The sequence below is a fragment of the Mastigoproctus giganteus genome, chromosome 1 (assembly GCF_048544385.1).
Source record: "Mastigoproctus giganteus isolate SK-2022 chromosome 1, ASM4854438v1, whole genome shotgun sequence".
NCBI lineage: Eukaryota > Metazoa > Arthropoda > Arachnida > Uropygi > Thelyphonidae > Mastigoproctus > Mastigoproctus giganteus.
Genome location: NC_143575.1, coordinates 270,332,087 through 270,393,034, shown reverse-complemented (window position 1 = coordinate 270,393,034; position 60,948 = coordinate 270,332,087). Strand labels below are relative to the sequence as shown.

Below are 60,948 nucleotides of genomic sequence, written 5' to 3'. Positions count from 1 at the left end.
AAAAAAACCCATTCCCACAGATGGAAATCATTTAAAAACTTAAGCTGAATCATTTATTATGCATTGGATGTATACTGAAGATAAACCTTCTTCCAATGAATGGTTTTAAAAATTTAAGACTTATCATAGGCTGTCTTTCAAAAAAAGTGTGGTGATAGCGCAGCTGTCAACACTGAAGCTAAGGGAATGGAAGGAGAATCGTTTAAGAAATATTTTTTGTTGATATACAACCAGAATGTGATCTTTGATGCCGACAAAACTGGACTTTTTTAAGTTGCTAATAGATAAAATGATTAAAGGTGAACGCAGTGGTGGAAAAAGGCAAAACAACAGATTACCATTCTCATAGTGGCAAACATGTAAAGCACAGAGAAACTTCCTCTCTCAATCGCTGAGAAAGCCTAGAAACCCTTATGTTTTAAAGGTTTGAATACATTGCCGACTGTATGGAGCAAACCTTCAATGTCATTAAAAATTTAAGGAGATTGCATCAGAAACTTAGATCGCAAGATGAGCAGCAGAAAAACTCTGCCATTTTTGGATAATTGCACTTTCTCATTGCTAAGTGAATGGCCTACGTGCAATCATGGTTGAGTACCTTATACCATCAGTTTTTCGGGCCAACTGTTCAATGTGTAACCCAGTGCACTAAGAATAGTTATCAAAGAATGCTGATGAACATAATTGTGTTCTGTCTCAAAAGCAAAACAATATGAAAAATCACATACTGCAGGCAATATTACGTTTCAGCATGGGATGAGGTTGATGAAAAAGTCTCCAACTACTTCAAAGATGCTGGATTTTTTGTCTTGAATGATAAAACGAATAAAGCTTTGCAAGCTTTTTTGTCTATTAATTGCAAAGAGCAATCTGATAATTGTTAAGAAATTTTTGGGGATAAGTGTCATCACCTAAATTTAGAGGGAAATATGTGTTTTGAGAACAATGCCACAATGGATGTGAACATTGAACGTTTCAGATTGGATTTGTCTTCTTTATCATTACTTGTTGCAGATATAACAGAATCCAAAATTTGTAGTGACAAAGAAGACAAATCCACCGTAGTTGAGCAAGAAGTTGCATTGGAAGATGCTCATCAAGAATCAGAACTTGTGTGTTTTCTTCCAAGTACAGCCTAACTGCAAAAGTGAATTAACTGCTATCTTGTGCCTTCATAATTTAAAAATATTTCTGCCACTGAAACAGTACATTTGACATATTATTTTAGATGAAATAAATTCTCATCTGCGGTTATGCCTTGATATAATGTAAGTATGTACACAACCTAAAGATACTGTACTGTATGTAGTATTACTGTACATGTGTAATTTATAAATTAATCTTTCTATACTGTACAATCAATATAAAATGTACAATACTTATATATTTTTTAATATTATAGTACATATTCTGAATTACATTAATTACATTGTGTCACCACACAAAAACATCCGTATTTAGAAAACTTGAATTATCCCTGGTAACAATGAAAGAAATTTATTTGAGAAGCATTATTAAGCAACATCGAACATTTAAACCATGCATTACTTTCTAACTATAGTACACTCACTAATCTGGTGGTGGATTAACTGGGCCTACTACTGTAATAGTAGAATTACCTTAAATGTTCAAACTTTTCTTTGTTCTTCTGCTGATTTTATAAAAACCAATGTAATATCCAAACAATATAATGACCATCTTTCTCATTCTCCTGGGGGACACTATAAAGAGCTTCGACTGTAATATATATACAGTGGATTCTGGTTATTTGGGCCACTGGTTAATCTGGACAGCTGTTTATTTGGGGCAAATCTTAAAAAACAGAACCCAATCGAGAAAATAGCCAGGGTTAACTTTACTTAATTGGGACAACATGCTGTTTAATCGGGGCAGGAGACCTCAGCACTGGAGATTACCCTACGATTTTCTCCGACTCATGGTTCGGTTGGATTTCTAGAGGTCATAACCATAAAACAATTAGCAGTCGCCTGTTTATTGGGCTTTTCTGTTAGTGCAATCTATCATAAACGGATAATAAACTCGATCTTATTGAATTTGCGATAATACCGACAGCTGGAAAACTGGTTATTATGGTGAAATGTGTTTACACATCCATAGAATCTTCAATCATATAAAAAAATTAATTTTCAGAATCTTCTCTTCATTCCTATTTTTAAAGCTTTGTAACTTGTTACTCCGTTCTCGCTTGCACGTATCGTGTTACTTGCAATTTGTGTGTGCCGTGTTCTTTGTTATTGATTGCTTATCTTTTTACTGTTTTAAATTTTAACCCTCACCCACAAATCAGTGAACAGAAATGTCAACTAGTTAGTATGTACATATTACAGTATGTATTAATTATTCTGATTATCACGTATATTCTTCCGATTTTCATGTATCATTAAATTTTTTATTTGGTAAGGTAAAAAGGGTAAATTTGTGCTTAATATATCTTTACTTTTATAGCCTGTGGATAATATTCCTCCTATTTTTGCTAATTAGAATCGCTGTTTAATAGAATTAAAATTCAATTCACAAACGTGATCACAATTACCAGCACTTACTACACATAGTATAGTGAATACTATGGTGACTCCATCGTAACACAATTTGATTGTACAGTGAACCAATTGTAAAGCAGGAGTCCATTGTATTTTTAACCTTTTTTATGTGAAACTTTGGATAATTGGGGCAGCTGCTTAATCGGGCCAAAATGCACTAGTCCCGATGTGTCCCAAATAACCGGAATTGACTGTATATATATATAGTTTTTTTTTTTTCCCTTTGCGATTACCAAGCCAAAACAAATTTTATTTATTACTACTATTAACATATCAGCATGCTCAAGAAAAACAAATTTATGTTTAACAGTAAAAAAAAAAATTATTTTAAGAATCAATTATGAATAAATATTAGTATATTTCAATCTGTCAGCTGAAAATTTACCAAAGTAAACAATTATCCTTTACAGTGTATATAAAATTTATGTAAAAAACCTTAAAAAAAAAAATGAAGAAATTACAGAATCTATAATTTATTTTTTGATTTTATTTTTATAAAACTTTATTAATAAAATCTCTTTACTATAAGACTGAAAGAACATGATGTAGCACCACTAACAAGATCAAAAACTGTAAGATGGTTGAGTAGTCAGAAAAATGCTTGGAAATGGGTATTAACCAGTATCGGATTATTTACAACTTCCTGGCAAAGCAAGTTCGATTATCACAGTGTCACCGCACAAAAACATCCGTATTTCGAAAACTTGAATTATCCCTGTTAACAATGAAAGAAATTTATTTGAGAAGCATTATTACGCAACATCGAACATTTAAACCATGCATTACTTTCTAACTACAGTAGACTCACTCATCTGGTGGTGGATTAACTGGGTCGCAGATTAATCGAGATCTCTACAGCTAGTGGAAGTCAAACTAAGTCAGACAGCAAAAATAAATATGTGGACTCCTTTACAAGCACTGTTTATTTACATTTCTTAATGTAAATGTAAACAAGAGCCTCAAATTTTTCAGAAACTGCATCCCCATCTGTGCTTTCTGCCTGATTGCTTGTTCTAGTCATATTTCAGTAATCCTTCAGTTTTATTACTGTATGGTTAATTTTAACATTCTTACAAGTATATTTTCAAAATTTAATTTCATGTGCATCCATCATGTTAAAACAGAAAAGGGTTCTTTGCAGTGAACAAGAAGTTTAGCTCACCAACTTTAATGGGTCTCTACTCTACTAGATGGAAAAACATGGAGACACTGGTTTTTTAGAGAAGATAATGCTTTGAAATTTATGTAGTACCATTCACAGGAAGGTAAACCAAAGGAAAAAGCAAACTCTTCATTGTTCTTGTTTTTCTTTTTCAAAAAATTATACATTTCTATTATGTTTTATGTGAAATCTCATATTGTAATATACTTTTATAAATATGAATACAATATATACAATATATAAGCAAATAAAGTTAAATTTCAACAGCACTAAATTTTTCTTTAATTTTGTGAATTATCAGGGCAATTTATTTCCCAACCATCCCAGATAACCAGGAGTCTACTGTATATACAAAATTGCTATATTTTTATTTCACTTTATCCATTTTACAAATCTAAAAAAAAAAAAAAAAAAAAAAAATCACATCTAACTGTATACTTTTACAATTTTCAACTAAATAAATAGTAATTCTCCTTTTAAAAGGATACGTTAACAATATGCAACAAGTAATTATACTCATGGTCATAAATCCTCCCCCCTTTTTTTAACGATCAAAAAACCTACCTCAGTGAACTTTTGTTCCATACTTCCTGAAGTATGTATATTTGGTTAAATATTATTAAAAAAATAATAATAATAAATAAATAAATATAAAAATGCATTAAATTTTGGTTTCAGTGCCACAACAATTTTGCAATTAACAACATTAAAACTGAGTACTTTTGTATGAGCAAAAGCACAAAGTACTCAATTACTGCTATGACTTCACATACATGTTTTATAGTTTTCCAGCAAATTTATGCTTCTTCCAAATTTTGTTCAATTTTGCAAGTTTTTTTTTTCTTTTTTAACCAATTTTTGAACATTCAAATAGCCAAATGTGCTAAGTTTTATTTATTAATGTGGACTTCAAAGCTGCCACTAGGTGGCTTTACTCATGTCTGTTATGAAGAATATTGCTATCGCTTCGCTTTCTATCTATTAACAGCAATGCAGTCCAAGACAGTTTGAAGGAAGTTACTCCTCCACTTTCCCTATACAAAGGGGAGTCCAACAGGGTTCTCCTCTCGGGCTACTATTTTTTGCTATATATGTTAATGACATACAAGATTGTATGCAACATGTAGACATCAATGTGTTCTCATACGCAGATGACTTGAAAATATACAAAACCATCAAAACAACACGACTGTGAATCACTGGAAAATGGACTAGACACTATCACCCGATAGATTAAAAACAATGGCCTAACACTAAACTTAAACTAATGCTGCACCATGTCTGTTGCAGACTATCACAAAAAACACAAGATTAATTATCCCTATAAAACTAATAACCATGAGCTATTGAGAATACAAGAGGTTTCAGATTTGGGAGTGTGGTTTTCTGACAAGGGAAACTTCAACACACATGTAAATAAAACTACAGCAAAGGCCTCCAAATCCCCTGGACTGCTTAAAAGAATCTGCTTCGACTTTACCAACATACAGCTCATAAAAACAGCTTGCACAGTGATAATCAACCCAATTCTAGAATATGCCTCACAAATCTGGAATCCTCACACGAAAATTCTTAAAAAACAACTGGAACGTATTCAGAAATCCATAGTCAGATTCCTAATGTACAAATCTAGGTTGGAAATGAACACAAAATCCTACGATAATTGGTGCATTCACTTCGGGATGGTACCACTTTACCAAAGAAAGGCTGAGGCAGACTGCAAATTCCTAATGCATCTCGTGGCTGAAAAGTTGGATGCCCCCGAGCTGCTCTACCTCATCAATTTCAGCTGTCCTCCAAGAGCCTTGAGAAGACACAATATGCTGGCACAAGAGCCATTCAGAACTGCAAAATTGCTAAATGGATCCAACACTGATATTCTAGCTGAAGACATCAATATCAAAAAAGAGTTGCAAAGGTTTTATAATCAAGTAACTAGAATATGAGAATAAATGATTAACTTAATAATAATAATAATCAAATAATAAGAAAATAGGCATATATTATCTATAAATTTTTCAATACACAAAGATAATAAATAACAAATATAATAATAAGAAACAATTAAAAAAAAATTGGATAACTATAAGAATAATACAAATCAATCAATGTAACTATTCATTGTGAACAAACAAGAAAAGATAACAACAAAAATGTTTAGAAATACAAAATTCTCTGTCATCCCAGCTTTGCTCAAACGCAAATCACTTGTAACATAAGATATTCATTGTATGTGTTGTATATTGACCTTGTATACTGACTGTATACAATGTCAAATGAATGAAAGCAAATGAATATAAAACACCATTATGCCTGGCATTTGTGGATTATGAAAAGGCATTTGACTCCATACAGCATAAGGCAATGTTTCGGGCACTGGAAAGACAAGCATAGATACCCCACATATTATGATTTTGAAGAAAATATATGAGAGTGCTACCTCCTTTATTAGACTAGACAAAGACAGTAGGCAATTTAAAATCGAGAAAGGAGTTCGACAAGGGAAGACAATATTTCCGAAGCTGTTTACTGCTGCCCTTGAGCAAGCTTTCAGAAGATTAGACTGGTCGCAGAAAGGAGTCAATGTGAACAGAGAGTACCTAAACTATTTACCATTTGCCGATGACATTGTAGTCATAAGCCACGATCCCAAAGAATTAGAGGAAAATCTTAATCAATTATGCACAGTTAGTAAGGATTTTGGACTAAAGATGAATATGACTAAAACAAAAGTAATGATGAACAAGTATGCCACAGAAAGGGAAATAATGATTGAAGGAGCAGTAATTGAAAAGGTGGAGTCATATACTTATCTGGGACAAGTTATTAGCTGTAATAATGATAAATGGCTGGAAGTCAAGAGAAGAATAAATTTTGGATGGATAGCATTCAGGAAATATAGTCACATACTGAAGAGCAATATCCCAGTTTGTCTGAAACGTAAAATAATGAACCAATGTATACTCCCCACCATGACTTATGGAAGTGAAACTTGGGCACTCACCAAAAGAATGGAAGAGAAGTTGAGAACTATACAGCGAAGAATGGAACGAATTATATTGGGAATCAGACTGTTAGATAAGAAGAGAAACACATGGATTAGGCAGCAAACTCAAGTAAAGGACATTCTTATCAAAACTAAAGAACTAAAATGGTCTTGGGCAGGACATATAGCTCGAAGACATGATGACAGATGGACTAAGAAAATAACAGAATGGTATCCAAGAGGAGCTGGAAGACAAAGGCGGAGATGGATAGATGAAATCCATGAGTTTGTGGGTAGTAAATGGATGGCCAGTGCTCAAAACAGAAGAAACTGGAAAGTTGCTGGAGAGGCCTTCATCCTGCAGTGGATTGAAAATGGCTGATGATGATGACTGACTGTAAATAGAATTATTACTGTATTGCTACTGTTATATTCCTCCTCTGTAAGGCTTCGGCTGTTTTGGAGTAACAATAAAATAAAAGAATATATAATAAAAAAAAAAAAGACAGTTTCTCCGTCTTAGAGAGCAGCAGTCAGTAGATTGTGTAATTTACTAAATGTTAATTCTTCTGATTATTTGCTTTCTTTTCTCTGAATATTGTATCCTCCAAATGTATTGTGTATCAGAAACTACTGTGGGAATAAAACTCCTATTTTATTGGCAAAGAAATTGTTATTTTTACACAACAATTTCTTCGCCACTTAATACTTTACAGACTGTTCACTAAGCTGTATGTTATTGGAGAGTACTCAGTTTTTTTTGCTTCTGAGCAGATGCATTAACAATAACAATATTTAATGCAGCAAACTTATACACAAAATGTGATAAACTTGACTTGTTCTTTCCTGAGGGCAAGAATATGTATAATTTCATTTAAAAACTCAAAATTATATTTCTTAAAAATCCATGTGTTTCAATTATCTTGTTTTTCAAATATGCCTTTAAAGGCTGCCAAATGTATGTGGCCTGTGCAAGGTTTTTTCAAGTAGTCAGCTCTGGAGAGGGTTTCATCATGGAATTTTTAAAATTTATAAAAGCAAAAAGTTTGTATACAAATTCTTTTAAATATTAATTTGTTCTTATCCTGAATTGGTTGCACAAATTTTGAGTGAAATTATTGTCAAAAATCAAATCAGAATTTAAAAATATAGATGGAACAGGACCAGGGGCAAAAGTTTATTACATTGTAGAGCAGATATCATCTTTTAAGGGCACAAAAGGTGATATTGTTGTACACGTGACTAATGATATAACTCTTCAGGAACTAATGACAGAGAGAGAGAGATCTGCAGATTTACTCAACAAGTACAGGTCAATGTTGAAAAAGTCACGAGTTAGGGTTGAATATGAAAGTGTCTGCAGTTTTGCCCAGACACAATAGGAGGGAGTATACGATGAGAGCCCTGTCGATCAATTTGGCCCTGGAAAAATTCTGCAAGGCTCAAGGAGTCAAGGAGCAGAATTTTTTTCAACCTTGTCTGTGCTTGTTGACAGGAAAGACTGCTTATACAGGGATGGGGTACACTTAAATAGAAAGAGTGCAAGAATATTTGCTGATTCTATCGAGGCAGTGTTATGTGGTTCGGAAAACTGCAAGCTTGGGGGATCACACAGACTAAAAGGTTAACAGTGCAGGAAGAGGCAAAAGTAATTCTTGCACTACTTCTATTAGAATGAACAGCAGCATGGAAAGCAAGGCAATGGAGATTTCCAGGACTGTTGGGAGTCATAGTGGAACAAATAAATACATGGGCTGTGTTAGGGTAACTAAGAGTACAAACAGGTGCATGTATACTTGCATGTACACTAATGCTAGGAGTATAGTTAATAAATCTGATATCCTAGCAATATCTGAAAAGGCAGATATTGTTGGGATATCAGAGATGTGGTGTCACACAGATATCAGCAGTACAGAATTGGAATTTGGGGAGTACAATGTGTACAGAAAGGATAAACAGGACAGGAAGGGACGAGGAGTTATGCTGTTAGTTAAGAAACACAAAATATAAGGAAATGCATCCAAATTGATGTTGGTGGATGATGCAATGTTGAGTCTGTTTGGTGTGACATAAGCACTGGAAAGGAAAAATGAGAGTAGGTGTGTGTTATAGTCCTAATGAATCTGATGAGTATAATGAGCAATTGTGCAGAGAAATAGAGTGGGCCAGTAAATCAGAATGCCTTATAATGAGGGATTTTACACTTTCCAGATACTGACTGAAATTGTGGTTGGCCACTCGCACACTAGCAAGACCTTTTTGGATGACTTTTCTACAGCAGCATGTTCGAGAGGCAACCAGAGAGAGTAATAAATACCCTTGATCTGATAATCAGCAGTGATTATTCATGCATTAAGAATTTGCAGATAAAGGAACCACTGGGTGACAGTGATCACAATGTACTGATATGGGAATTACTTAAAGATGTAACTGCCATCAAGTCTAAAGGGAAGGGCCTTTGCTTTTGTAAATGTGACTACAGGGGTCTTAGACAGTTTTAAATTGTGTACAGTGGGATCAACTGATGATGTTACCAACGTTAAATTCTAAATGGAAGCCTTCAGGGACTTGAGCTTCGAGGCTACTAGGCTTTTCATTCCAACTAAGAAATACTATTCAAGGTTCAGGCCTAAATAGATGTCAGATGAATTAATAAGGCTCGTGGCAGAGAAGAAAAATGTATGGGATGCATATAAATTATTAGGTGACACAGAAGCCTATGGCAGATATAAGCTTGTCTGTAATCAAGTCAAAAGGAGGTTAGGCACGTGAAGGCAGATTACAAAAAATCTTTGGCAAAGGACACAAATAAAAACAGCAAAGAGTACTTTACTTGTGTAAACTCTAGAAGGAAAGGGATGAATCATATTGGACCACTTAACATAGATGGGTTGACTATTGATGATTATGCTCAGGTAGTTGATAAACTGAATGAGTATTTTTCATTTACATTCACATGAGGAGTTATTCAATGAGGGGAATGCCAGAAGTTTATCAAACTCTAATAGGGAGCTAAGTGATTTTGTAATAACTGAGAGCAAAGTGGAGGAGAAGTTGTTGAAGTTAAACATAAGGAAGGCACCTGGGGTGGATGGGATCTATCCAATTATATTAAAGGAGGCAGCAAAGGAAGTAAGCAAACCCTTAGCCATAATTACGAGAGCTTCTTTGTCCTTAGAAGAGGACGCCATGAACTGGAGGTGTGCAAATGTATCACCAATTCACAAAGGGGGTTCAAAAGGTGACACAAGTAACCACAGACCTGTTAGTTTAACTTGTGTTCCGTGGAAAATAATGGAATCACTGGTTAAAAAAAGCATTGTAGGATCATCTAGACAATAGTTAAGACAAAGCATGGGTTTGTTACAGGAAGGTCTTATCTGACCAATTTGATTGGATACTATGATGGTCACAAAGGAACTCAATATCAAAAATAATTTTGATATTATATACTTGGATTTCAGGAAAGCTTTTGATACTGTTGCACATGGAAGACTGCTGTACAAATTGGAGAGGTATGGCATTAAGGGTAAGTTGCTACAAAGGATAAAGGGATCATTGGGTGGGAGACAACAGAGAGTGGTAATCAATTGATGTCAGATGAATTAATGAGGCTCGTGGCAGAGAAGAAAAATGTATGGGATGCATATAAAGTATTGGGTGACACAAAAGCCTATGGCATATATAAACTAGTCTGTAATCAAGTCACAAAGGAGGTTAGGCAGGAGAAGGCAGATTACAAGAAATCTTTGGCAAAGGATGTAAAGAAAAACAGCAAAGAGTTCTTTACTTATATAAACTCTAGAAGGAAAGGGATGAATCAGACTGGATCCACTTAACATAGATGGGTCGACTATTGATGATCATGCTCAGGTAGCTGATATAACTGAATGAGTATTTTGCATCTACATTCACACACGAGGAGTTATTCAATGAGAGGAGTGCCGGAAGTTTATCAAACTCTAATAGGAAGCTGAGTGATTTTGTAATAACAGAGCAAAGAGGAGGAGAAATTGTTGAAGTTAAACATAAGGAAGGCACCTGCTGTGGACAGGATCTGTCTATCTATCTAGTTATATTAAAGGAGGCAGCAAAGGAAGAAAGCAAATCCTTAGTCATAATTATGCGAGCTTCTTTGACCTCAGGGGAGGTCCTCTGGATTGGAGGTGTGGAAATGTATCACCAATTCACAAAGGGGGTTCAAAAGGTGATAAGTAACTATAGACCTGTTAATTTAACTTGTGTTCCAGGGAAAATAATGGAAACACTGGTTAAAAAAGCATTGCAGGATCATCTAGACAAGACAAGACAAGACACAGCATGGGTTTGTTAAAGGGAGGTCTTATTTGACCAATTTGAATGGATACTATAATGTGGTCACAAAGGAACTGAATGCTAAAAGTAATTTTGATATCATATACTTGGATTTCAGGAAAGCTTTTGATACTTTGCACATGGAAGATTGCTGTACAAATTGAAGAAGACAGACAGTGGTAATCAATGGACAAATGAAATTACAACTTAACATCAGTTGTAATTTCTTAATTCAATTTCCACATAAGATGTTCTTATATCCCCCATAGCATTTATGGTCTGAAGATGGGGTTCAGAAAGAATAGTGAAACATCCCCTGCTGGAAAATTAGTGTAATATTGTGTTTGTATTATTTATGAGTTTAATAAAACCTATTTGTTAACAATTTTCATGTGGTATAATAGTTGTTTATTATATATATATATATATATATTAATATATTTATATAGTATAAACTTTACCATATAGATAGAAACCACATAATCCTTTCCCCATTACATTATGAGGTGCTAGTTTCAGCAATGTGTTGTTTATGGATGAGCATTAAACAAGAAGGCAAAAAAACGTAACACAGTTGTGCAGTGCCTGACAAGACCTTTGCATGAATAATTCTAAATAAACAATACCTGTTCATTTACAAAACTGCTCAAGTGAAAAACTGACTAGATTTAGGAAGGTATTGAAAGTTTCATCCATTAGCACTGAATCAACAATATGCAAACATTACTCTGAAGAGGGGATTGTCACGTGCCTTGCAAGTACTAAGAAAACAAAAAAAAACTAAAGCACAGTGCTAAGTTGGTTTGTAATAAGAGCTATATTTATAAAAGAATAAGAGAAATTTACCTCAATATGATACTAAGAACACTTCCGTATGACACTCTCCAACAATTAAAATGAATATAAAATTAACGCAAAATGATTACAGCAATAAAAATGATTTTAAAAAATTTAATGTAAATTTTACAATACGACTTTCCTTCCTGAAGCTGATGGAGCTTTTCAGGCATGTCTCGTTCACAGGAATGAAAATAAAGTGGAGTATGTGTGAGCCATGAATTGGAGATTAGATATGGATGGTGATAATTAATAGAATTTTCATGTAATTTAATTTCAATGGCTTCTGCAATTAATGGTCTAGAATAATTATGTTGGACACTAAATACAGTCGGCCCTCTCTTTAACAAACTTCCATATAGCAAAATTTTTTATGTAGCGAACCTTTTTGATTTCCCCTTGGTCGTTACACTGAAAATAGTTTTCGTATAACAAAGAAAATTTCCATATAATGAACTGATTTCGAGAGATGGGTATGCATTCTTCACACCTCCGGCCTTTAGAGACAATAGAGTTGATGCTGTAGAAAGACAAATTAAGAACTAAAGGATTAAGAATTAATCCCTTTAGCTTTTAATAGCTAAAGGCATCAAATCCATGAATTAAGAGCTAAAACATTTTACAATTTATTGGTGCCTGTAAAACTCTGCTGGAGGAAACTGGCCAACCATGGCGAGGGATAGAAGATTGAAGGTTCTGGGAGAGACCCTTGTCCAGCAGAGGGTCAGCAATGGCTAAAAAGAAGTAAAACTTATACAACTTATACACTACTATACCGAGAAGTCCTACTGGTCAGCTGTCCACAGCCTTTGGCAAAGATTAAGGAAAAATCCCGACGTGGCATTAGCTCTGGTCAACCTATTTTTTACTGTAAGCATCCTATTAGAGAATTAGGAAAGAGTGATTTCCCTTTATCTCGGAAATTGATCTGTTGTTTCAAAAAAATGAATCATCCACACTTTCACTAAATTTCACCTGTCTCTGTTTGCACGGCAGCTACAAGTGATCCCTAATTTCAGCTTTACTTTAACCGCTGTGCAAGTAACCTTACAGTGTCTAAGAGGAAATCCTTGAGTGCAGTGTGAAAAAGTGGAAGTGCTTAATAGTGTAGATCGGAGCATTAAAGAAAAAGAAATCACTTTAAAATTTGGTATCCCTGCCAGTAGTGTATCAACCATTCTGAAAACGTTTGTTTCGATTTTCAAACTGTTTGAGGAAACGGGACCCAGTCAGAAGCGTGTGAAATTATGCTTGTATGAAGGTGTAGATGAAGCAGTTTTTAAGTGGATGAAGTTGATTCGAGACCAAAATATGCTGATATCAGGGCTATTAATAAAAGAAAAGGCTATGGAGTATGCATCTTTTCTGGGGCACAAAACATTTCAAGCCAGTTCTGGTTGGTTGAACAAATTTAAAGAGCGTCATGGCTTACTTGAAAAAGTTATTTCTGATGAAAGTGGAGTTCTAATCAAAGAAGACTATACCCATTGGAAAGAAACAGTTTTGAAAAAAAACTTATAGAGGACTACGAGTCCAAAGACAATGCTGATGAAACATGTCTATTTTTTAAATGTTTGCCGAACAAGACACTGACTTTTAAAGGTGATAAATGTTTATGTGGTAAAAATAGTTAGGAGAGAATTATACTCTTGGTTGCAAATATGGCTGGTAATGAAAAACTGAAGCTTTTGTTAATAGGCAAAAGTAAATAACCCCTGTTTCAAAGGAGTAAAGTCGTTAGAGTTGAACTACAATTACAACAAAAAATCTTGAATGACAAGCAAAATTTTTGAGCAGTGGATTTTAAATTTCAATGTAAAGATTGAAATTTAAAATCATTACTAACTAAGCCATACGTGAGACAATGATAGGAATAAAGAGAGGACTTTCTAATAATGTCTTGACCGAGTATCGAATTGCTGACTTAAGTAACTTACCTTATGCTATTATTATGAGTCTTGTATTCCATTATTGTATTTTGAGGAAGGTTTAGCACTCTTTTCAAAGTGTCCCGTATACGTACAGTTGTGGCTTGATCACCAGCCGTCCGATTCCAAACAGAAATTATATCCTCCTGAAATAAAGCAAATTTTAAACAGTATATAAAAATATTCAGATGAGAAAAATAATCCTTATTTCGCTGGACAAAACACATCACAGTGTGTGTAAATACAAAAACAAAACACAACACAAAATAATTAAAACAAAACAGGTTTTTGTTTTAATGATTTGTGAGTGCATTTGTATGGCATTTTGTGACCAATGTGTTTTTCTTTGTAGTTTTGTAATATTATAAGACTAAAAGTTGTGTCTTTTAATACTGTAGTAGATATACAGCTAGCTTCTTCCTTTATTTTTTCTTTTTTTTCTTTTGTACTGTTTATTTTGGTCCTTTAACTGTGATATTTTCTGGATTAAGTAAATTATGTTTTCTGTATGGAAGTACTGTCTCATGTTATAATTTTTTTGGACGGTATACATAACTTTTAGATAAAAACATACATGAGAAGGATACACTGCAGATACAATATGTAAACACAGCAGCTTTTATTTCCCTACACATTTTATGCATTTTAATTATTTATTTTTTGAACAATGATGAATCATCAAAAAAAAAAAAAAAAGCAAGTGAAAGCAGTATGAACCAGCCAAATTCAAGCAAACTTGTTTCCCTAAATAGAAGTATATGGCTTTTGATTTTATTTGTATTGGTAGTGAAGACAATCTTACTCCTCAATGTATCATTGTGCATGTATGGTGTCTGTGAATTAAGCTTTTTCCAAACTGAATAGTCATCTAGCTTATCAGATGACTAGTTAATAATCTGCATCTCTCTGCAACACTTTCTTTTATGGGAAAATGTTTCTCTCTCCGTAATGGCGAAATTAAAACTGTACTCTTAAGACTGTTCCAGTTAAGAGAATTTCCCGATTGGTAAATTCTCTTAACTGGAGCTCTCTTCAATTCTGACATTTGAACCAAATTATATTTCACCACCCTTTGGGCTTTTATTTCCCTACACATTTTATGCATTTTAATTATTTATTTTTTGAACAATGATGAATCATCAAAAAAAAAAAAAAAAAATGTATACTTTTTCAGGGATTCAAAGTTTATTCAGATTCTTGAAAATTGTGCAGGTTACTCTTCAACAGCACAATATCACCTGTGTACAATAATGTTCAATTTTTACATCTCTTTCATTATGATATTATAAGTACTACTTTCTGTCAATTTTTCTTTGCTATTTTATGAACACACACAAAATGTGAAAAATTAAATTCGCTAAAAAAAACCCACCTGAAAACGAATAGAAATAACTGCTCCACATATTTCTTCTCCAACCATAAACTGTTCACCCAAAATAGCTAAAATTAGATTCTCCCAGCATCGCGAAGCCAATCCTTTTCGTAACCTCACAATCCATTTGCCTCCTGCTCTGTTAGCTTCATCCTAAGCATTAAAAACAATAAAAAAAAAAAACTACATCCAAAATTGCAAACTTAAAATTTACCAAATAATTAATGACAATAATAATTTGCAAAATAACTTACATAAACAGATACAAGACCTCTAAACAGGAACCAGAGAAACCTTTGCAAATTATTCAAATTATGCAGCTAAGCTCATGTCAAAAATTTAATAGCTTTACAAATCTAATAATTAAACAAGCTGTAGGCAGGTATGGAGTTTGTAATTAAATCTGTATTTAAGGTCATTCCTCCACTGTAGCTATGTGTAGAGGAATTTCTGAAGTCTTCTTCAACCAAAACTGTAATTAGCCAATCTCAGGTGGAGAGAGTAGTGTTTTTCTTCCATTAGATATTACAGGTTTTTTAGTCTGCACAATGCAAATATTTATTTTTCAAGTTAAACAATATGTCAGAGGATGACTGAAATTTGGTTATTCAAATATTTTGTGAGATTAGTATTGGAGGATTGCAAAGACAAGAACTGGAACTTTCCATTCAACTGTGGTCCTGATGAAACAGTCCAGCTTACTCATCATTCGTTGTAAGGTAAAGTTAAACGTTGCAAGAATGCAATGGGAACAATGCAGGAATGGATGCATGTCGGTCATGTATAAGATCTTGTCACAAAAACTTTGGGTGAAGACTGACATTTCTGCGTGTCCATTTTAAAATCAATGATTCAAGCACAAAAAAGTATTTGAAGTCAATGGAAAGAGAGGAAGAACAAATGGGTGCATGCAGAATTTTGAACAATGACAAAGTACTACATATTTTAATAAGAATAATATTAAAATATTATTCTTATTTTTTACTTTTATGGATTTTTAAATGATTTTAATGAACTTTTTATAAGCTCTTTGTGAGGATATATTAAATTTAACTTGGAATCCAAGTTAACTACTACAAATTTTTTTAGGAAGGAAAGAGGGTTAGCTTTTTCAGAAATACAGTATTGTTAAGAGGTGGGGTAGTTTATCAAAGAGAAAATATGGTGTGACCTATTTTCAGTGGATTTAGTTTGTGATTAAAGAAGTTAAGGAATTGGTAAAGGCCATGGTTGAAGATACTTCTGCAGAACTGGTACCTCAGTAGAATGCTAAATCAGGTTAGTATTTAATGGGTTGTAACAAAACATCTACATACAAGACAGTATTATTATGATAATTCAGAAATGTAGGAAAATAGATGTAAATAGAAGTGCTCGATAGACCTGGGAGAAGAATAAATAAAAAATTTTGGGATCGTCCAGAGAAGTTATAAGGGAATATATGTTGGCTGATTAAAAAGCTATAGCTATACCTAAGTAATTACACTGGTGTTCAAAGAAAGTGCATCACCTAGGAATTTCACATTTCTAACCCTTTTTCAGGATGGTATGTTAATGATTAGCATCACAAATAGAAATGTAAACAAAAGATATTTATTAATAGTTAAGATAAACACGACAGTTATGGCTGAAATGCTATCAGAAGCCCTCAATTTGCTTCAGTTTATCATTTTAAATGGAAAAACCAAATGAAAAGGTCACCAGGTGCAAACTAATATTTAGTTGAACCATCTCAACAGCAGCACACTGTTGAGGCATCGACAAGATCAATTTCTGAAGATAATCAACTGATAGTTCATGGTTCCAAACATGAATTATGGCTTCCTGAAGTTCACGAAGATTTGGTTTCTTTCTGGCAACTGCAGATTCCACATGATGCCAACAGTTCTCTATAGGATTCAGGTCCAGGCTGTTTCCTGGCCAGCTAACAGTTGTAATAGACAGCTCTTCCAACCATTTTTTCACCTGTAACAAATGTAAACAGATTACTGTCAAACCTCTAATGCAGAAATGAAGCTAAAGTAACTACAGAAGTGCTTTCGCCCGATGACGAGGAGCAGAATTGTCCTGAAAGATGCAGTTACTTGGCAGGTTGAAATGGTCTCTAATGGTTGGCAGCAATTTGCCTTCCAATATAGCCATATATCCATTGGCATTTACGGAACCTTTTATAAACTGCAGGTGATCTACTCTGCGATATGAAATGCATATCATTCGGTGGTAGGGAATTTCACTGTAGACACCATTTAGTCTGGATGGTATTCTTCACTACATCTACGGAAAATCGTTTGTCTCCCATCACAGCCATGCAGGTTGAATTTCTTCTCATCCGAGAAAATAACTGACTTCCACTGCCCGGGGGTCCATTTGACATGCTCCTTACACCAAATTAATCAGGACGTTTTCATTTTTTGTGTGAGGAGGGGCTTCTTCTTAGGACGATGGGGCTACAAGTCCTTTGAAGAGGCATCTTTTGACTGTTATTGCACATGCTACTACTCCTGTATGTTCTTCCCATTCTCTTTTCAGCTCAGACAAAGAAGCTTTACGGATTTTAAGGCATAAGCACTTCAAAACAAGGTCCTGTTTCGGCGTAGAGATGTTTGTCCTATCAGTAGAACCAGTATTCTTGAGTTTGGAAAGAAATCTACTCACTGTCGACTGATTACGAGGCACTCTATAAGCAATATGACAGGAAGAACATCCTTCCTCATGTAAAGAAACAATAGCACTCTTTCTTCATGGCGTCAACTGCATGTAACTCGCCATCTTGACACAAGCAAGGAATGACTGCAATTCTTGCAGAGCGTGCTTATATAGCTGAAATAACAGCTGATGCAATATTATGTCATCACTTGCACGTGTCAATCTTATCTGATGCAATCTGTAAGAAATATTGTCATATACTTAAGCTATTTGGATGAAAATTACAATATTAAGGGGTGATGCACTTTCTTTGAACACCAGTGTATAATAAAGATTGTAGTGGTTGTTCCAGGAGTTTCAAATTTCAGACAAAAGCACCAAACAACTGATTACAGTGTATTTCTTCATGCCAAAATGCATAACCCAGAAGTGATTATAAAAACTTCAGAATAACAGTTTTTGCAAAATACACTTTTCTGAATGTTTAAGCCAGATTGAGAAAATTTACTGAAATAACTTTAAGGTTTTGAATTTTGGAGGTGGAAACCACCAAATATTGAAGGAAATTTAAAGATACCAAACCTTCAGAAAAAACTTATTCACTATAGTAACTGGTAATTTGGACTGCAGAGCTTGGGCAAGGATCTACTCCACGACATGCAGTAGCAGGCAAGTTATTGATTATTGGTATCAGCAGAAACTCTTCTTACTCAAAGTTTAACAGTGAAGATTTATCAAAATGAAAAGTTCAGGATGGAACTTTTCAGAGTGACTGTATGTGCACCAATTGACCAGTAACATCAAAGGTGTTAAATGCTCCATCAGAAACAGCATTATGTATTCATACTAGGCTATATAAAGTAGATATCAAGAGATAGGTGGGTTTGTGTGTGAGCATGAACTAATTCAGGGCAAGGATCAGCATAACTTATGTGGCCTTGAAAAGCACCATATATGCCCATGCAAGTATCACAGAAATTGCTGTTCACCCACAAAAGTTTTGTACTGAGAATGACCCAACAACCAGAAAACATCCAGCCAACAGTAGTTCTGGGTTGAGGTGAGAGGCTGGTGGAGGATGAAAAGAATCACACAGTCAAACGGATGAGTCATAATTGGTCAAATGAAAGTATAGTACAATAGTGGTGCACAAAGGAGCATATAAGAACACAATTTGTGTCTGGTCCAGGTATAAATGTGGGTACAGTGATGACAGTTGATCTCACTGGGTACTACTTTTTTGGTCTCATTTGTAATAAAGATGGATGGAAATTAATATGACTTATCATGGAGGATTTTAGCCTTCCATGTATCGACTAGTTGGCAGCTCACTCAGTAGCAGAACACTCCTCAATTTGTTGGATGATTGCTTTCTACACTAACATGTTAGAGAAGCAAAAAGAGAAAGAAATATTCTTGATCTGGTTATTAACAGCAATCCATCTTTTATTAAGAACCTTCAGGTAAAGGTAGTGATCACAGCATATTGATGTAAGATTTATTCAAAGAAATAACTACTGACATGGGTAAAGAGAAGAGTTTTTCTAAGATCTTTTCAGTGGGACCAATTAACGTTAAAAATGTAAGTACCAAACAGGAAGTGTTGAGAGAAGTAATCATGTCTATTAAGAGTTTTACATCAACCAAAAGATATCAAAGATATCGTTCAAGATTAAGAACAAAATTAATGTCAGATGAATTGATGAGCTCAGTGGCAGAGAAGGAAAACATACGGGATGATTATAAACTGTCAGGATGACTCCGTTGGACTACAGCCATAAACAATATGCCTGAGTAAGTACATAATGAGCTACTCTTGCAACAATGAAAATTTTTTGAAATTTTCTGAGCAGTGCATATGGTCTGCAAGAGTAGCTCATGGTATCTTGTCAATGATATACAGGAATTTTTCTAGCAGGGATAAGGAGGTGATTATCCTCTTGTATAAGGCAATAGTCAGGCCACACCTTGAGTACTGTATTCAGGTCTGGAGGTAATTTTAAGAAGGATGTAGAGCTGTTGGAACGAGTACAGAGAAGGGCAACAAGATTAGTGAATGGAACAAAGGGTTGCTCTTACGAAGAAAGGCTTAAGTTTTCCAAATTACAGTGTCTGGAGACTAGGCACCTACGAGGTGATCTGATTGAAGTGTATAAGGCCTTGAATGGTTTGGGCATGCTCAATGCTGATGGGATTCTTCCTCTTGCTCAGAATAATCGCCTGAGAGGGCATAAATTCAAACTGAGGAAAGACAGTTGTAAGACAGACATGTGGAAGTTTGCCTTTAGCCAGCAGGTGGTTGATTGCTAGAACAAACTCCCATCTGTTGATTGCTGGAATAAACTCCCATCTGTCCATTGCTGGAACAAACTTCCATCTGGGTGAAATGAGGGGTTTTTTTTTGGCTGATGCTTTATAAGTTTCTTTCTTGTATCATATGCCTTTACTAATGCTAATGCTAAAAAGTCTTAGCCTGATAATTACGACATTATGAGAAGTCTTCTGCTTATGAGACATCTTTGGTTCAGAATGAAAAGAAAAGCAACAAAGGATTCTCTGCCTATGTTAACACCAGATGGAAAGGGATGAATCACACTGGTCCACTGAATATGACTCTTGATGATCCTGTATAGATAGCTGATAAATTGAATAAATATTCTGCATCAACATTCACGTATGAATAAGTTCTGGGATGGGATTAGCAGAAATCTAATGGAAATGTGCAATATGTATCTCCTATTTACAAATGTGGTTAAAAGGATGAAGTGGATAACTACAGACTTATATGTTTAACTGCTGTGCCAGGGAAAATAATGGAATCAATAGTTAAAGTAATGCAAGATCATCTTGACAGGTTGTTATGTTGTTGTTATTTGGTTTTTAGGAGCATTAGCAACTAAGGCCATATTGCTCCGGGATATGCGGTGGTCATTCCCTGATCTTTCCGCATCCTCCATATTTGGTGGTGACGGGCTCGAACCCCGGTCTAATCAAGAAGCGTGTGCTAACGCACCGCTGCTCCTTCCCACCTGGCTACGGAGGCGCCTCTCTTGACAGGCATGGAGCCTGTAAGACAATCACAGCATGGGTTTGTTAAAGACAGATTTTGCAATCTTATTAGCTACTATGAGGTTGTAACAAAGGAACTGGATGCAAAGAATAATTTTGCATCATATAAGGTAGACTCTCACTGTATGGTAGACTCTGTCACTGTATGCATCATGTAAGGTAGACTCTGTCACTGTATGCATCATGTAAGGTAGACTCTGTCACTGATTTTCATATAAACTGGAACAATATGGCATTAGGGACAAGTTACTACTACAAATAAAGGGATGGTTAAATGGTAGGAGATGAAGAGTGGTTACATATGGCCACTGCTCTTCATGGACTAATGTGATGAGTGGGGTTCCATAAGAGTTGATGTTGGGCTTTGTTATTTTTAATGATGCAGGTATTTCAAGTTTGATGTCTAAGTTTGCTGATGATTAAAAGGTGGGTGAGGTGGTTAATGACAGTATCAGGATATGCTACTTTATCTAGATCCTTCAATAGGATCTAAATAAACTAAGCAGTGGGGGAAAATGGTAATTGAGGTTTAACAATGATAAATGCAAGATATTGCATTTGGGTAGCAGTAATCCCAGAATAAATTACCACTCAGGTAGTAACAAACTCAAGGTAGCAGGATATGAAAAAACTCTAGGGTATTTGTATAGTCCAATATGAACTTCTCTGGGCAATGCAACCAAGCTGCTAGAACAGCTTATCAGGTTCTCTCAATGATATACAGAACCTTTACCAGTTGAGAAGTGCTCATCCTATTGTATAAGATAATGGTTAGGCCCCAACTATAATACTGCATACAGGTTTGAAAACCTCATTTTAGGGAGGACACAGAACTGTTGGGAAGGGTACACAGAAGAGCAACAAGATTAGTTGGGGACACAAAAGGATACTCACAAACAAAGACTGGAGTTGTTCTTTAAATTGCAGTCTCTGAAAAGTAGGCTGAGGTGACCTGATTGAAGTATATAAGATTTTAAAAGTAAACTAAATGTTGATGGGATCTTTACTCTTTCTCATGGAAAAGGATGGCTGAAGAAGAGATGTGCAAAAATTTGCATTCAGCCAAAGAGGTTAAAAGGTCTTTAAATGTCTTGTGGTCCCCCAGTTGGTGAAATATAAGCATTGCTTCCTTGCATCATATTGCCAATACTAATACAGCAAACAATTTATATATCCTGTTTTTATATATAACTTAAACAAATAAGACATAATTACCTCCCACATTGGTTTGATGCCATATTTAAAAAGATGAAAATCAATCTGTCCAGAGAGTTCAACTGGCTTTAGCATATGGCTATAAAGAGCCCAGAATTTTTCCACCTTTAAAAGATAAAGTATACATATTTATAGAGATGCAACATTATGTTAGAAATGTGTAATAGTATTTTTTTTTTACATGCCATTAGAAAATAATCTAATAAATTGTTAATAATACAGAATGGCCACATGTTCAGCAAAAATCAAAACATTTCCAGCTGTCAAACAATGTGGAATTCATTTTTACAGTTCCTCATATATTTGCAACATCATGCGGGGGGGGGGGGGGGACAATATTTCCTAACAGATGAAAATGCTGCATCTCTACCAACAAGAAACAACTTGTAGCCATTCCACAAGTCTTGTCTGCTGGTAGCAATCGAACATTTATATCAAATGTTTAGAAGTTGGACATTATATGGTCATGTGCAACCAAGGGTGCACACTCAGGCTTGCACAATGGTGGCACCCATCATTTGACTCCAGTAACAATTTACTGCAAGATCTCTGTGTGTGCATGCGGTCACATGCACACATACATTCTGGTTAAAAATGGATGCTGGTTGGTTAGTGTGTTTTTTAGTGGTGCATTGGCTTTGTGGACAGTGTGCTTGGGCACTTGATGTTTATGCAATTTTTTTGATTTCTAGGATGTTTCTGTTTCATAATTAAGGCACACTTCCCTGTATGAACATATTTAATAGAGCATACAAACAAATGAAAAGCTAAACATTAGGTCGCTGTAGCCTAGTGGTCAGGTGCACGGGTACATAAGTACACATGCTTTGAGTGACCGGGGTTCAAGCCCGTGACTGCTGAATACGGTGCTATTTCTTGTATTCTGTCTATCTTGTGAACTCCTCTGACCGTTTGGTCGTCCCGGAGTATAAACAGAAAATTTATTTATTTATTTATTATTACCACCTATCTTGGAGATTTCTTAAGTAAGAAGTCCACTTTTCCTTACAAGAAGAAGATATACTGGCCAGTTTTGACAGGGAATCAATGTTTATTAGCTTTTTTCTTAATGGAGGCAAAGCAAGCCTGGTGCACAAAATCAATATAGAAACATATGTACTATACCTATGATTATCAATTTCAATGAGACATCACAGATCACATCTCAGAGATCCATTAGCATTCCAGTCTTACTTCCAATTTCAGGCACCTCCGTAGCCAGGTGAGAAGGAGCAGCAGTTTCTTGATTAGACTGGGGTTAGAGCCCCTCACCACCAAATACGGAGGATGCGGAAAGGTCAGGGAATGACCACCGCATATCCCGGAGCAATATGGCCTTAGTTGCTAATGCTCCTAAAAAAAAATAACAAACAAGCAAACTTCCAATTTCAGGTACAATTCAACCTACAAATGAAAGGGGTAAGCGTGGGCAGCTCACTCTGAGAAGGTTTCATGTAGAGTTAGGGTGATTTCAAGTCAGCTGTCTTTTCATACACATGCCTCAAGGTTTAGGATAAATCCAAGGGGAATTACTCCTTAGACCAACAATTACCTCAAGATTAACTATAAGGGTTTGGAGCACTCCATAAAGCTTCTTTCAATACTGCTGGGTAAAAATCATCAGTACTGGGAGGCCTTAGCCACTTTCAGGCTCGGTAGTTTTTTTTGTTAAGAACTCTCTTTTGTAATACCAATATCACACATACCATATACTTAGGTATATTAGCACAATATTCTCAATCTTAAAAGGGACTTGATCTTGTGAAGATCAATACAACGTATCTATTCAAGCTCACTAGTGACATCTGCTTGTTTAGGTTGAGTCATTTCTGCTGTGCAAAAGCTCTACCTGATTTATTCTTTTCTCTCTTCGTATTTATGTACAAATAAAACTCCCATTTCCATTCTTGGTGCTTATCACCAAGATTTCATAAAACTGAGACTTTGACTGTCTAGCCCTCTATGGTTTGCAACAAATCAACTCAAATGAATGCAAGTTATCCCTCGCTCTGTAATTGTCACATGTTAATTCTCTGTTCTACCAAGCTTGCTAAATCTCTTTTCATCCATTTGGCTTCCTCCTTACTTGATAAACAGCTTGAAAGTAACCCATGGTTCAACTGTACTTTGTCTTAAATATCTGTTCACAACTGATTGAGCATAAGAAGCTCCTTAGTCCAGAGTAATCCTCTTTCTTGAAATTAATCTTCTGTCCTTACTTTTGACTATCTGATTTGTTGTGTAATTTAGGACATTATGATCGCTAGCTACTGCTAACAGTTCCTAAACCATCACATTTGCGATCCTTGTACTCACCCCACAGTTTTCATACACGTCAAGTAGATTCAAAAAATTTACTCCATAGATTGAATTTGCCAGTCCATATTTTCTAATCAACGAGCAGAAAGTTAATCTCCCATAACAAGGTAAGCAAGACTTACTTGCTTATTGAAGTTGCATACAGATACTCTTATGATGCTTGTTGCTATTATGAAGCCTGTAATAATACAACTCTTAACTTTCCTTTATTATTACTTTGCACCATATAGATTATGCTCTTTTGAAATGGATCTGAACCAGGGTACAACACTGCACTTAGGCAGCTTTTGATCAGAAGCATACCCCCCCCCCCCAAACCACCAGTTTCTGCCCAAACCTTGTTAAACACAATGTGCATTCCAAAATAAAACTCATCACCCTCTACATAAAGGTTATTTATGCCAAGTATCGGTTAACCCTATTATATCAGCATCTGTAGTCTGCCGACACGATCTCAGAGATTTTTTTAAGTTCTATACAGTGACACCAACTGATGATGACGTTACCAACAGCAAATTCTAAATGGGAAGCATTCGAGGAAGTAATTTTGGAAGCTACTAGGCTTTTTGTTCCAACTAAAAAATACTGTTCTAGGTTTAGACCCAAATGGATGTCAGATGAAGTGATGAGACTTGTGGCAGAGAAGAAAAATGCATGGAATACACATAAATTGTAACGCAACACAGAAGCTTATAGCAGATACAAGCTAGACTGTAATCAAGTCACAAAGGAGGTTAGGAAAGTGAAGGCAGATTATGAGACATCTTTGGTAAAGGATGCAAAGACTTCTTTACTTATTAAACTCTAAAAGGAAGTGGATGAATCAGATTGGTCCACTTAATATCGATGGTTTGGGTATAGATGATCATTCTCAGCTACCTGCCAAACTAAATGAGTATTTTGCTTCTACATTCAGACACGAGGAGAGGGCTAGATTATTATTATTATTAGCTGTATGGTGCAAGGAAGCCTGAAGCTTATGCTGCACCAGCCAAAAAAAAAAAAAAAAAAAAAAAAAACATTCCCGAGTTACCCTAGGAGAGAGAGAGAGAGAGAGTGTGTGTGTGTGTGTCAGAAGTAGAAGGGGAATCACCAAGAAAGATGATATCCAGCTCAGGACCCTGGGTGTGCCAAGCCCATACTCACCAGATATGAGCCCCTGGGATGTTCATCAAACTCTAACAGGAAGCTAAGTGATTTTGTAATAACCGAGGAGAAAAGTGGAGGAGAAATTGTTGAAGTTAAACATAAGAAAGGCACCTGGTATAGATGAGATCTATTTAGTTATATTAAAGGAGGTGGCAAAGGAAGTAAGCAAATAGCCATAATTATGAGAGCATCTTTGGACTCAGGGGAAGTCCCCACAGACTGGAGATGTGCAAATGTATCTCCAATTCACAAAAGGGATTAAAGAGTGACACGAGTAATTATAGACCTGTTAGTTTGACTTCTATTCCTGGGAAAATAATGGAGTCACTGGTTAAAGAAGCATTGCAGAATCATCTAGACCAGTGGTCTCCAAAGTGGGGTGCACAAGATGATCCATAGGGTGCGCGAGATAATCCACAATTATTTGTTATTTTTTTTTTTTTTTTAGGAGCATTAGCAACTAAGGCCATATTGCTCCGGGATATGCGGTGGTCATTCCGACCTTTCTGCATCCTCTGTATTTGGTGGTGACGGGCTTGAACCCCGGTCTAATCAAGAAGAATGTGCTACGCACTGCTGCTCCTTCCCACCTGGCTATGGAGGCACCTATAATCCACAATAAATCAGTATTTATTAATTATGAAAACTTTAGTTTTTCGAAATGTAATTGAAAATAAAAATAAATAAATGTTTTTTTTTTTTAATACTTCGATATGTGGCTTTGTTTGATCGAGTGGCTTTATTTGATAATGCCATTGATTATGCACTTTCAAGTACATGCATTTTGTACTTGAACTTCAATTTAATTTTCTTTTGTATTTTGTTATTTGTGACCTTTTAAAATTATATGTGATTTCATAAATGTAATTTTAGATATAATGCCTTCCATATAAATGATTTATAAATTAAAAAAATATATATTAAACTTATACAGTCAGTCCTCGTATAGCACGATAGTTGGGTTCCTAGAAACCCTCATGCAATGCAAAATCATGCAATATAAACAACAGGCCCTATGGGAAAAATAGGGTTAGGTGCCGATCACTGAAGACTGAACACACATTTGTAACCAAAACATTACCAAACACAATAAATAATCGTAACAAAATACGTAACTATTTTATTACGACTATTACGTAATAAAATATTGCTAATGCTTTTGCTTCTATCATAAGCAAACTTGTTTTTTGTTTGATTTTCTATCCAAACAAATGACAGCCGTTCCATCTCTTCCAATTCTTTGTATCTTAATCTAATGGATTTTAATTACACTTTGAGTTGTTCCTGCTATGAAAGTTGTTTTTATTTTCTCTGCATTCTTTGTAATTCTCGGCATTGCCTCATTTAGGTCTGTAGCACGTGCAATATAACATGGTCTTTCATTTCGCTCAAAGCGTTTCACAATTTCACATTTTTTCTCTCTCGACAGAGGCAGACTGGCCATAAGTCTGACTGGAGAAACTCCTGTGGGGCAGAGACCGGTGTGATTTTGGCCATAAACCATAGCATGAGGCCACTATAAATTTTCCCAGGTAAGAATTTTTGACCCAGTCCGCCTCTGTTTATCGATATTGCTTTTCTTTTTCTCTCTGAATCTGCAGTGTCTTCACCAGGATGCTTCCTTTTCACACCTTTTAAGTATTTTAGTCATTTTTAGGGAATAAAGCACAATTACAAAATGAGGAGGCACGCTTGATACACATAAACAAAGCTGCGCACGTGTAGCAACTGAATAAACAACACTGTAAAGGCAGATATACACTATTAGCACCTCACATTTTACAAAAGCACATTTCTAGGGGTTACTACCATAAACAATAAAAACAATTTCCAGTTGCGTTTCTGCTAGTGGAATCTGTTACTAACTGGTAGTAAACTCGATTTAATTGCATTTGCGGTTATACCGATAGCTGGAACTGTGTTGGTTTTACATTATTATGGTGAAATGTGTTTCTCCTTCACTGATATAAAAAAATAAATACATTTTCAGAATCTTCTCTTCATTCCTATCATGTTGCATTCGGTTGGGGTGATTCTGCATTCAACTGCCATTTCTTGTTTTTTTTTTTTTTTTTTTTTTTGGTAGTTGTTGACAAATCGGCTTCTGTGGCCATAATGCACCTCCCAAGGTTTTTGCAGTACTTTGATCCAAGTCCGAGTTGGGATTCAAACACGCGACCTTTGGATTGCCAGGCAGGCACTTTACCCACCCGGTTAGCCCGGTCGGTGCCATTTCTTGTAAACACAAAGGCAAATCGTGCACAAGCGAATTCGGTTCTTGTTATATAAGATATCGGTCCCCTAGTTATAAATCGTGTTTGATTGAATTCGTGTAGTGTAAACACGTGTTATATGAGGCCTGACTGTATATTTAATTTTTTTATTTTGGGGTGTGCACGAGTCCTTTTAAGTAAAATAAGGGTGTGTGACCAAAAACGTTTGGAGATCTGATCTAGACAAGACAGCAGTAATAATTCAGACACAGCATGGGTTTGTTAAGGGGAGGTCTTGTCTGACCAATCTGACTAGATACGATGGCGTGGTCACAAAGGAACTGGACGCAAAAAATAATTTTCATATATCATATACTTCAATTTCAGGAAAGCTTTTGTTACTGTTGCACACAGAAGATCACTGTACAAATTGGAGCAGCATGGCATTAAGAGCAAGTTGCAAAACCTCAGAGTAGTATCAATACCACACAGAGCAGTATCAATGGATACTGCTCTACGTGGACTAATGTTATTAGTGATGTCCCTCAAGGTTCAATGTTGGGCCCATTGTTGTTTTATATATTTATCAATCAAATTGATGAAGGTATATCAAGTTTAATGTCGAAGTTTGCATATGATACAAAGGTTGACAGCATTGTTAATAACAATAATGACACTATGCTGCTGCAACAGGATCTGGAAAAGTTGGGCAGATGGGCTGAGAAGTGGCAACTGAAGTTTAACATTAACAAATGCAAAGTACTGCATATGGATAGCAGTAATCCCAGAGAAATGTACCAACTGGGTGGTGTTACACTCAGAGTAATGAAGAATGAAAGAAACCTGGCAGTAATAGAGCAGTCAGATATGAAGTTTTCTGAGCAGTGCAGACAGGCTGCCAGAGGTTGTGGAGTCTTGTCAACGATATACAGGAATTTTGCGAGCAGGGATAAGGAGGGAATTATTCCCTTGTATAAGGCAATCGTCAGGCCACACCTTGAGTACTGCATACATATCTGGAGGCCTCATTTCAAGGAGGATGTAGAGTTGCTGGAACAAGTACAGAGAAGGGCAACAAGATTAGTGAATGGAACAAAGGGTTGCTCTTACGAAGAAAGGCTTAAGTTTTGCAAATTACAGTGTCGGGATAGGTGCCTCCATAGCCAGGTGGGAAGGAGCAGCAGTGCGTAGCACACGCTTCTTGATTAGACCGGGGTTCGAGCCCGTCACCACCAAATACGGAGGATGCGGAAAGGTCAGGGAATGACCACTGCATATCCCGGAGCAATATGGCCTTAGTTGCTAATGCTCTTAAAAACCAAAGAACAAACAACAACAGTGTCTGGAGACTAGGCACCTATGAGGTGATCTGATTGAGGTGTATAAAGCCTTGAATGGTTTGAGCATGCTGATGGGATTCTTTCTCTTGCTCAGAATAATCTCCTGAGAGGGCATAAATTCAAATTGAGGAAAGACAGTTGTAGGATAGATATTGTTGTTATTTGGTTTTTTTAGGAGCATTAGGGAGGCACATTGTAGGATAGATGTGGAGAAGTTTGCCTTTAGCCAGCGAGTGGTTGATTGCTGGAACAAACTTCCATTTGCCGTTGTTGAAGTTGATAGTTTAAATAGATTAAAGGCAGAACTGAATATTTGGATCGAGTGGATGGCTGAAATGAGGTGTGTGTGTTTTGGCTGATGCTATATAAGTTTGCTTTCTTGAATTTTTTGCTTTCTTTCTTTCTTGAATCGTGTGCCTCTGGAAGCCTCATTTTAGAAAGGATGTAGAGTTGTTAGAACGAGTATAGAGAAGGGCAACAAGACTGGTGAAGGGAATAAAGGGGTGCTCTTATGAAGAAAGGCTTAAGTTCTGCAAATTGCAGCTTCTGGAGACTAGGCACCTGTGAGGCGATCTGATTGAGGTGTATAAGGCCTTGAATGGATTGAACAGGCTCAATGCCGATGGGATTCTTCCTCTTGTTGAGATTACAACCTGAGAGGGCTTAGATTCAAACTGAGGAAAGACAGTTGTAGAATAGATGTGCAGAAATTTGCCTTTAGCCAGCGGGTAGTTGATTGCTTGAACAAACTTCCATCTTTTGTAGTTGTGGAAGTTGATAGCTTAAATAAATTCAAGGCAGAACCAGACAAACACCTGGAATGAATGAATCAGTGAAATGGGAAGGTTTTTTTTGTTTTTTTTTTATCTGATGCTGTATAAGCTTGCTTTCTTGCATCATATGCCTATACTAATGCTAATATTCATCCATTTTAATGACAATACTCCTGATACTACTATATGAACAGTTTAAACTTTATATTCATTTTCCTGATACAACCCTTGTAAATAATTGAAGGATAGTGTGCCATTATTAGTCTATCATACATTTCTATCATCACATTCCTTCACATATTTAACTGATGGGTGGTCCATGGATGTTTGAAACCATAATTTGCCCTTGAACTATGGAAGCCACTTATTCAAACCCCTTAAGTTATTTAAGGCAACCTTAACCCATACCTATACACTGTCTCCCTATTCTCTCTCACTAGCAATTTTCCTGAACTTTTGAAGCCTTCTCAATGACACTGACAAAGCCCCTTGCAACTCTTCTGTTCAAATATATTCCATGTCTGAAAAATGAATTCCTTCTATAAACTATGGTGGAGTTACACTAATAAAATCTCCCCTCCAAAAGTCTTGTTGGTTAACTCTGTCAAGCTTTGAGTTAATCAAGGCAGAACTAGACAAACTCTAAAAACTAGATTAACTCTAAGCCAAGCTTACAGTTAATCAACAAAGTTCACATCATAAAATACCTCCTATCATGCTTAGGCAGCATTATGGGCATAATTAAATTTTGCCCTAACTCATTGCATTTTTTCAGCATGGTCTCCATAATTTTCAACCACGTCCTCAGTTAAGCTGTACTTAATATCATTCGTATCCATTTGCATAACAAAAAACCCATTAGTTTCCTTGAAAACTGACAACTCATTAGTTACATAATTTTATCCACCAGGCAGGCATATTCTGGTTCTATTCATTTATCTTTATTAGATAGTATGAATCAGAGCTGTACTACTCAATATGTTCTACGTTGATAATAATATTAGTAAAATAATAAGAGGAGTTTACCTCAAACTCCTCTTATTATTTTACTAATATTTATCTTTATTATAAAACATATATATATCTACTTTCTTCATAATTGAGCCTCCTAATAAATAACCTCCTGTTGATTCAATTCATCTGTTCTGACACATGGATTGAATCAAAACAATCAGCCCTTGATATCTGTGGCCTGAATCAGGGATTCATCTCCTGCCACACACTAGAAATTTATGCTGTCATTTTCCCAATTCTAATCTGTTCCAGGCCTTCAGCCTATTTTCTCAGTAACCAAATTTCAATTTTATATTATAATATCCCTGTATACAGTACACTGAAATGAGTCATCAGTTGTACTGCAATCAACTGAAAGGGTGCCTTTAAATATATAACTTTATTTGCTTTATTGCTTGTATAAGCAATAAAGCAAATTGTGCTTATGGTGTGAATCATGTGGCATAGTAATTTTTGAGTATCTTTTTTCTTTCATTGTCTCTAATTATACATAAGAAATATCCATGAATAAATTTACCAAATATTACAGAATTATTCAAGTTTAATTACAGAAATTAAATAACTATATTTATTATTATTATTAATTTTAGAAATTAATTTACAAAGTATTACTTATATAAATTACTATTTAAAAATGACTTTATTCTCTATAAAATATGCTACGCTACATAATGAAATTTACAATCATTTAATACTTACTGTATTAAATGTACCAATCAATTTCAGATTCTGATCATAAGGCTGAGTAGTTGCCTGTTTATTATGGATTTTAAAGGAATACCAAAATGCATAACTAAATTGCAACTTATGCTCTTCAGGAGGTAGTTCTTTTGTTTGCTATTAAAAAAACAACAACAACAAAAAAAAACATTAAAAGAAAACTCAGTACTATTTTATCTACCTCATCACGTTTTATATTCCTGATAACAGAGTTACAGGGCATAGTACATGCCTTATACAATATTACATATATGTATCACAATATTTCTAGAAAAACTATGCTTTTGTGTTCTGAAATCCAATTTTTTTTTTTAAATAAATAATAGGAGCAGCTTACAAGAAGTGTATAAACACTTCTACCATGTCCCACTTGGGGGGGGGGCAGTGAAGTAGAAATCTGGTCCTCTCCCTCTCTCTCTCTCTCTCTCTCATTGCTCTCTCTCACTGCAAATGATTGTAGATACTTCTGTTTTATAACTACTTCACTAATGGTAGTGTTCCCCAAGAGTCTTCTTTCTCCCACCCTTTCCTCTTTTATGAGTTATCCCAAAAGTAATGCACAAAAGCAGTTAATTTAAAATAATTTACATCAAAAACCATCAATACAGTTATGACTACTTTCCAACATTCATGTAATTTTTGAATGCTGTTTAACTGTTAAACTGTTTTGAATGCTGTTTAACTGCTAAAGTTAAGCTGTCTGATATGTTGAATCACGGCTGAATTCAATGCTTCTAAAGACAGAAATATTTGTCCATGCAACAGTTCCTTGAGCTTGGGAAATATTCTGTAATTCTGTAAGCTGAATTCAATGCTTCTAAAGACAGAAATATTTGTCCATGCAACAGTTCCTTGAGCTTGGGAAATATTCTGTAATTTCAAAGAATCATATTAGAACTGATAAGGGTAGGGGTGAGGTAGAGTTTGCCATTTGTAAACTGTGAAAACAAGCTGTCTGTACAGACTGTAATATGAGGCCTTGAATTGTCGGGTGAGTATGAACACACCAGCTTCCAACATCTGTGGCCACTTCTGATGAATTTTCAGGTGTAATTTCTGACAAATAAATGTTGCACAGTAGTCTCCAATTTTTGATCTTCCAAGTGGCACATGATCAGCAGCAATAATGCCCTCATAATCATAAGCCACTATGACCATTTGTTTGTTGCTAGTTATGACCGTTTGATTGTTGCTAGTGGTGGTGGTGGGGGGGATTTAGAGGAATGTGGCAAAGATGGATGCATACGAGCTGAATGAGACTACAGTTCGCACTCAAAATCACATATTCTTATCTCATCAATGGCAACAATGCGGTGTTTAAAATGCACTGTTATCAGGCCATCTCTTTCCTATCTCATCAGTAACATGTGACTAACTGCACTGTAATTCCTCCATGCTTTGTTTGTTATCCATCTGACTTTGTGTGGAAGTTTGCATTTAGCCAGTGGGTGGTAGATTGCTTAAATAAATTCAAGAACTATAAAAACTATTGGAGGGAATGGAAAGATGAAATGGGAAGTTTTTTTTGGCCAATGCTGTATAAGCTTGCTTTCTTGCATCATTTTCCCTGCTAATTAATACTAAATGTGAGACCCAATGGGTAGTGACCTTTCATTTTTGTAATACCACAGTTAAAATTTAGTGAACAGATGATTTTGGTATTCCAGATTCATTGCCTATTTCTTCACAGGTCATATACCCGTCTTCCTCCAAAATGGTGGAAAAACAACTGCCAATGTGTTACCTACAGATGTTCTTGGCTGACCTGAGCATTGCTAGTCTTCAACACTGATCTGACCTTCACGTAACCTTTGAGACCAATACAAAATCATACTATGATCCACTGTTGACGCACCACACACTTCCTGCAATAATTCATAAATTTGTTGGCATCTGACCATGTAAAGTTTCAATTCTGATAAGAGTTGAAACTTTATATTCTTTCATACTAAACTGTAATCTACCTGAAGCAATATCACCATCCATTTTTAAAAGCCTCTGCACAAATATTCAATGCTGGAACTCTGTTTCAAGCATACTAATGTTGAGGTTAATTATTATCCCAATAAATATCAGTTGCACAGATGACTGAATGATAGCCGACCGGGCTGGCCGGGTGGTAAAGTGCCGGCCTGGCAACCCAAAGGTCATGGGTTCGAATCCTGCCTCGGGCTTGGATCAAAGTACTGCAAAAACATTGGGAGGTGCATTATGGCCACAGAAGCCAATGCACAATAACTAAAAAAAAAAAAAAAAAAATAGTAAGTCATGGAGTGAGGAACACATGTGAGTGTGCATTACTTTTGGGATAATTGTCATGTATTAATGACCTTCTTCCACTGATCAGAAATCCCATCTATAATTGTTTTGATGCAGCATACATTCTACTTCCATTTTGAGAAACCTTCCCCTGCATAAATAGCTTCAACTTTTTGAATAATCATCACAAATTTCTAATTTCTCCAGGTAATTTTCCAATGGGGCAAAGAAAACTTATTTAAATTCAATTATAACTGAGTCATGTATTTCTCTCAAAAACAAGTACTGCTCCAATGCTCATCTTTGAGACAGATTTCTAGACAAGATCATACATCTATTAGGTTTACCTTGACCTTTAACCTCTCTTGGTATAAGCACATCACAAATATTGCTTCCTTTGCATAAAAAAAAAACTGGGTTTACTGTTTTTTTGCTCTCAGTTTTCTAAACAGCCACTGACTCTGTAAAAATCTTGAATCAGCTCTACCTTGGAATATTGTTGTCATATTAATATTATTTATTTTTTTTATTTACTATCAGTTTATTAACACAAGGTTCACCCCCTGTACAGCAAGTGGGCTAAAAGGGTAATTAGTAAAGCTGAATGATGCAAGGAAGTGAAATTTTCTGCATAAGACAAAAAAAAAAAAAAAAATCTGTAATGATGCCCCCAAAAGCACTCCGAAGCTCCTTGATTTTGTTCAAAAGAGGTAGGTCAGGTTAAAAAACTCTTTAACTATACCTCAGTACTGTCAGTATAATAATTAGAAGTACACAAGTAAAATAATAATGCTACGCTATTTCCAGTTAGTTAAGGCAGTATGCCAGTATAGTGAGAAAATATTTAAAAACTATATTCATAAATAAGTACTTCAAAATATCTAGAAAAATGCATTGTATTATGTTTAACAAGTTTCCTGAGCTGACACATAAGCATTCAACAGTACCCCAAGTACTTTGCTATAACGGATATGAGCATTATGGAACAGCACCTAACATGCTGTAAAGCATATAGGTAGTCATCATTCTAAAGCAGTCAATATATGAGTGGTGTAAAAGTAAAGGCCTGATGTGAAATGACCTGCTCGATTCTGATGCCACACTGATTGAACTCTGGGCTATTAGCATCAATGATTCGTTTTTGTTTACAGCTTGGTAAATGTTTTTATTTGTTTTTTGCTTGTGTTGAAGTTAGTTTATTCTCTGCGAAAGCATTTGTAAAGTGTTTGCCATAGATTTCAAGGAAGCCGCAGGCTTTTGCTGCGCTGGCAAATAAAAAAAAAAACCAAAAAAAACCCATACCAAATAGGTAAGAAAATACAAATTATATGCTTCCCTCCTCATGTAATTTGTCAGCCAACTACCTGCAAGGAATTAATGATTCGCTGGCTAAAAGAAAGCTTCCCACAATCTAATCCAAACCTCAACCCCTGTAATTTTAATTTATGGCCCCTAGTTCTGGAATTCTTTATAACAGTGGAAATTTCGCCTGTAATCATTGTACTAATCCCTCTCAGAGTCTTATAAACCTCAATTAGGTGACCTGATTGAGGTTTATATGGCTAATTTTCATTCTGATTAATTCTAGCCTTTCATTTATATTGAGGATTTTGGAACGTTGTTATTTCTCAATGTTCTAAAAATTATTATTATTATTATTATTAGCCATATGGTGCAAGGAAGCCTGAGGCTTATGCTGCACCAGCCAAAAAAAAAAATAAAAAATTCCTCTGTTACCCTGAGTGAGAGAGTGAGAGAGAGAGAGAGAGAGAGAGAGAGAGAGAGAGAGAGAGAGAGAGAGAGAGAGAGAGAGAGTGTGTCAGAAGTTGAGGCACATTGAATGAGCTCCATAAAATGTAGGTGGCAGCAAACATGTTAATAAATACATTTTTAAAATGATCTTTAATAATTAAAATAATGTTAGTGACACATTTTTAAATTATCTTTAATAATTAAAATAATGTTACAAAGGAAATATACCTTATCTGTTTGTTCCATCTTATTTGTTTGTTGTTTGACCTCAGTCTCCTCTTCCTCCTCTCCACTGTCATCATTCTTCAGTCTATGGAATAATAAAACCTATATGTATTATTACATGCTTATTATTATTATTATTAATAGCCATATGGTGCAAGGAAGCCTGAGGCTTATGCTGAACCAGGAAAAGGAAAAAAAAAAGTTCCCAAGTTACCCTGAGAGAGAGAGAGAGAGAGAGAGAGAGAGAGAGAGAGAGAGAGAGAGAGAGAGAGAGAGAGAGAGAGAGAGAGAGAGTAGAAAGGATTCACCAAGAAAGAGAAGAATGATGATATCCAGCTCAGGACCCTGGGTGTGCCAAGCCCATACTCATCAGATGTGAGCCCTCCGAAGTATGTATCCCTCTCCTCACAAAAACACTTGTGAATGTTGAAAATTTTTACATGCCAGCACTTATTTTTCCAAGAGCTGTTTGTAGTAAATAAAACAAAATCTTAAACTGCTTTACAAACGTTCTTTATTTCATGTAGGGAGGTTACATTACAAATATACTGATAAAAGTATACAGAAAATTTTGGCTTCTTATATCCTAGCAAACAAGAATTTAGAAAAAAAAAAATAGCTTTTCTGAAAAAAAGACAAGGTTTCACTGGCAAAAGTTGCTCCAGGAATACATTATGAATAAACATCACTACCCTTCTGAGAAGTGCTTGCTACCATTTCTGAAGCAATGCTACACCCATATAGCTATTTCTATATCATATAGTGTGAGAGCTGGGTGGATCTCTAGGCAGGTTGAACAGCAACGGGTAAGATCCAGCTGTTGGGTCTTGCAGCAGTAAACATATTAATCATATGGAAGGTTTCAAAAAAGAGTTGATTGAAAGTCAACAGATTTCTCCAATACTTTGGAACAAGTTGAGGAAATTGCATTAGAGCAACTGGAATGGAAGGTTATCAACCATTTTTTAAGAAGTGGATCATCATCATCATCAGCCATTTTCAATCCACTACAGGATGAAGGCCTCTCCAGCAACTTTCCAGTTCCTTCTGTTTTGAGCACTGGCCATCCATTTACTACCCACAAACTCATGAATTTCATCTATCCATCTCCGCCTTTGTCTTCCAGCTCCTCTTGAATACCATTCTGTTATTTTCTTAGTCCATCTGTCATCATGTCTTCGAGCTATGTGTCCTTGCCCAAGACCATTTTAGTTCTTTAGTTTTGATCAGAATGTCCTTTACTTGAGTTTGTTGCCTAATCCACGTGTTTCTCTTCTTATCTAACAGTCTGATTCCCAATATGATTCGTTCCATTCTTCGCTGTGTAGTTCTCAGCTTCTCTTCCATTCTTTTGGCGAGTGCCCAAGTTTCACTTCCATAAGTCATGGTGGGGAGTATACATTGATTCATTATTTTACGTTTCAGACAAACTGGGATATTGCTCTTCAGTATGTGACTATATTTCCTGAATGCTATCCATCCAAAATTTATTCTTCTCTTGACTTCCAGCCATTTATCATTATTACAGCTAATGACTTGTCCCAGATAAGTATATGACTCCACCTTTTCAATTACTGCTCCTTCAATCATTATTTCCCTTTCTGTGGCATACTTGTTCATCATTACTTTTGTTTTAGCCATATTCATCTTTAGTCCAAAATCCTTACTAGCTGTGCATAACTGATTAAGATTTTCCTCTAATTCGTTGGGATCGTGGCTAATGACCACAATGTCATCTGCAAATCGTAAATGGTTTAGGTACTCTCCGTTCACATTGACTCCTTTCTGCGACCAGTCTAATCTTCTGAAGGCTTCCTCAAGGGTAGCAGTAAACAGCTTCGGAGATATTGTGTCTCCTTGTCGAACTCCTTTCTCAATTTTAAATTTCCTACTGTCTTTGTCTAGTCTAATAAAGGAGGTAGCACTATCATATATTTTCTTCAAAATCATAATATATGGGGTATCAATGCCTTGTCTTTCCAGTGCCCGAAACATTGCCTTATGCTGTATGGAGTCAAATGCCTTTTCATAATCCACAAATGCCAGGCATAATGGTGTTTTATATTCATTTGCTTTCTCCATTAGCTGTGATATTACATGAAGGTGATCCATAGTTGAGAATCCTGTCCTAAAGCCAGCTTGCTCTTTCGGTTGATTCTCATCAAGTATTCTTTCTAATTTGTTAGTAATGACCCTTGTGAACAACTTGTAGATGTGGGATAGCAAGCTAATTGGTCTATAATTTCCAATTTCTGATTTATCTCCTTTCTTATGCAGCAAAACTATGATTGCATTATTCCACTGCTTAGGTGTCACACCTTTTCTAATGCACTTTGTGAAGAGCCTTGCCAGTTTTTGTGTTATGTCTCTTCCTCCCAATTTTAACAATTCTACAGTAACTTCATCTTCCCCCGGGGCTTTCTGATTCTTCATTTTCTTCAATGCATGTTCTACCTCATCAGGAAGAATATCGGGTATGCCGTATGTTTTACTAATTTGTGATTCATCTTCCCCACTGCTGGCATCATTCCCCTGCTCCTTGTATAATTCTCTATAGTAGTCTTCTGCTATTTGAATTATGCCTTCTCTGCTGTTTATAAGTACACCATCGCTATTCTTCAGTTTCAGTATCATTTGTCTTTCTGTATTACTGCTCATGACTGCTGATTTAATTCCTTTGTTTTCTCTTAATGCTTTGTTCTACTTTTCTTGTGTTAAATCTTCTTATGTCCTCTCTGAGTCTCTTTCTAATGGCTTTGCATAACTCAGTATACTCAATTTTCTCCCTGTCAGTGTTTTTCTTGCTTTTCATTTGTCGTCTTCGGTTCATCATGACAAGTGTTTCTTGACTAATTTTTTCTTCTTTGGATTTCTTTTTTCCTATAGGTTTCTTGGGCTTTATCACTTTCAAAAAGTTGTAATATACCTCGTCGATATCTTGATCCTCAGCAGTCTGCAGAAGCTCATACTTGTTCTTAAGTTCCAGTACATACTGCTTTTTCTCTTCTTCTGTTATCTCAAAGACCTTTGTATTATTTACTCGAGTCAGTTTTTTCCTTTCCTTTCCTACATCTATATCAAGTGTACATCTTACCATTCTGTGATCACTTCCAACATTTACCTTATTCAGGACAGTAACATCATTCACAATATATCTTCTGTTAGTGAGGATGAAGTCGATTTCATTAGTAGTTAATCCATTTGGACTCTTCCATGTCCACTTTCTGTTCACCCTTTTCTTGAAAAAAGTGTTCATTACTGACAATCCTTGAGATTCTGCATATTCCACAAGTCTTTCACCTCTTTCATTTCTTTCACCAATTCCAAAATTTCCTATTGTTCCCCTTTCTGCGCTGTTTTGTCTTTTTCCAACCTTAGCATTGAAGTCTCCCATAATAATAGTGTAGTGGGTTTTATGCTCATCTAGAAGACTCTCAATTTCGGTATACATTTCTTCAACCTCTTCATTATCGTGGCTCGATGTTGGTGCATAAATCATTATAATCTTTAGCTTGTATCTCTTAGAAATCTTGAGTATTAGTCTTGACACTCTTGGTGATGTACTTTTGAATTCCAAAATGTTGTTTTTAAAATCTTTATGGACCAGAAACCCAACTCCACCTTCACTCCTTTCACTGTTTCCATTGGTGTACAGCAGATTTCCACTTGATAAACTTATAAGTGATTCATTTCTTCTTCTTGTTTCAGCCAAACCGATGATATTCCAATTCACATTTTCCGATTCCTTTTCCAGCTCTAATATCCTGTCTTCACCAATGAGTGTTCTTACGTTATAACAAGCCAGGTTCAGTTTCCGTGCATGGCAGCCTGGTCGTACCCAGAGATTCTTAGCACCCTCTGCTTCCACTCTGATCCTCTCGCTGCCGTAAGAGGAAGAGTGAAAGCTGCTGGGGACTGAGGGCCATTTGTTTCGTTGTGCTCTCATAGGCTGGAGGGTTTGGTCTTTTCCTCTTCACGCTGACCAGGCATCTTGAAGAGAACCACTCTACATGTTCATTGCCACCTAAGTGACGTAACAGGGCTTACCATCGAGAAGGTGTGCATGAGTGGATTTTAGGGAGGCAGGCCAACCGGACTTCTCCTAAATCTTCTGTAATAGAGAGATATTGGATCCATCAGTGTTTTAGGCTGAGTGTCTGATAATACACAGGATACCTGTTCCCCTTTAAGCCCCGTGGATGCATAAGAGCAAATTTTAATATGGAAGAAAAAAGTGAATAAGAGTGTAAAATGGCAACATAAAACAACTTAAAATCCATACTCCAGAAGTAACTCTGAATATAGATTTAAAGACGAGGAGAAAGGCTACCAGGACCCAGAAACCACTTGACATCAAGATTATTTAGGACTCTTCTAGTCTTTCGGTCAGAAAATCATGCAAGGTATTGAAAGCGTTGGATCACCATGTAGGATGAGATTTATCAAAGTCACTGATGCAAGAGCTAAAAGTAAAATGATAATAAATAAGCTTTAAAACTTTGAGACCTTGACAAGATCCAAGTTTACTAATCAGCCTTTTCAAAAGAGTTTGGATTTATTAATAACTTATTTATAACTGTTAACACTTTTACAGACATAATTTTTTTTTTTTTTTTTTTGGTAGTTGTTGGCGCATTGGCTTCTGTAGCCATAATGCACCTCCCAAGGTTTTTGCAGCATTTTGATCCAAGCCTGAGGCGGGATTCGAACCTGCGACCTTTGAGTTGCCAGGCAGGCACTTTACCGACCCGGCTAGCCCGGTCGGCTACAGACATAATACACATCGCATGCACTGCACAACTTGGAGCGCATACTGTGATTATTGATGTGCTACATAAATAATGACTATAACAATAACTGAAAAATCATGGTTGAGATAGGTGTTTTGCAACTTTTTTTTTTTTTTTTTTATAACGGAATGCTTTTCATTTGTTTCCTTTCAGCACAAAAAAAAAAAAAACTTTGTCTTCCAATGACTAGATCATATATAGAATAAGTCAAATTAATTACATCATAATAATTTTTTTTTTTAGTATACACAGAGTGCATTTTAATTTTAATGTGCTTAAAACCTTGGTGATGAGAGTGCATACAGTGAAGTTGAAAAATTTTTGCTCCTGGGAGTGGATAAATTTTTTGCAAAATTTTGCAGTACTATTGACCTAATTAATATATTAAATCATATTCAATACTAGCTTTATTTAACAGTGTAATGGGCTCAAAGTATCAGGAGCACTGTAGCTTTGGGGAGAATGGAAGGGAAAATTCTCCTACAAATCACAGCCTGATGAAATGTGCTTTTTGTGCAATGTTTTTTTTTTTTTTTTTATGAAAACCCCAAACACAAGAGGTATTAGCATCATGCTTGGGTTGGAGATTGAGAAGATGAAAGAAGATATTTGTTTACATTAGACTTGAACTTCTGTAGACTGTAATTTTCAGAAAAGACATATGAAGGGTGGTTGTTCCAGAAAACGGCAGCTGAATGAATAAACGAGGCAGATGAAAAGTTGGTTCTACGAGTTTGAAGTTGGAGAGTAAATGAATGTTGGCTGGTAGCAGCATGTGTTCGGACTGTTTTGAAAGAGCGAGTGGGAATTATAGAAGCCAATTCAGAAGAACATTGCCCATGGAAGTATCTGTAGAAAAGGCATGCAGCAGAAACAGTACATCTATGAGACAGCGAGAGATGAGTCATTAATTAACCTAACTGCCCTCTTCTGAATGGAATCTAGAAGCCTGAGAGAGGTTTTGGGGGCACTGCCGCAGATGTGGGAACAATATTCCATGGTAGAACAGATTTGCAATTTGTACAGAGTGAACAGCTGTTTGGAAGAAAAGTAACTCGAAGAGTGAAATAGAAAACCAAGTTTTTTAGATGCAGAGGAAGCAACATTTGTAACATGCTTGTGCCAAGACAGATTAGAAGTCAGGGTAATTCCCAAAAGATATAAATTATCATCTTGCGTAGAAATCAGAGTGTCACCAAAGATAAGCATAGGAGCAGAAGAATCCTTTTTTGCGAGATATAAGACAAGACTGAGTTTTAGAAGGATTGAAATCAACTAAGTTGTCTATGTCCCCACTGGAGAATTACCTGGAGATCGGCATTTAAGGAATTGATAGCGGATATTCGAGAAGTTGAAGCTGATTGAGCAGGGCAAGGTTTCTCAAAATGGAAAGTGGAATGCAATGTGCTATCGTCGGCAAAAATATGGATAGGATTTCAAGTTAATGGAAGAAGATAATTAATACACAAGAGGAAAAGAGTGGGAGACAGAACTGAACCTTGTGGTACACCAGCATTAGTGGAGAAGTTAGAAGACAGAGGGCCATCTATCATCACCCTCACAGTGAGTGATCAGAGAGAAAACTCGATAACCAATTACAAAAAACAGTTGGCAAACCATAAGATGGAAGCTTGTTTAGAAGATCTTATGCCAAACACGATCAAAAGCCATTGAGCTGTCAACAGCAACTGCATGTGTTTCACCAAACTTTTCCATTGAATTTGTCCATAAATGGGTAACATAAGCCAGAATATCACCAGTGGATCGACACTGGCGGAATCCATACTGGCAATCGTTGATCAGATGGAGGGTTTCTAGGTAGTTTAAGAGTTGGCAGTTAATTGATTTCTCCTTTATTTTAGAAAGAGTAGAAGTAATTGCAATGGGTCGATAATTGGATGGGAGGGATTGATGGAAGAGTAAGTTCAGGAGCACACGATTTGAGAACAAGTGGAGAAATACCATCAGGACCTGGAGCTTTCTCAGCATCAAGATTCATCAAAATCCTTTTGATGGAAGACCACAGGAGGCATTGAATGGAGCATGTTGGGAATGGTGGGAGGTGTTTTACCAAGATCATTAATACATGAGTTGGAAAAAAAATGGGATACTAGCAGGTCATCTTTATCCTTGGCTGAAATGACAACAGAACCATCTGTTTTTGACAGAGGTGGGAGCAGAGATAGGCAAAATTTGCAGCCAATAATAGCTTTGGAAAGAGACCAGAATGCTCGGCGACTAGAGCAAGAAGCAAGTTTTCTACTCTTGGTCTGTTTTAAATCTAGTTTGGACTGATTAATATTTGATTAATAAATAACCCCAGGGGCTCACATCTGGTGAGTGTAGGCTTGGCACACCCAGGGTCCTGAGCTGGATATCATCATTCTTCTCTTCCTTGGTGATTCCCTTCTACTTCTGACTCTTGTTTTCTCTTTCTTTCTCTCTCTCTCTCTCTCTCTCTCTCTCTCTCTCTCTCTCTCTCTCTCTCTCTCTCTCTCTCTCTCTCTCTCTCTCTCTGTCTGTCTGTCTGTCTGTCTCTCTCTCTCTCTCTCTCTCTCTCTCTCTCTCTCTCTCTCTCTCTCTCTCTCTCTCTCTCAGGGTAACTCAGAATTTTTTTTTTTTTGGCTGTTGCAGCAAAAGCCTCAGGCTTCCTTTCACCATATGGCTAATAATAATAATAATAATAACTGCTTTACTATTGTTGCAAGCTTTGGTATAGGCAGAAAATGAAACAAAAATTGGAAATCAAACAAGCCAATTATGATATGCAACATTCTTCTCTTGAACAACCTTAGCACATTTAATGGAAAACCGGGGTTTTGATAAAGGACGAGATTTTAAAGTGGAGTGTAGGATAAAGGATTCCATTTCTACAAGAATAATTTCACTGACACGATCTGAGCAAACGGTGACATCAGAAGTTTTGAAACAGTAATCCGACCAATGAAAAGAAATCTCGCAGGTCATCCCATTTTGCATTTTTGTAATGCCAAAAAATACGAGGTTGAGAATAGCCATGAGATAAAGGCTCCATTGCAGAAGAGACAATCACCAAGTTGTGATCTGAGGTGCCTAAAGGACCACTCAACTTAGACCATGTACTTAGAAGGGTTGCTTGTGAGAAAAAGATCAAGTGTGTTGGCTGTATGGTTAGGATTGTCTGGTATTCTTGTAGGTAAATGAACAATCTGCGCAAGGTCATTAGTAATTGCAAAAGCCTCAGCATCTCGACCAGCTGGGTCGGTGTGACTAGAAAACGGAAGCCAGCTGAAGTTGTGAATTAAAATCACCAAGGAAAATTACCTCATTGTTAGGAAAGTTGGACTGGAGAAAGTCAAGTTGAAAAGAGAGGAAGTCAAAGAGCTCCAAGTAGAAGTAATTGCAAGTGGAGTTGGGAGAATGATAGAGACAACAGATGAATTTGACAGAATGAGGTAGAAAGATTTTAAACCAGAGAAGATCGAAAAGAGGAGATTCCAAATTACCAAGTCTCTGACAGGGAATATCAGAACAGACATATGCAGGGGGGGAAGGGTAATGCTCTGGACTTAGGCATGAACTGGGGAAATTCCATCATCACTGGCAGCTGACGAGGATGGTACAGAATTGCGATAACATATAAGGCAGAATATTTAGTCAACATGGGTGGCCAGTGCAATGTTGAGTCACTTTATTGTCACATAAGCACTGGCAATGCAAAAATGAGAGGGTCTGTTATAGACCTAATGCTTCTGATGAGTACAAAAGTGTACAGAGAAACAGAGTGGGCCAGTAAAGAGTGTCTTATAATGGGTTATAAGATATTCTGATTTACTGGCCTTCTGTTATCTGGAAATTTTAACTTTCCAGATATCGACTGGCTCTTATCAAGTCTCAAGTTCTGCAAATTGCAGTGTCGACTAGGGACATGCAAGGTGACCTGATTGAGACATTTAAGGCATTTGAATGGATTGAACAAGCTCAATACTGATGGAATTCTTCCTCTTACTCAGGCTAAGCACATGAGGGGAGAGACAAATTCAAATTGAGGAAGGATGTTTACAGAATAGATGAGTGGAAGTTTGCCTTTAGCGCGAATGGTCGATTGCTGGAACAAACTTCCATTTGTTGTTTTGAAAGTAGATAGCTTAAATAAATTCAAGGAAGAACTAGACACACTACTGGAGGGAATGGATAAGTGAAATGGGAATTTTTTTTTTTTTTTTTTTTTTGGCTGATGCTGTATAAGCTTGCACTTTCTTGTATCATTTGCCACAACTAATATTAATGTCTGAATGTATATAAGCTCTGATTTTTGGTGTGTGTGTGTGTGTGTGTGTGTGTGAGTAAAGAAAACTGAAAATAGCTTGTTATATTGCTTAATTTGTTCAAATCTCTCTTCAATCCTGAAGAGAAAACAGTCTCTAAGAAATTAGTTTCAGGGTTATTTGTATGTGAATCTTCTCCTTCATAGTCATTCAAACGTTTTTGTTTCCTTGTTCTAATTTCTTTATATTTTATTGGAATGTCACTTTTGTTGCATATTTCACATGCAGTTTTCTTCGATATAGAAAAACCATTTTCTCTAAACTTTTTTAAAATATTTTTTAATCCTTTTAAAAGTGAAATAACCAAACTTAGATCTGCTTGGGTTTTTTAAGCTTTTGCTAACATTATTAATAGCAAGCAACAACAAAGACCATGATTCGATCTTTATTTGAGGATCTTCTGTTGTTTCGCTTAACTCCTCTAGTACATCTTATATGTACTATATATCTTGTATATCTTGTCTAAATTAAATATATCTTATATCTTGTCTAAATTAAATCTAATCTAATTGCTTTAACAGCATTCCCATCATGTGTCTAAGAGTGGTTGTAGGATCTAATTTGATTTGTTTCATTAAAATGTTCCATCTTTGGGCAGATCCAGAAAATATTCTGGATCTGCAATATGTTCAACAATATGTATAATAAATGTTAGTTGTTCAACATGACTTATTTTCCCCCTGGTACAATCTGGTTGAATTGAGTAATATTTACTTTTTTTTTAATTTTATGTATGATTTCTTCCCTCACTTTATTGCCCATTAAATTAATAACCTCTTTTTTGGATTCTCCATCCTAGATAGTGATAATTTGTTTCATTATTTTTTATCATCTTATATGTTTGGCCATTCTAGCATCAAATTTCTAAATCATTTCTACTAAACCTAGAATACTTCCATTGCTTTCTGTAAATATTGTGCTGTTAGTACCAAGAAAAGTATCATTATGCTTGGCTAAATATTGGGCACATTCTTTTAAGAACATCATGCCAATGTGCTATGTCAGCATTTACTTGTCTTTGTTGAATACTATCAATTGTTTTCTGTTTATCCGGGCTTTTTTTCAGTTTCAATAACTGCATGTGTGCAAGTGACGTTTCATGTTCTTTTAATCGAGAATCTAAGCATTTCCAGTCACAAATACTTTCGTTGGGCAAAGCTAATCTTGAAGACTGGTTGTGAAACATGTAACAGTAGTAACAAAATACTTTGTCTTTGAACTTAGAATTTAAAAGCCAGCTTCTACAGTTTCTTTCTCTATTTGAAAGAATTTTGATGTAAAATGAAATACTAAATTTTCTGCCATGTTCATCCAAAGGAAAATTGTAACCATTAATTTGAATCGGATTGCGTTTTGTTAGAAACATTCTCGTGTTGTCAGAAGGCCATTTTCCAGGATCATCATCCAATAAACATAGTAAAGCCGATTTCACGATTGTAATTTTCTTCATCTTCTAACGGGCAGGCCAGAGGCGCATTTGTTGCTTTTCAGTTTTGAATTTGATAAGAATAATTCTCTTTATCATTCTCATTAACGTTAGTAGAGGCACACAATGCAAGAAAGCAAGCTTATACAGCATTAGCCAAAAAAAAAAAAAAAAAAAAACCTTCCCACTTCCCTGATCCATTCGCTCCAAATGCCTGTCCAGTTCTGCCTTGAACTTATTCAAGCTATCAACTTCCACAACAACAGATGGAAGTTTGTTCCAGCAATCAACTACCTGCAGACTAAAGGCAAATTTCTGCACATCTATTCTACAACTGTCTTTCCTCAGTTTGAATCTATGCCTCCTCATGTTTGTAATCTGAGCAAGAGGAAGAATCCCATCAGCAGTGAACCTGCTCAATCCATTCAAGGCCTTATACACCTCAATCAGATCGCCTCGCAGGTACTTAGTCTCCAGACGCTGCAATTTGCAGAACTTTTATTATTATTATTAGTCATAGGGTGCAAGGAAGCTTGAGACTTATGCTGCAACAGCCAAAAAAAAAAATTCCTGAGAGAGAGAGAGAGAGAGAGAGAGAGAGAGAGAGAGAGAGAGAGAGAGAGAGAGAGAGAGCAATAGAAAGGAATCACCAAGAAAGAGAAGATGATGATATCCAGCTCAGGACCCTGGGTGTGCCAAACCCATACTCACAAGATGTGAGTCCCTGGCCTTTCTTCGTAATAGCACCCCTTTGTTCCCCTCACCATCCTTGCTGCCCTTATCTGTACTCATTCTAGTAACTATACATCCTTCCTAAATGAGGCTACCAGACCTGTATGCGGTACTCACGGTGTGGCCTGACTAGTACCTTATACAAGGGGATAATAACCTCCTTATCCCTGCTTGCAAAATTCCTGTATATCATTGACAAGACCCCATGACCTACTCTAGCAGCCTTGTCTGCACTGCTCAGAAAATATCATATCTGACTGCACAATTACCCCCAAGTCTCTTTCATTCTCCACTACCTTGAGTGTAACACCACCCAGTTGGTATATTTCTCTGGGGTTACTGCTACCCATATGCAGTACTTTGCATTTGTCAATGTTAAACTTCCAACTTCCTTTCAGTTCCCAGTTCTATGCCCAACTTTTCCAGATCCTGTTACAGCAGTATACCGTCATTACTGTTATTAACAACCCTGCCAACCTTTGTATCATCTGCAAACTTTGACGTTAAGCTTGATATACCTTCATCAATATCATTGATAAATATACAAATCAACAATGGGCCCAAACCAAACCCTGGGGAATACCACTAATAACATTAGTCTACGAAGAGCAGTTTCCACTTATTACCACTCTCTGTCTTCTCTCACTCAACCATCCTTTTATCCATTGTAGCAACTTGCCCTTAATGCCATACTGCTCCAATTTGTACAGTGGTCTTCTATGTGCAACAGTATCAAAAGCTTTCCTGAAATCAAAGTATATGGTATCAAAATTATTTTTCTGCATCCAGTTCCTTTGTGACCACCTCATAGTATCCAATCAAATCATGAGTTAATAAACTCATGCCATGTCTGAATTATTACTGCTGTCTTGTCTAGATGATCTTGCAATGTTTCTTTAACCAGTGACTCCATTATTTTCCCAAGAACAGAAGTCAAATTAACAGGTCTGTAAATCTCTCATTGTTTTGATCAGCAATCAAATCTTCATTTAGTAAAGAATATGAAGCTGCAGGGGGTTTCATCTGAACTGTTCAAGTTTTGGATTTGATGAAAATAATTTCTTTGCTTTCATTTTCATTGTTTTGATCAGTATTAACCTTAGATTTCCTGTTTTCTATTGTAATGGCAATTCAAAACTTAATACTTTAGAATCATAATTTGCAAATTGTAATTGCATCATTGGTAATTGTAACTGTAATATCCTAAAATATTCAAATTTGTAGCCCTTTCTGTTCTCCTACAGCATGGTCTGATGATAGGTATTGGTAAGATACCCAAAACGTCACCTAATTAAACTATATTATAATTAATAATATAGTTTTATATTATAATAAGGTAATTTATTAGGCAAACAGCCTAATAAACTATATTATTAATTTCCCGTGATATAAGAGTGATGTGAATATAATAATAACCTTTATGTTAAAATATTTCATAAAATTTTAAGCCACGCCAGTGCTTGCTTACTTCAACATTCACGAGTATTATTTTTTTTATTCCAGTGATCCCATAAAAATCATGTCAAAGTTGATGTTGAAAAAAAAAAAAAGAAAAGTTGATGCTGAGTGTTGCATTTTTAATGAGTGGTGGCCAATTAATGACTTTTTTTGCACTGCTCAACGATACTTGCACTTGTCTTATTTGCAATGAAGCCTTGTCAATATTCAAGGAATATAATGTGAAACATCACTACACCACAAAACAGGCCTAAAATTATGATCAATTTAAAGGAGCTTTGTGGCAGAAAAAATTCCAAGAACTAGCCCAAACTTTTCAAAGTCAACAACAGAAGATTAGAACTTTTACTCATCAAAATTTATCTGCAGTTAGAGCTAGTTTTCGAGCTTCCCAAATCATTGTCGAAGAAGGAAGGGCCTTTACAGATGGAGAATTTGTAAAACAAATTTGTTTGGCAATTGCAAAAGAAGTATGTCCTGAAAAAGTAAAGAATTTTGCATCTGTAAGTTTATCTTCATCAACTGTAATGAGAAGAACTGAAGATTTAGGAGCCAATGTTCAAAATCAACTCATAGAAAAAGTTCATGAGTTTACAGATTTTTCGATAGAAATTGATGAGAGTGAAGATACAAGCATACAGTTCAATTACCAATTTATGTCCGAGGTGTAAATCAAAATTTTGCAGTAATTGAAGAGCTAGTTGCATTAAATAGCTTGAAAGATACGACAACAGGTGAAAATATATTTTTAAGTGTATCAGAAGCAATTGACAGCCTCAAATTGAATTGGGATTTGCTATCAACAATTACGATGAATGGCACTAAAAATATGGTCTGTACTAAAATTGGGTTCATGGGTCAGCTTCATAAATATCTTGAGAGTAAAAATATTAAAAAACCAATGCAATTTCACCAGCAGTCTTTGTGCAGAAAATTTTTGGGTGTAGATTCAGTTATGTCAACTGTTAATATCAACAGTAAATTTTATTCATAAGACTGGTCTGAATCATCGGCAATTCAAAAATTTTCTTGACACGATTAGGGCTGAATACGGTGATTTGTTGTACCATACTGAAGTATGATGGTTTAGTCGTGGCACCGTGTTGAAGCGATTTTTTTAAACTTAGGATCAAAATAGATCTATTTATGAACAAAAAATCGAAACCTGTTCCGGAACTGTCAGGTCTCAAATGGTTGTGGAACCTTGCCTTTTTAACAGATATATGTCAACACCTGAATTTTTTTAATATGAAACTATGAGGACGAGAAAACTTGTCAATCAATTGTATTATAATGACAAAGCATTTGAAACAAAACTGGAATTATTTAAAAGTCAACTACTTCAGAATAATTTTTGACATTTTCCATGTCGCAATAATTTATCTAAAAATATGCCCAGTTGTAATTTTTCCACTGAAAATTTTTTTCAAAATGTTAGTTTGTTGCACAAAAATTTTGAGGCTAAATTTTCTGATTTTAAAAATAATTCAAAGGTGTTTGAACTTTTTCAAAATCCATTTGCCATACCCGTCAACGATGTTGATGAGAATTTACAATTAGAGTTGGTAGATCTTCAATCTAATGATGCACTGAATACAATATTTAAAAATGAAAATCTAATTCAATTTTATTCAACATTATCTGAGTCAGATTATCCAAAAATTAAAAATTTTGCAAGAAAGGTTGCATCAATTCTTGGAAGTACATATATATATGAGCAGACCTTTTCAAAAATGAAATATGTAAAATCAAAAATGCGATCACGTCTAACTGACCCACATTTACATGACTCTTTAAGAATTGGAACTAGTACTTTAAAACTTGATATCACTCTACAACCACATTCATTGCATTAATTATAATTTTGTTGTTTTACTAGCTGTATTTTTGTGATTAGTACAATAAATAAGTAATAATTAAAATTTGATATAAACAAACTGGTGTATTTCATATTACATATCCATCAATTAAATTTTGAATCTGTAGATATAGGCAGGTATAAAATTTGTTTCTCTGCATAACATTAAAGTTAATCAGAGAATGTAGTTTTTCGGCAAATATTCCAGAAATTCTTATGTGGCCCACTTCTCTAAACGTTTGCGGACCCCTGATCTAAGGGATCAAAAAATAAAATGTAATTGTATTCAAAATGTTCAAAATTTGAATATATTTTTACCAAAAAATGTAAAGTAAATGTAAAAATCGAAAAATTAAAATTATGTTGCGTATGTCATTCTGAATAATTATTTTAATGTTATTTGATTTTTAATATTTCTTTTTTTATTTATTTAATATATATATATATATTTTTTGTGTTTGTGACATGTGACCCTGCTTGCGAGGGTTCAAAAGCGGTACCGATGCATGCTATCTATAACAATACCAACGTTTTCGACTTAAAGTCAATTAATAGCCTAGTAAAGTTTGGATATCGTATCGCATAATTCCCTGTACATATTTTTCTTGTGGCCATTTTTCCCCCATGGTTCATTCTTGAGGAAGTTTTTACCAAAACTATTTCCAACGAGACTATTTTCTTAAAAAAATTGACACGTCCAAAATGAAAAGGGTCATTCTATCTGGATTCATGGCCGACCATTGGCGCTTAGAAAAGTGTCAGCGTTTTATAGCGAAGAACGCTGCCATTACTATTGTGATTATTTTCAAGATATAATATGCATAACTATTTTGCATTATTACTGCTCAAATTAAAAATAAAAGTCCTTTCTGATTTGTGTCACTTTTCATTAGAATGTGCCAATTATCATAAGCTTCGGGATTTACGAATGAGTGGCATAAGGAATAATTTAACATATTCAGATAGTGAAAAGGCATATTTTATCATTGTCTTTCAACAACAATAATTAAAATTGATTAATTTTTATGTAATAAACAAAAATTGCAAAGGCATAACAAAAAAGAAAAAAAAAATACGCAAATAAATCAAAGTGAATGGATTCAATATTAAGTGTTATAAGCCACACAAACAGAACGAAGAGAGGAATATTACATATACTTACGCATCAAATTTATTGTTCATGTTGATTGACCTTTTTTGTTAATAAATACCTCTTCAAAATGTTATGTTATAAATTAGAAAATATAGCAAAAATACTTTATTCAGTATTATTTAATAAATAAATATAAATATCGTACAGGAATTACGGATCCAGACGACGTTAATTTCACTCATATGTAAAAGCGGATCTTGCGCCACCTGTATATTAGGGTTAAAACTCTTTAGGTGAATTTAAGAAGGGGAAAAAAAGAAGAAAATAGAGAGAGAGAGAGAGAGAGACAGAACTATAATATTAGGACCACCTGAAAATTACTTCATCTACCAGTGTATAATATATCCTGAATTGCCTGTGGTCTCTAGTCATTTTGCCTGTTTATCTGAACGAAAAACTTAATAGCAATGTTTTCTACCGTTTATGCCTTCGTGGTTAGCACAGTCGGTATAATTTTTTTTTTTTTTTTTTACTATAATGCTCATTTACAATCTGTTCCAGATAACGAACATTAAGTAAATCTGATGTATGACAAATGTCATTAGGATTGTCTTGAATGGAGGAGACGTCCATCGACGACACGTCTATTGAGTTAACGTAATCACTGACAACTGCATTCACACTGAATAGATTAGTTTAATTAAAACATTAAGCACTACACTAAGTCCAGCGGATGTTGGCGTTTTAGTCTTCTGGGAACTTCGCTGTTATCCAAAAGGTTCATCGCCAGGTAATTTGGATGCATTTCTAGTCGTTGTTGGTATTTCACACTGTAATTGCGTATTTCCTCTTTTACCATTGACATATTCAGGTCTCTATGTATATTTTATTGTGACATACCAGGGCGAGTTGGTAATGGTTTTCAGCATCTTTGATTGAAAGCGTTGTAGTATTTCTTTGTTTGAGGCGCTGGCGGTACCCAAAAGCTGGATGCCACAGGTCCACTGTTAAGTGTTATAAGCCAAACAAACAGAACGAAGAGGGGATTAAGTTACATATACTTACGCATCAAATTTATTGTTCATGGTTCTCTACTTATACAGGGTGTCTCAAAAATATTGGTACAAACGTTTAGGGGAGGTAGGTAACATCTAAAGAAATGCGAATCGAATAGGAACCCATAACCGGAACCGTCACGGGAAAGTAGTAGCAGAGGCACAAGAAGCAGAAATGACACAAGACATAATTAGTGGCAAACATTTATTTGACATAATATTAACAATGGAGTACGAGATGAATGCATTTCATGATGTTACAACAGATGCTCGAAGATTCCGCCATGCGACGCGATGCATGTGTGACACCGACGCAGCATGGATTGGCGGACACGGTCGAACGCACCTGGAGTTTCTTTGACAGTAGCAGCAGCGCAAAAGAGTCTCGCCACGAGATCCATTTCCGTCTCCACAGGCGATTCATACACCATAGATTTGAGGCCCCCCACAGAAAAAAATCAAAGCTCGATAAATCAGGTGAACGTGGGAGGCCAGGCAACGGGTCAACCACGGCCAATCCATCGACGCCAAAACGCCTGTTCACGAACACACCTTCCATAATGGGCAGGCAGCCCGTCATGTTGAAACAAAATGTTGCGTCTCACATTTGCTGGAACATCGTCAAGTAACCCTGGTAGAATTTGTTCAAGAAAGATCCGATATTTAGCGGAGTTCATGCGGGTTGTTGTGAGCCCACACATGAGCATTGTGCTGATTGAATAAGCCTTCCCCGATTGAAATAAGCCTCATCCGTGAACAAAACATAGGCTGGAAAATTCAAGTACTGAACATTTTCTTGGAGAAACCACTGCGCAAAAGCCACACATGCAGGATGATTTTGGGGGAGTAGTAACTGAACCCTTTGGAGATGAAAGGGGTGTAAGGAATCGTCGTGCCAGACACGCTGTACACTGCAACGAGACACTCGTAAGGCAGAGGCAACGGCACGTGTGCTGGTAGTAGGATTATTCTGGACGGCATTCAACACACTTTCTTCCATGGCGGGAGTTCGCGTCGAACGTGGTCTGCCCGCACTACTCTTGTTACCTCTAAATGACCCATAATCGCACAAATTTTGATGCACACGCGCAAACAAACGGTGGTCCAGTACATGTCTGTCTGGGAAGCGTTCCCCATAAATTCGTTGAGCGGCTCGTCCATTGCCCTCTGCTAATCTATACACTAGGTGCACATCTGCCAGCTCATAGTTCGTATATTGATGCATGTTCTTCGTGCGGCGACGACTACTGCTAAACCAGAAATTTTCCCTCTCGCGAACTGATGAACAGCGCCGTGTATCGACTTACGGTGACGTTTCCGGTTATGGGTTCCTATGCGATTCACATTCGTTTAGATATTACCTACCTCCCCTAAACATTTGTACCAATATTTTTGAAACACCCTGTATACAAAATCAGTATGATTTTGTATACAGGGTGTTTGAAAAATATTGGAAATATATTTCAAAAATCAGTATGATTTTGTATATAAGTAGCTTGTTTGTCAGTGATAACTTGGAATCTCTTCCAATAAGCCAATACAACTTACTAGCCTTTAGCCCAAGTTATTTCCTCTTTGTCCGAATGTGCTTTCTCCGATTTAAGCGTCTATCTAGATGGATGCCAAGGTACTTAGCATCGTCTGCTGCGGTATGGCGTGGCCGTTTAATTTGACTTGTGGGCATGTTTCCTATCTCATTGTAAATGTAACATGAGTAGATTTCGTCTCATTGGGTTTCATTCGCCTTTTTTTTTTTTTTTTTTTTTTTGCCAAGCTTGTGTCTAGTTGTAACCTTTGTGTTGCAATTATTGGATTTTCATCGGTTACAAGTTCTGCTGTATCATCAGCAAACGTTGCTACTAGGGTGTTAACTGGGAGATCAGTGGCCTGCAGAGTATATAATACTGGCCCCAAGGCACTCCCCTATCGCACTCCACAGCGCATTGGGTATAACTGGGTTTGTTCTTCTTTCAGTTTCACTGTCTGCGCGGGTAGCACAGTGATATCGTCTCCACACACAGCGTGAAAAAGGCCCGGGTTCGAATCCCATCGATGACGCGAGGAACTTTACTGGGCTTTTTTTTCACTCCATGGCTGAGTTAGTCACTCTCAGGCGTAGATAGCAAGGTTTTTCCCCAGAAACTAGGGTTTTTCGTCCAGCAAAACAGACAAATCGACCATAGAACACATGCAATTAACAAACATAAGACACAGCAAGGCAGATGAATTTAATTATTCGGGTGGCCTAAATATAATATAATAGTTTTTTCTTTTTTTTCAGTTTCACTGTCTGCGCGGGTAGCACAGTGGTATCGTCACTGTCCTCCCCACACTGTGTGGAAAAGGCCCGGGTTCGAATCCCTTCGATGACGCGCGGAACCTTTTTTCGTGGGCCTTTTTCGCTCCTTGGCTGAGTTATTCGGTATCAGGCGTAGATAGTAAGGTTCCCCACACAAACTGAGGTTTTATCGTCCAAGAAACAGAAAAATCGACCATAGAACACACGCAATTTACAGACGAAATAAATATGGGTATACGTAATCATTTACAGGGGGCCCTAATATAATAATTTTTTCAGTTTCATTTTTTGCGGGTGTAGCACAGTGGTATCGTCACTGTCCTCCCCGCACCGGGTGGAAAAGGACCGGTTTGAATAATATCGATGACGCGAGGAACTTTAGTGGGCTTTTTTCACTCCATGGCTGAGTTAGTCGGTCTCAGGAGTAGATAGCAAGGTTTCTCCCCCCCCCCCCACCAGAAACTGGGGTACAGCAAACAGGCAAATCGACCAGAGAACACATGCAATTTACAGACAAAATAAATATGTTGATAGATGTAATCATTTACAGGGGATCCTAATATCACATTTTTTTTGTAAGTTTCACTTGGTATTATCGTTCCGTGAGGTATGATTTAATAATTGCATATAATTATATATAATTATTATATATAATTGGTGAGGTAGTACCTGCTTCAGTTTGTATAGTAATCCAGCATGCCAAACTTTATCGAATGCTTGATTGATATCTAAGAACACAGCCGAGCAATATTTTTTTGTTTCCAGACAATTGTTGATAAAATTGACAACTCTGTGCACTTGTTCAATAGTGCCATGTTGCTGTCTGAATCCGAATTGATGTAGTGCAATTAAGTTTTCTTCTGCTAGAATCGGTTTCAGGCTTTTTAATATTAGCTTTTCTATTATTTTTGATAATATTGGTAGCAGACTGATGGGCCGGTATGATGTTACTTCATTGGCGGGTTTCCTAGGCTTTGGTATCATTATTATTTGGGCAACTTATTATTATTATTTGGGCAACAAATCATTATTATTTGGGCAAAGGGGTGGTTGAGGGGGAGACGCCAGAGAGTGGTAATCAATGGACACTGCTCATCGTGGACTAATGTTATTAGTGGACTCCCTCAGGGTTCAGTATTGGGTCCTTTATTGTTTTCTGTATTTATAAATGATATTGATGATGGTATATCAAGCTTAATGTCCAAGTTTGCAGACGATACGAAGGTTGGCAGGGTTGTCAAGGACACTACTGACACTATGCTGCTGCAACAGGATCTGGAGAGGTTGAGCAGATGGGCTGAGAGGTGGCAAATGAAGTTTAACATTGACAAATCTAAAGTACTACATATGGGATACAGCAAACCCAGAGCAACGTATCAACTCTGTGGTACTACACTGACAGTGGTAGAGAATGAAATGGAACTGGGGATGATTGTGCAGGCAGATATGAAGTTTTCTGAGCAGTGCAGACGGGCTGCAAGAGTAGCTCATGGTGTATTGTCAATGATATATAGGAATTTTTCTAGCAGAGATAGCAGAGATAAGGAGGTGATTATTCCCTTATATAAGGCAATGGTCAGGCCACACCTAGAGTACTGTATACAGGCCTGGAGGCCTCATTTCAAGAAGGATGTAGAGCTGCTGGAACGAGTACAGAGAAGGGCAACAAGATTAGTGAATGGAACAAAGGGGTGCTCTTACGAAGAAAGGCTTAAGTTTTGCGAATTACAGTGTCTGGAGACTAGGCACCAGCGAGATGATCTGATAGAGGTATACAAAGCCTTGAATGGTTTGAGCATGCTCAATGCTGATGGGATTCTTCCTCTTGCTCAGAATAATCACCTGAGAGGGCATAAATTCAAATTGAGGAAAGACAGATGTAGGATAGATGCGCGGAAATTTGCCTTCCAGCGGGTGGTTGGTATGTGGAACAGACTTTCATCCCTTGTCGTGGAAGTTGATGGCCTAAATAAGTTTAAGGCTCAGCTGGACAGGTATTTCGAACGAACAGAGGGGTGAAGTGGAAGTGGTTATTTTTTATTTATTTATTTTACTTTATTATTATTATTTTTTTTTTCTGATGCTGCATAAGCTTGCTTTCTTGCATCAAATGCCTCTACTAATGCTAAAGCTAATGCTAATGCTAACTTTCCATGCTGCTGGGAAATAGCCCATGCGTATTATGGCATTGTATAAGTGCGTTAGAAGTATTAATCCTTTTGGAGGTAGTTCCTTGAGTATTTTACCACTAATCAAATCGTACCTCGGAGCATTATTAAGAATTCAGTTCTCTTTGTATGGTACTCCTTACTTCAGCTGGCAAGTAGACCTTTACATGTGGAGACAGTTGATAAGAAGCTTCAAGATAACGATGGATTTCTTCTTCCTCTTCTGCTGTAGGTTCAGAGGGATGTGGTTGGAAAACGTTTGCCAGGTGTTCAGCAAAAGTGTTGGCTTTTTCTGAATCACTTTTTGCCCAGTCATTGTTAGGTTTTTTGATAGGTGGTACTGGTTGTGTGGCTGTTTTATCCTTTTTGTGGCTTTCCACAAGGAAAGTCAGTGGCGTCAGTTGTAGTTATCTGTTCCAGATGTTCTTGAATTGACTCATTATTTTTATTTCATTGAGTACTCTTTTAAATTTCTTACTGCGTTTTTAAAATTTCTTTTCTCTTCAGAGTGTCCACTCAGTTGCCAGATCGTCTTCGTTTTTCTGCTATTGTTTGTTTTATGATGATTGGCAAATTCTGTTTTTCCCTGTGTGTTTTTATTTCTGGTGTAGCTTCCCAGCCAGCAGATTGTATTATTGTTGTTAGGTTTTCGACAGTTAGGTCAATATCGTCAGATAATTTTATAGGCATTTTTAAGTTTACTTTCTCATTTATTAACTCTTAGAAGTATTCCCAATCTGTGTGATTATTATGAAGAACTGGTTGTTTCTGTCTGATTATGATATGCGAGCTCAAATTTGCTATTACTGGGGAATGATCAGAAGACAGGTCTAGACTCGATGTTATATCTGTATAAACTTCGGCGATCCCTTTAGTTATGAAGATATCTAATATGTCGGGAACTTTTCTCCTATCTTTCGGCCAGTATGTTGGCTCGCCTGTAGATAATTGTTCATAATGATTTTCTTGCATTACTCTTTATAGTGTTCGTCCCCTCGGTGTTATTCTTCTTGAACCCCATTGTACATGTTTGGCATTGTAATCTATTCCTGCGATAAATCTATTCCCAAAAGTTTGGAACAGGTTATGAATTCATTTTTACTAATAAATAAATAAATTTTCTGTCTGTTTATACTCCGGGACGACCAAACGGTCAGAGGAGTTCACAATATAGACAGAATACAAGAAACAGCACTGTATTCAGCAGTCACGGGTTTGAACCACGATCACTCAAGGCACGTGTACTTATGCACCCGCACGCCTGACCACTAGGCTACGGCGGCCTTATTATAGCTTGGTGAGCAGTAGACTGCGGAATCCGTGATAGGATCTCTTCAGTCTTCAATTGCAATACTCGTTGCTTGGGTAGAATTCGTATTTTACTTGGTTAGCTCATAGTGCTTTATGGAGTTTCTTTACAGTTATTGCTGAACCTCCCCGAACTGTTCCTTCAGGATGTCTTTGTATCATAGTAGCTATAGTTCATCATTTTAAAGTGATTTCTGTTTGTAAAGTGCGTTTTTGTAATCAGCATGATATCTAAGTTATTTTCAATAATAAATGTTTTTACCTGCTGGCTATGTCCATCCAGGCCGTTGGCATTCCAAAGAGCAATTTTTAATGATTTTATCATTATTTAAGTTTTGCTACAAGTGCTGTTAGCAGGTTAAGCATCATCGTTATGTCTGTTGTTAACCTTGCCTGATTTTATTTTCCACTTGTCTAATTAGAGCTCGTTCCCATCTGAAGAGAGATTGTTGCACTTGTATTGGCATCTTTTGCATGCGGTTGTTCGTTTCTTGTAATTGCTGGGATCTTTCTTTCGCTAATTGAGCATAGGATAAGACTGGTCTGGCTTGAGGTTGTTGCCTTATGGCTTTTTCTATATTGCCTGTTGTTGCTGCTGGTTGGGTTGTTGTTGTTGTTGCTGGTTGGGTTGTAGTTGGCAGTTGTTTCACCCTGTTCGGTGGAAATTTCCTTGCTTGGATCTCCTCGTGAACAGTACATCCTTTATAGTGGGCTGTATATGCTCCCCTACAAAGAGCGCATTTAGTTGGTGTTTGTCTGTCAGTTTTTGGACAGCTGGTTGTCGGGTGGTTTTTAACGCATTTTACGCAACGGAATGGACGTTGGCAGTATGTTTTTAGTGTGTCAGTATTGTTGTCATCTTTTACACTGCACTAGTTCCCTTTTTTTTAATTGGTGGTTCGAATTTTACTTTGGCATTAAGGATATATTCGATATTGTATATATCTTTATTGTTTGCTTTTGGAAATAGATCGATGAAAAACATAGAAGAGGCAGTTTGGATACTCTGTGTTTTATATTGCAGATCCTCACAACCTGATGGTTGTGTTTTTCTATATCAGCTTTGATGTATCTAATTCTGTTGAGTAACGTACATCTCGGAGTACAATAGCATCTATGAATGCGTATAAAAGCTGTAATCGGTATTTTCTAGTGCTTTGGATATTAGCGTATATACTTTACTAGTTTTTGGCATAATTCTGATCTTTTTTGTATTTTATATTTTGTACATATATTTTTCAGGAACAATTGAGTTTAGTTTTTGCTAGTAATGTTTTTATATCCTCTATTAACCCTAGGGGCTCACATCTGGTGAGTATGGGCTTGGCACACCCTGAGCTATCATCATTCTTCTCTTACTTGGTGATTCCCTTCTACTGCTCTCTCTCTCTCTCTCTCTCTCTCTCTCTTCAGGGTAATTCAGAATTTTTTTTTGGCTGGTGCAGAATAAGTATTAATAATAAAAATAATAATAATTATTGCTCTTATATTATTTCTCCCTGATTGGGGGTTCAACCTCGTGACGGGTATTGCTATCAAGTACACAGGGCAGGTTGTTGTTATGTCTGGTGTTACTGTTGGTCGAGGAACTCTCTGACCTTACTACGAGTGTTCAGCACTGCCATTTTCTGGAGTTCCTTGTAGGTGTTTGCTGGGAGACCTATTACTGCTAGGTTGTTTTATTTATTTTATGTAGGAACTTTGGCACCATACCTGTGGTTGACATGATGATGATGATGATGATAAAAAAAAAGAGGAATGTGATGGCCCAGTGGTTAAGATACTGCACTACAAGCCTGCAGAACCGGGGCTCGAATTCCACCTTGTTCGAAGCGAGCGCGGCTCTATTACGCTGGGAGACCGATATAATAAATAATATTAACTGATGATAATAATAATAAAAAAAAAAAAATCGCGAAAGTTACTCCATTGGACTTACTTTCCCCAAGGTCGGAGCTACGGCTGAGGCAGATAGTGGCGCCATATAGTGTCACTCGCGAGAACTAAAAAAATAAACAAAAAACCACTGGACATAGGCCGATGCTAAACAATTCCACCTCCATAGATGGATGATGTCGCAGAGAAATATTATTCATACTGCATCGAGTGTGGCTCAGGATAAAGTCACTCGCGTTCAGACCTTAGGCAGAGGGGTCGGCGCGAAAAGTTGGAGACAATCTCCCGAGCAAGACAGTGGAGTAAGTGGCGCTGTCCCACATAAGGCTACAACAAGAGAAGGGCAAGACTATCCAGCCCCACCACCTGGAAGTGCTTTCTGCACAACTGCGCTAGTGACTGCCCAGGAAGGAAGAAAGCAGAGGGTGGAGGAGCATTGAAATGAATACGTACATGTGGGCATACTATAAAATAAACAGGCTAGAGACCGATATGACAATGTACAGGTCGCGACTACACACCAAGTGGTTGGAAAGATACCTGGAGATTCAAGTCACCGAACAGCGATTAGCGGACCAAAGAAGGACCATCGTCATAAAGAACCTAATAGCTCCTGCCATCTTGAAAAAAATCAATCAGTTGATATCAACTGCAAAGCACAAAGAATATGGTCAATATGAAACCAGAGGAGGAACAGCATACAA

The 60,948-nt window shown here is 36.4% G+C and overlaps 1 protein-coding gene across 2 annotated transcripts; it reads right to left on the bottom strand.

Annotated features, from left to right (window-relative positions):
- Window positions 1–3,144: 3,144 nt before the first annotated feature.
- Window positions 3,145–51,763, bottom strand: eIF4EHP (eukaryotic translation initiation factor 4E homologous protein). 2 transcript variants are annotated; one of them, XM_090386367.1, is made up of 7 exons: window positions 51,588–51,763; window positions 35,858–35,939; window positions 31,598–31,735; window positions 22,091–22,195; window positions 15,161–15,313; window positions 13,798–13,934; window positions 3,145–3,276 (listed from the first exon to the last, which is right to left on the bottom strand). In XM_090386367.1, exons 1-7 carry the CDS (start codon window positions 51,605–51,607, stop codon window positions 3,234–3,236), a joined length of 678 nt encoding a protein of 225 aa, XP_090242493.1. In that variant the 5' UTR covers window positions 51,608–51,763; the 3' UTR covers window positions 3,145–3,233. The 2 variants fall into 2 exon arrangements, with proteins under 2 accessions (XP_090242493.1, XP_090242501.1); XM_090386375.1 differs by lacking the exon at window positions 31,598–31,735.
- Window positions 51,764–60,948: the final 9,185 nt, after the last annotated feature.

What these genes read in the sequence shown, in the direction of transcription:
- eIF4EHP (XM_090386367.1), bottom strand. Translation starts at nt 51,607, where the DNA reads ATGAACAATAAATTTGATGC. An exon ending in ATGAACAATAAATTTGATGC is followed by an intron (nt 35,940 to 51,587) that starts GTAAGTATATGT and finishes ATTATTCCATAG; the next exon opens with ACTGAAGAATGATGACAGTG. An exon ending in GCATCAAACCAATGTGGGAG is followed by an intron (nt 15,314 to 22,090) that starts GTAATTATGTCT and finishes TTTAATGCTTAG; the next exon opens with GATGAAGCTAACAGAGCAGG.